The sequence below is a fragment of the Aplidium turbinatum genome, chromosome 8 (assembly GCF_918807975.1).
Source record: "Aplidium turbinatum chromosome 8, kaAplTurb1.1, whole genome shotgun sequence".
Lineage (NCBI taxonomy): Eukaryota > Metazoa > Chordata > Ascidiacea > Aplousobranchia > Polyclinidae > Aplidium > Aplidium turbinatum.
The window spans coordinates 23,018,421-23,089,839 of record NC_137479.1 but is presented as its reverse complement, the minus strand read 5'-3'; the positions used below and the strand labels follow the sequence as shown (position 1 = coordinate 23,089,839).

At 37.0% G+C, this 71,419-nt stretch overlaps 5 protein-coding genes across 7 annotated transcripts; 1 reads left to right on the top strand and 4 right to left on the bottom strand.

Annotated features, from left to right (window-relative positions):
* Positions 1 to 5,789: 5,789 nt before the first annotated feature.
* Positions 5,790 to 6,992, bottom strand: LOC145776169 (general transcription factor II-I repeat domain-containing protein 2-like). The gene has a single exon (XM_082587569.1). It carries the CDS (start codon positions 6,990 to 6,992, stop codon positions 5,790 to 5,792), a length of 1,203 nt encoding a protein of 400 aa, XP_082443695.1.
* Positions 6,993 to 21,477: 14,485 nt separating this feature from the next.
* On the bottom strand, positions 21,478 to 27,874 carry LOC145775348 (dynein light chain Tctex-type 5-like). Of its 2 annotated transcripts, none has more exons than XM_082586634.1 (5): positions 27,702 to 27,874; positions 26,279 to 26,399; positions 25,358 to 25,461; positions 23,890 to 24,209; positions 21,478 to 21,580 (listed from the first exon to the last, which is right to left on the bottom strand). In XM_082586634.1, exons 2-5 carry the CDS (start codon positions 26,352 to 26,354, stop codon positions 21,523 to 21,525), a joined length of 558 nt encoding a protein of 185 aa, XP_082442760.1. In that variant the 5' UTR covers positions 26,355 to 26,399; positions 27,702 to 27,874; the 3' UTR covers positions 21,478 to 21,522. The 2 variants fall into 2 exon arrangements, with proteins under 2 accessions (XP_082442760.1, XP_082442761.1); XM_082586635.1 differs by having other exon boundaries at positions 27,706 to 27,874.
* Positions 27,875 to 28,522: 648 nt separating this feature from the next.
* On the bottom strand, positions 28,523 to 41,032 carry LOC145775347 (putative flavin-containing monoamine oxidase A). 2 transcript variants are annotated; one of them, XM_082586631.1, is made up of 10 exons: positions 40,896 to 41,032; positions 40,604 to 40,691; positions 36,257 to 36,434; positions 33,452 to 33,566; positions 32,655 to 32,812; positions 32,167 to 32,256; positions 31,753 to 31,956; positions 30,792 to 30,944; positions 30,218 to 30,408; positions 28,523 to 29,719 (listed from the first exon to the last, which is right to left on the bottom strand). In XM_082586631.1, exons 1-10 carry the CDS (start codon positions 41,017 to 41,019, stop codon positions 29,440 to 29,442), a joined length of 1,581 nt encoding a protein of 526 aa, XP_082442757.1. In that variant the 5' UTR covers positions 41,020 to 41,032; the 3' UTR covers positions 28,523 to 29,439. The 2 variants fall into 2 exon arrangements, with proteins under 2 accessions (XP_082442757.1, XP_082442759.1); XM_082586633.1 differs by lacking the exons at positions 40,604 to 40,691; positions 40,896 to 41,032 and adding an exon at positions 40,412 to 40,578.
* A 9,672-nt stretch (positions 41,033 to 50,704) lies between these two features.
* LOC145775222 (target of rapamycin complex subunit lst8-like) lies at positions 50,705 to 70,029 on the bottom strand. The gene is made up of 8 exons (XM_082586473.1): positions 69,845 to 70,029; positions 69,252 to 69,319; positions 67,437 to 67,583; positions 66,870 to 67,020; positions 66,351 to 66,429; positions 65,687 to 65,816; positions 52,172 to 52,335; positions 50,705 to 51,692 (listed from the first exon to the last, which is right to left on the bottom strand). Exons 1-8 carry the CDS (start codon positions 69,965 to 69,967, stop codon positions 51,580 to 51,582), a joined length of 975 nt encoding a protein of 324 aa, XP_082442599.1. The 5' UTR covers positions 69,968 to 70,029; the 3' UTR covers positions 50,705 to 51,579.
* Positions 60,325 to 64,518, top strand: LOC145775061 (ADP-ribosylation factor 1-like 2). The gene is made up of 4 exons (XM_082586257.1): positions 60,325 to 60,969; positions 62,449 to 62,559; positions 62,831 to 62,955; positions 63,333 to 64,518. Exons 1-4 carry the CDS (start codon positions 60,801 to 60,803, stop codon positions 63,498 to 63,500), a joined length of 573 nt encoding a protein of 190 aa, XP_082442383.1. The 5' UTR covers positions 60,325 to 60,800; the 3' UTR covers positions 63,501 to 64,518.
* Positions 70,030 to 71,419: the final 1,390 nt, after the last annotated feature.

The following is a 71,419-nucleotide window of genomic DNA, read 5'->3' as shown; positions in this document are numbered from 1 at the left end:
AGGGGTGCCTCCTCTACGATACGGAGATGTTTAACAATCATTGTCAATACATTGCTCTTGTATTTTTCCGATATTTTGTATTTTAATCGAACTTTATTGTTTGGAATTGATCACTTTAACCGTAAAATTGTAAACTACCTGTTACTCTTCGGTAGGCTATATGTTTTTCTATGTGTTTGTGTTTTCTTTTAGGAGGGGTGAATGTAGTATACCTAAAGTGATTGTACGGCATGCAACGTGATCTTGCCTGTAGCTGCTAGCCGTTTGTTGCATTGTTACAACAAACTGTATGTGTTTCACAGTAGCCTTGTAGTTAACCAACCGTCAGGTTGTCTGTTTTGTTAGTTTATGTATCTTTGTTAAATGGAGGTTTAATTCATGTTTTGTTTTCTAGATTTTCGTTATGAGTTAGTTTAAGCTTTAATAAAGCAAATACAATGTAAAGAATAGTTTTATTTCAAAATGAAACACACCTTGCCGCAGCCTCAGCCTTGACTTCGTGTAGAGGTAGGCTATGGTAGCGACTCCACCTAAACAACTGATATCATTGCCGCCATTAACATCATCATCATCATGTTTCTTCCTCGTATTGAGGGTTGGAAGCAATGCGTCGTTATTTACGATCATGATGCCACTAACGTATGAACTGTTTCGCAAATATTTTGCTACGATTGCCATCACTTCAATATCTTAGTGCCTTGCCTGTCTCTACAACACACACATCTCTCCTAGTCGTAGGCTATATTATGTTGGCATACGCAAAAAGCATTACATCTAACCTCCAAATGGATTACATCGGTATTTCAGTAAATACGCAAAGTTGCAGTGCCCACTTGAGTTAAAATATAGTTTTCTTTTTATTGCTGACAATTTTTTAAGTTTATCGACAAAAAAAGATTTCTTTTAGACTTTCAATCAAACTGTCCGCTCCTGAAATGAATGCAAAGGTCCTGAAATAGCATCCGTCCGTCAGGCGCCATAAATTTCAAACAAATTTCGTCTTTATTCTCGTGTTTTAGTTTAAGCTTTCAAAGTGTAAAGTCCACGTGTTCATGTCGAAGGTAATTTCGTGATGGAATCCCGCTCCTGCACAATATAGTCACAACTTTATAAGCACTCTGATAACAACATATCGTTATTAAAGTTCTGAAGCTCTTTTCAGTACTTTTTATCGCAGTTTTTCTGTCTAGCCTACTGTTTTATAATTGCTGTTGTTGTCATAAAAGTCAGTCATACGCCTACGTCTACGTCTGCCAACGTTGAATCAATGCAAAAGAAGTAATTTTACTAGTTCATAAAGAATCAGAATGTAACATGCTATCAAACATTCTGAATATAGAATCAAAGCCAAAGGCTCTCTGCCTGATAAAAAAAATTATACAACAAAAAACAAACTTATAGTTTTTTTTCCTGATCTGGATAGCAAGCATATTTGGAAATGTACAAAATGTATGCTATGATGTAGCCTACTGCAAGGTCAGTATTTAAAACAAAGTTACATAACTTTAATTTTTTTACTTAACTACTGAAAATATAGACCCCTGCAGCATCTTTTCTGACCGTTGAAAAAAGCTCCATGCAATAACCATCACTGTGTGGCAACAAAAAAAACTGACACGTGTCTGCTAAGGCTGCAATTAAGGTAACCCAAACAGGTTTGTATGCAACAAGTGATGTAGCAAGGTATATTGTTTCACATACCATACCAAAGCAACAAAAACACATAAAAATACACCAAACACCAAAGCGTGCATTTCCATCACCATGTAACTATAGGCCTATCCTTTTAAATCCTGTAACGGAGGTTCCTAATCCTGTTAAACTTTCTCCTTAGGATTAGGCTACATTACATTGAAAAAATAGTAGGCTGCGCTAGAAAAAATGCAAGTTGACAGAAATATAAAGCCACGCAATTGTTTTTCAAACTTTCTTTGTGAGATATTAAAATATGATATCCAATGTCAAGCTTAACGTTCTGTAAAATAGGTCCGCCTATTGTATTCCTTTCATTTAATTTCCCATTGGCATGGTAATTGGTCAAGCGATGCTAGCTGCACTTCCCGACTCCTCTTTGCTATCATTGCTTCTGCTTTATCATAGATCAACAAACGAAACGAAATCACGGAACGAAAGCTTGTAAAATAATACTTACAAATATTTCAAACCGAGTAATATGCAATAGCTCAGCCTAGACAAGCATTAAAAGAGTAGCCGAAAGATTAAAAGGGAGTAGGCCTATTCATTGAAAACGGACATTAGTTTTCTTTCCTTTTAGAAAAGTTGAACTAGCTTCAAGCCAATGCTATCAGTGTAGTATGGCTTAAAAATGGCTTTGGTACTACAGTATATCGTTGACGTAAAACCAAACCGGGTTATGTCCACTTTTAGGTTTTTTTGTTTTATTGCAGTTTCTCGGTTTTTGAACATAGCTCTTTCCAGCACTCCGGGTTTCAGCCTTGTATGTAATCAAATTCAAGGTGAAGCTATGGACATACTCCCAAATATCTCGCATACTTTGAAAGCAAAACTGGGCTATGTGCAATTCTGTGGACATAGCCCTTTTCTAGCTTGATAGTATAAATAGGTCTATGTCTAATGCTACCATAAATTATGGACATAACCCCCTTATCATGGAATTGTGCCAAGGATCTATGTTCAATTTTCCATTCAGGTCATGATGCAAATTAAAAAAAAAATGCCAAAGATTCAGTCCTTTCTATAGAATTGTAACATATTTGAATTGCCAAACAACATTCGTGTGAAAATAACTTGTGCAGTGCACCTGAATTAATATGGTATGATAACTGGTGTATCATCGTGCATTTATGTTATTGTTAATCCTTCCTTTTCTGGTCAGGTGGTTAATGACCAGTCTGGTTGACACTTGACAGTCACTATACTGATATTCCTGCGCTCATGGTTCGCTTCTTGTTCAAGTCACACTTGTGGTAGAGTGACAGAAAACCTATTGCTACATTAAGACCTTAGCTGATACAAAGCGACATTTAATATAACTTATCAAACAGTTTTTTCTTTGTCAATTGTGAAATGGTATTGACACTAAAAACTTCACTTGGCCCAGATGGCAATTTAGGTATTGATAGAAGCTGCGTTTCTCCTTGATAAGAAGCTAGTAGGCCTTTAGCAAGGCAGTTGACACTTTTTTTCGAAGTGTCTTACTGTCTATGAACAAGCGCCACTCTTGAGCTCTATATTGTGGTACTTCCATTTTCAGCAGAAGCCCTTTGATGTCTTTGCAGTAAACAAATTCATCTTGTTGGCAAAAATATGGAAGCAATTCTTTTTCTCTAGCGTGGTAAAATGTTATGGAAGCTTCGATTCCAAGACAGTTTTTGTCTTTAGGTCGACATGCCGACATTTCTGCTGCTTCTTTGGATGGGCTAAGATCCCTGATGAGATTACTCAGCTCCTCCCTGTATGAATGTCTCGAATAGCTGAACTACTTTCAAACACACTTCCACCGCTGTTACTTGCAGAACTTTCTACCTCTTCATGAAACTCATTATACTCCATGGCCATGCACTTCCTCACAGTGAGGAACAGGTCATTGAGCAGATTCTAAATCTAGGTCATTCGAACTGCTTTTCTTGTGACGATTAAACCCCTGTATGTCTACCAAACAGAAGTGCATAGCAGTCATTGAAATGGCTTTTTGGTTCTCTCCGAACCATTGGTACACCAAAATTAAAATTTTTAAGTGTACCTTTAGTCCACTTTCTCAGGCTTTCTACACATGCTTTGCAGACAATATGAGGTGCCCACGGCCTATCTTGGTCACCAAGTTTAACTTTAAAACTTAGCAAACATTAAACTTAGCTAATTTTCTCTAGCCAAAATTTGAAAATATTGATATCTCAATAACTGGAGCCAATTGAAAGAAACAGATGTTAATTTTAAATTCAGAGGCAAAAATTGCCCAGAAACCGTTAAAATATCTTCGGCACTCAAAAAAAAATTTTTGTTGGCCAGTGTAATTTAAACACTGCAAAAGTAATATATCACTATATCATTTATCCAATGCAAAACAAAGCATAATTATTGCAATCTGCCGAGGATTACACTTACGAAGTGATATGCTACCATACCATTTACCATACCATTACCATACCATACAACAATTTGTGTTTGAAGGCACCAGCTCTTTACCACAAACACAAATTGTTGACGTAGGCTACAAAACTCCATTTGCAGATGACTACATGATTGCAAACAATGCCATGCTCATTCAAAAGCACCACATCAAATCCAATCCTGGCAGTGTAGGTAATGGGCTATGTCCAGTTTTTGTTTTACAACCGGTTGTTACTTTGAGAACCTCACTGGGCTATGTCCAAAAAAGGGGTGTAAAAGAAATGGGGGGTGGCACACAATTTTGAAAAACATCTAGTTGTGTGCAAACCAAGGAGAGCATGGTATGGTTGTAAGTATGTGGCACTGGTGTTTGATCCATTTGAGATATCAAAAATATTCAAAAAAATAAATGGTTTTTTGCGTTTATCTCAGTTTGATGATTTTGGACATAACACCATTTGGTTTTACGTCAACGATATAGACGAGAGTTGTCTTAAGTTGATAACACAAAATTTCAAGTTATGCGAACTTTTTCTCGTAGATAAAGTTGTTCGAAAATTTTTTTTAATTTTTTCGAAACGATACAAAATGCTTCATATTAAATTTAATCGAAGGTCCAAAAGTATGGAATGAAATCCCACACGAAATACGCACAATTTCCAAGGTCAAAGCCTTCAGTCATAAACTAAAATTACATTATTTAAAAAAGACGACAAACCAGTCCCTATACATGAAAAGCAACTTAGCCTACCTCTACAAACAATTACGCTGTTTAAGTTGATTATATCAAACACTGACTTATTGCCGTTTATTGTTTAATGCCATTAGCCAATTCGAGTGCTTTCTTCAATCCATTTGTGTCTTTATTAATGACCAGTTGGGAGCAGCTGACTAGATGACCAATTGGTCTTTCGCTGCTCCTGGTAAATCAGATTGAATTTGTTAACACTGAGTGTAGCTTACTTATGCGTTCCTCTATGTTCATGAACTGTTTGTTATTGTGATGTAAGCTTATTGTGAATCGTACTATTATAGAATCTGATTGGCAAATAAAGTTATTTCTCTCTCTCCTGACTACTACAGCAGTAGGTATAGCTGTAACTGAGCAGTTAAGCTGAATTTTTGGTGTTCTGTAATTTGAGCCGCAGTTTTTGCCCGTTCCTGTAAGACAGAGGTCGGCAACCTTTAGCATTAAAAGAGCCAATGTTCCCAAGTTTCTTCAAATTAAGACATATTCGAAGCCATAACATGTAACTGTCGAGTTGGCCACTAAAACCAAAGGTAATTATAGCCTACTCTTCATGTAGAATTTCTTTCAATTTTTGCTTTGTACATGCGAATATTCTAGAATTTCAACAAACAAAGCCTGACTATGAAACACAACACTTTTTAGTAGGCTACCTACGGGCACAGTATTGGGTAAAAACATACATTTTCAAATAATCATTTATTTCACCCAGCTAATGCGATATTTGCTCCTGAATTTCACTGCACAGCACATCTACATTAGCTTGATAAGATGACACTTTGAGTTTCATCTGGGACTGCAAGCTCTCATCTGTTAGGCGTGAGCGTTGTTCATTTTTTAAATAATTCATGGCCGAAAAACTTTGTTCGCATAAATATGTTGATCCAAATATCGACAGAACTCCAAATGCATATTTTTTCATGTTCATGTAAGAATCAGGTATTGCATTTCACGTATTGAACACGAGCTTGTCTGGTTTTTGAAGCTTTTTAAGGTCACTCCATTTGTGGTTGTGACGAAGCGTGGCCTTCTGGCGAGCAAGATCTTCAAGGTCAGCTCTCAAGCTTCGGAACTTAGATACCCACACATCCTTGTCAGCTATGTCGGCCAGTTCAAGTTCAAGACTAGATTGACTTACAGCTGTGAATGCAGTCATATTCAACAATAATGGATCGATTTTCAGAGGGGTAATAGGGAAGGATAACGTGTCTTTTTCCTTCCTAAAATCACAGAATCGTTGTTGAAACACAGTTTGCATATCGATGATAGCTTGCTGAAAGTAAACAAAATTTAACTGGTTGTGTGCTTCTTTGAACTCTTTTAGAAAGGGAAAGTGAAGTAGTGTACCTCTTTGTAAATCTCTGGCAAACACTGTCATCTTGCGCTCAAAAGCCAAAACCTCCTCCAGCATCTGCAGGGTTGTGCTACCTTTTCCTTGCAAGCTTTTGTTCAACGTGTTGAGGTGCGATGTCATATCCACCATGAAATGCAACTTTTCTACCCAATCTGGCTGATCCAATTCAGGAAAAGAGAGCCCTTTGATTTTTAAAAACGTTTTTACGTGTTCCAAACTCACAGCAAATCTTTTCAGTACCTCCCTTCGGGACAGCCATCGGACATTGTCGTGTAGCCGCAGATCTGGATATGTGCTATCAAGTTCATCTAATAATGAACGAAACTGTCGGTGGTTTAATCCTTGTGCAATTATTTTGTTTAATACTCGAATGACGAGATTCATCATTTCATTGCACTCTCGGGGAAATGTTTGAGCGCACAATGCCTCCTGATGTAACATACAGTGAAACGTCAACAGCTTTCCATCCAGTGACTTCTGAAGTAAACTCACAAACCCCTTCTGCGTTCCTATCATATTTGGTGCTCCATCAGTAGCGACCGAAACCAAGTGAGTTGTGTTTATTTCTTTTGTTTTGAGACAGTCTAAAACTGCCCCACAGATGTCTTCACCTCGCGTCTGGCCTTTTAGTGGTATTATTTCAATCAATTCTTCCTTTAATCCAGTAGAATTTACGTATCTGCAAAACAGCGATATTTGCTCAACATCACTGACATCTTTCGAACCATCACAGGCAATAGAGTATCCTGGGGCTGAATTGATATCTGAAATTTGTTGAGAACTGATGTTGGCTGCCATTCTTATACTTCTGTCTTTGACAGTTTTTGCTGAGAGGGGCATGTCTTTGATTTTCTGAATGATTTTATTCTTGTCTTTAAAGTCTGAGAATAAATTTTCTGATATCTTGATGAATGTCTCTTTCAAATATTCTCCATCTGTAAATGGCTTTCCATGACAGGCTATCTCTCAAGCCGCTATAAAACTAGCAGAAGCCCTTGATCTGGATTCCTCCACTTACTGAAACAAGTTTTGCTTTGATCGGATCTCCGCCGAAGTTCTAAAACTGCTTTTTTTCGCTGATCTCCAGCAGGATATTTTTCTGCGAAGACATTGTGCTTATTCAGAAAATGTCTTTCAACGTTTGATTTTTTGTTGTTTGCTAATTTCTCATCACATAACAAACATACCGGCAAGCAAGTTTCGCTAGCAATGAAAGCAAATGAATCTGTCCATGAGGGGTTGAACATTCTTTTTTCGTTCGCAACTTTTCTCTTCTTACACTTTTCCATTGCTAATCATTAATCGATACAAGACTATACTGTTTCGTTGTAATATCGTTTCTAAACTCTTTACTAAATAAAAGATTTTCAGTTAGATGCTGCTCTAGACTACGGAAACTAGGCTTACTAGTAAAGATAACGCTGGTATACTGGCAATAATTTGGCAAATTTGCCAAAGTTACTGATTAATAACTAATGGCGATTTACATATTTAACAAAGAGTATCTGACACTTTTAACTGCTTACAAAATACTAAAGGCTACTACAAACTGCACTGTGACACTGCCAGGTATAAGATAATGCTAACATTAATTGTGCGGTAAATCACGTAACAATATGCTCTTTATCGTTTCACAGACGGGGCGGACAAATCAGAATCTGTCCACATACAATGATGATGATTATGTGCCTGATCTGATACAGACGTTGGCGATCATGGTCTTCCAAACTTCTCTGTCATTTGCCATTCGTATAAAATCGTTCGTTTTAACTGTTGTGTTTGTGGCCCATTGATTCAAGCTGTTTAAATAAGTTAATCTTTGTCGACCTCTGCTTCTTTTTCCCTGTATCATCCCCAATAGAGCTAATTTTTCCAAATCTCCATGTCTGTGAATATGACCTACAAATTGCATCTGACGCCTTCTAACTGTTGTTATTAATCTCCTTTCTGCATTTGCCAATTTCATAACTTCGTCATTACTCTTCTTTTCAGTCCAAGATATCCTCAACATCCTTCTGAGAAACCACATCTCAGCAGCCTCTAGTCTTTTCTTCATATCTTTACTTATTGTCCAGCATTCACATCCGTAGGTTAGAATTGATTCTACATATGCTTTTAAAACTTTAATTTTGGTCTTTATTGTCATGTTGCGATTCCTGAAGACTGTGCTCATTTCACCGAAAGTATCCTTTGCTATGGCGATTCTCTTTTTAATTTCAGTGTCACTTTTGCCATCGGAAGTTATAATGTATCCAAGATATTTAAATTTTTCAACTTGTTTCACTGTAACACCATTGAGTGTTAGGTTGCAATTTGGATAAGTTTTCTTTTTTGATACCGTCATGCATTCTGTTTTTCTTGAATTTAACTCTAAACCCATTGCTTTACTGTTATTGACAACAGAATTTAATAAGTCCTGTAGATTGCTTGCAGATTCTGCTATCAAGACTGTATCATCAGCGTATCTCAAGTTTGTTATATTTTGTCCTCCAACCTTTACTCCATTCATATTTTCGATGTCTCTCAAAATCATCTCACTGTAAACGTTGAAAAGGTCTGGAGATAGGACACATTCTTGTCTGACGCCACGTTGTATCGGTTTGAATTCGCTAAGATCGTTATTTATACGTATTGCAGCCGTTTGTTCCCAATAGAGGTTTCGTATGACTCTGAGGTCTTTACCGTCGATATCTAAAGAATGCAGTATATGGAATAATTTGGCATGTTGAACCTTATCAAAAGCTTTAGAAAAGTCTATGAAACATAGATAAAGATCCTTGTTTTTTTCTATACATCTCTCTGTTAACATTTTTAATGTAAAAATTCCATTTCTGGTCCCTTTGTCTGGGACAGATACTGTCTGGGCCACATACAATACATGCATTGTAAGCCGTGAGGAGCCGCCATTATTCCTAACAGTCCTAAATGGTTTTTTCCTTAGCAAAATAAAAGCATCAAATCTTGGTGAAAAAAAAACATACTAAACGGATTTGTAAGTCATAATTTTCAACAAAACTACTTTAAACTATAGCCTAGAGCAGTTATTAATTTACAACAAAATTTTTTGTATTGCCCAAGCTCGCAGTGTTTAAAGTCACGGGAGCCAGAGCAGAGGGCTGAAAGAGCCGCATGTGGCTCCGGAGCCGCAGGTTGCCGACCTCTGCTGTAAGAGCTACCTTTAATAAGTTAATAGCTGTTTATCTGCTAATAAATTTCATACAAACATTATCCTAAAAGTGTTTCCAGAAAGCATTATAATCCATTATTTGAGTGTAATTTTGCAAAAATTTTCCGGGGGGGCATGCCCCCGGGCCCCCCAGGCTCTTGCCCCCCCCCCCCCCCCCCGAGTTTTATTGCTTCCCTTGCTTAACCCACCAGGATACGCCACTGCGTCTGACCACACAGTCCTCCTAAAATCTACCAGCTCTGAAACATTCTGCTTTATTTAGTCCAAACGTACAGCTCTGTAGGCTATTCACTGTGCCAAATGTAGAACAGTGACACGTTCGTTTTTAAAATCATAGAAGAGCTTTCCAGCATGTCAAAAATTCGATACGTTTATGCACGATTGTGACACAAATTTTCAGCAATACAAGTTTTGTGGTAGATTTTTACTTGTGACTAGTTATACGTCTTTATTTGTAACAACCGGACTGAAATCTTCTGAATTAAATTGTATTTGTTCTTCAAACTCCGGTTTGACAAACCCATTTGTCACCAGGGAAAGACAGTAAAAAAAATGTCAATATGTTAACCTATTATTAAAAAAATTCATTCAGACATTTACCAAAAGCTGACAAAACCTGAAAAAGTCTGCAGAATGTAACAAATCAAGCCGTATCTCTGGGTAGCTATGTCTAAACTCTTATGAACTTCACATACAGTATATAGGCCCACTTTTAAAGTCGTAGCCTTTTCATAGTAGCCTATGCCAAAATAATTGTCGAAGTAAGATAACTGTTTGGTGGTTGAAATCTGTGCCTTCCGGTATTTCCTGGCTAAAAATAATCCTTGTTCAAAATGACATCGTTTTGTTTTATTATCTTTACCCTGCATTGCGGGAAAGCGGACTTGAGCGCTATGCATCGGTGTACGCCTTCCGACGTACACCTGACCCACGCTGCAGCCGACTGCAATGTCTGTTTCCGGTTGTCTACTCTACTTATGACTTAAATTTGGTACTACCCATTACTCGAAATCGATCACTGGGTAGAGGCAATTATCGTTAAGTTTCTTGCCCAGAGAAACAACAGCAGTGGGGGTGGCTGGAGTCGAACATACAGGCTTTCGACTGCGAGCCCAACGCGCTAACCACTCGGCCACTCCTGCCACTCCTGCGCTCCTGCGCTAACCACTCGGCCACTCCATCGACTGTTAACATGCTCATTGCAAATTTTCCTGGTTGCATTTCCTTTATCATTGTTCTGACGCTAAATGTTAAGTTTTATAACGTTTCCGAATAAGATAAATCAAACCTTATTTGAAACTTTAAGTGCTTTTATTTATTTATGTTGTTAATTCAACTTAAATAAACCTTCATCGCGTTGTAGCTACACTTTCTTAGAGAAAATCTAGTTTTGCTCTCTCAGATGATACTGTAATAACAAGACTTTCTGCTTGACGAATGATTGTATATTACGCAAGGACCATGATCTGACCAGTTGGCAAGAAGCCAAGAAATTAGTTAGTCATATAGTTGCCACAAAACGTAGTCACGATACATGACATGTGTTCAGCATTCTGAAACGTAGCCAAAGTTTTGTAATGGCGAGCATGGTCTTTGCATCTCAAGAACTAGGCTTTTTATAGATTTTAAACGGTTTGTTGTTGGCAATTTAGAAAAATTGGCATGTTTTGAATAGGCCAACTGAAATCTGCCTTTATTCATAATAATGACAAAACCAAGCCAAACTTCTATGAAAATGGGAAACAAGTGCGATTATTTTTTAAAAGCTAAAGTTCAAAAAGACTGTAAAAGTGTTTAGGCCTAGCAGCAAACACAAAATAGATTATTCCTAACCACTTAGCCAGAGGCTTTAATTAGTGTTAGTTGTATTATACTTAGGAACACTCCATTTACTGCCATAGTCCAGTGTTGTTTGACCTTTTCTTTCTTGACTTTTATAACTTTTCAGGAATTTTATATACTTTACATGCAGTAATGTTTGTGCTCAGAAGAAAAAATCAAAACAAAAAGAAAAAAAAGTAGGACTATTCTATAGCCTATAGCGGATTGAGTTATAAAAGAAATGATTAAAATTGTCCAAATTATAGTTTGATTATAATTTGGAATGATTATATTGTCCTAGACCTAGACACTACAATTCAGTTTCAAGCAAAGTTTTAAAAGCAATTCAAATTTGATAATTGTAACCAGTGGTGGATTTCCAGAAGATTAGCTTCCGGAACGTTAGTTTTTTACTTTCCAAATGTGCTAGGTGCCGTAGAAGAGATTCAGAATTATGTCCTTATTAGACTTTGAAACAACACACTTGATGTACGTGTTTACAACGTCGGCAAATTAAATATCATAGTTTATGGATGATACAACGTTGTTCAATGCAAATATTCGTATTTTAGTGTAACAATAACACAAAAATTACAACAAGTTCCACAATTTTTCAAGAAATTCATCGCATTCAAAACCATAAGACGTTTGGCGACTTCGGGTCTCAACTTTCTCAGTGGAGGACCGACCATTCGTATAAACAGTTACAGTGTGCAGAGAAGCACGTTCAGATGTCAGTATATGAGGTTCATCTGTGAAAATCCGCGCTCACACTCGCTCGATGAAATTGGAATGGATTTTAGTGACGTTATCAAATTTTGAATACTCTGGGATCTTTTTTTCGTAGTTACATATTCACGAAGTCCCCTTACAGCTTCGCGTTCATCTACGTGCAATCTCTTTGCCACTTCAATGCTTTCGTTTTCTCCGTGTGTCATTACTGTGTCCTCTGGCCAAATAGTTGGATCAAGTAGCCTACTTTGCAGGCGTTAATAAATGACAGACAAGATGGAAGATGTACCAATGATGTAAAAAGAAGAATCGGTCAAGCAAAATCGTCATTTTGGAAATGCAAGGAATTTTTAAGAAGACATATAAATTTAAAATTAAAACGGAGACTTCTATCTTGTTACATCAAATCAGTCCCTGTAATATAGGCTACTGCAGAAGTGAAAGCTGTACCTACAGCAAAGAAATTCACAAAAAAATAATGCTTTTCAGCTCTGGTGCTACAGAAGAATACTATAAAAGTATCATAAAAAAACACATTACAGACGAAGCAAAGAAAAAGAATTGGAGTGGAAGATAGATGGACAAACGACTTAGCAAAACAAAACATGAAGTTCGAGGAACAAATTTTAAGAGGATCGGCAGGACAGTTACATCAATTGGTTATTGAAAGTATAGTGAAAGAAGGCAACGAACTTTAGAAGATGATGCAAAACAGTGGGCTGACTTTTCAAGCGTCGGAGAAGCAAAAAGAGCAGCGAAGGAACGTGACATACGTAAGCAAATGACAGCCAACTTTCGGATCAGAGACGGCACGCGATGATGATGATGAATAAATGACGAGTCTGTTGAATTCAACAAACGATGAATGCAATTTCCCAAGTGATGATAGAAGATGTGGGGGTTGATTGGCGAGTTGTTTTTGTAATTGATACCATGACTGCTCAGACATAGCCTACAAGGCTACTCTGAATAAGGCAAGGCATGCTATGGTGCTAAGCAGCGGGAAACAGCCAGTAATAAAAGTGAAAAAATACAGAAAAAACTAATTGTGACATAGTAAGGTGGCTGAATAAAATATCGGAGTGTAAACGTCAGGGTGTGCCGCTAAGACAGTCAAGCTGCCTCGAGGTTGCACAATAAGGGTCAAATGAATGATATAAACACCATCTTAACGCTATACTCTGAATCGGGACTTTGACTTAGTAAAGTCCCGAACTTTGAACAGGGCAAAGCATAATAAGAGCATAAAATATTTGAGCTTCCGGAACGCCGTTCCAGACAAGTCAACTTTTTGAGCGAGCTTCCGGAGCGAGGTTCCGGACCGTTCCGGCTGAAATCCAGCCCTGATTGTAACCTAATTCGTTATTTTTTGAATAATTTGGCTCGAAAAGCGTCCTGGTTATTGTTAATGCCTATTTATTTGTGGCATAAAATTGGTCAAACAATATCAGAGAAAATAAAATTGCATCAATCAATCAGTTTAGGTAGCATTTGCTATTATCACCTTGAAATGAAACACACCTTGCCGCAGCCTCAGCCTTGACTTCGTGTAGAGGTAGGCTATGGTAGCGATTCTAGCTAAACAACTGATATCATTGCCGCCATTAACATCATCATCATCATGTTCCTTCCTCGTATTGAGGGTTGGAGGCAATGCGTCGTCCTTTACGATCATGATGCCACTAACATATGAACTGTTTCGCAAATATTTTGCTACGATTGCCATCACTTCAATATCTTAGTGCCTTGCCTGTCTCTACAACACACACATCTCTCCTAGTCGTAGGCTATTATGTTGGCATACGCAAAAAGCATTACATCTAACCTCCAAATGGATTACATCGGTATTTCAGTAAATACGCAAAGTTGCAGTGCCCACTTGAGTTAAAATATAGTTTTCTTTTTAATGCTGACAATTTTTTAAGTTTATCGACAAAAAAAGATTTCTTTTAGACTTTCAATCAAACTGTCCGCTCCTGAAATGAATGCAAAGGTCCTGAAGTAGCATCCGTCCGTCAGGTGCCATAAATTTCAAACAAATTTCGTCTTTATTCTCGTGTTTTAGTTTAAGCTTTCAAAGTGTAAAGTCCACGTGTTCATGTCGAAGGTAATTTCGTGATGGAATCCCGCTCCTGCACAATATAGTCACAACTTTATAAGCACTTTGATAACAACATATCGTTATTAAAGTTCTGAAGCTCTTTCCAATACTTTTTATCGCAGTTTTTCTGTCTAGCCTACTGTTTTATAATTGCTGTTGTTGTCATGAAAGTCAGTCATACGCCTACGTCTACGTCTGCCAACGTTGAATCAACGCAAAAGAAGTAATTTTACTAGTTCATAAAGAATCAGAATGTAACATGCTATCAAACATTCTGAATATAGAATCAAAGCCAAAGGCTCTCTGCCTGATAAAAAAATTATACAACAAAAAACAAACTTATAGTTTTTTTTCCTGATCTGGATAGCAAGCATATTTGGAAATGTACAAAATGTATGCTATGATGTAGCCTACTGCAAGGTCAGTATTTAAAACAAAGTTACATAACTTTAATTTTTCTACTTAACTACTGAAAATATTGACCCCTGCATCATCTTTTCTGACCGTTGAAAAAAGCTCCATGCAATAGCCATCACTGTGTGGCAACAAAAAAAACTGACACGTGTCTGCTAAGGCTGCAATTAAGGTAACCCAAACAGGTTTGTATGCAACAAGTGATGTAGCAAGGTATATTGTTTCACATACCATACCAAAGCAACAAAAACACATAAAAATACACCAAACACCAAAGCGTGCATTTCCATCACCATGTAACTATATCCTTTTAAATCCTGTAACGGAGGTTCCCAATCCTGTTAAACTTTCTCCTTAGGATTAGGCTACATTACATTGAAAAAATAGTAGGCTGCGCTTGAAAAAATGCAAGTTGACAGAAATATAAAGCCACGCAATTGTTTTTCAAACTTTCTTTGTGAGATATTAAAATATGATATCCAATGTCAAGCTTAACGTTCTGTAAAATAGGTCCGCCTATTGTATTCCTTTCATTTAATTTCCCATTGGCATGGTAATTGGTCAAGCGATGCTAGCTGCACTTCCCGACTCCTCTTTGCTATCATTGCTTCTGCTTTATCATAGATCAACAAACGAAACAAAATCACGGAACGAAAGCTTGTAAAATAATACTTACAAATATTTCAAACCGAGTAATATGCAATAGCTCAGCCTAGACAAGCATTAAAAGAGTAGCCGAAAGATTAAAAGGGAGTAGGCCTATTCATTGAAAACGGACATTAGTTTTCTTTCCTTTTAGAAAAGTTGAACTAGCTTCAAGCCAATGCTATCAGTGTAGTATGGCTTAAAAATGGCTTTGGTACTACAGTATATAGACGAGAGTTGTCTTAAGTTGATAACACAAAATTTCAAGTTATGCGAACTTTTTCTCGTAGATAAAGTTGTTCGAAAATTTTTTTTAATTTTTTCGAAAAGATACAAAATGCTTCATATTAAATTTAATCGAAGGTCCAAAAGTATGGAATGAAATCCCACACGAAATACGCACAATTTCCAAGGTCAAAGCCTTCAGTCATAAACTAAAATTACATTATTTAAATAGGACGACAACCAGTCCTTATACATGAAAAGCAACTTAGCCTATCTCTACAAACAATTACGCTGTTTAAGTTGATTATATCAAACACTGACTTATTGCCGTTTATTGTTTAATGCCATTAGCCAATTCGAGTGCTTTCTTCAATCCATTTGTGTCTTCATTAATGACCAGTTGGGAGCAGCTGACTAGATGACCAATTGGTCTTTCGCTGCTCCTGGTAAATCAGATTGAATTTGTTAACACTGAGTGTAGCCTACTTATGCGTTCCTCTATGTTCATGAACTGTTTGTTATTGTGATGTAAGCTTATTGTGAATCGTACTATTATAGAATCTGATTGGCAAATAAAGTTATTTCTCTCTCTCCTGGCTACTACAGCAGTAGGTATAGCTGTAACTGAGCAGTTAAGCTGAATTTTTGGTGTTCTGTAATTTGAGCCGCAGTTTTTGCCCGTTCCTGTAAGAGCTACCTTTAATAAGTTAATAGCTGTTTATCTGCTAATAAATTTCATACAAACATTATCCTAAAAGTGTTTCCAGAAAACATTATAATCCATTATTTGAGTGTAATTTTGCAAAATATTTCCGGGGGAGCATGCCCTCGGACCCCCCTAGAATACGCGTGCCTTTGGCACGCTCTTCCCCCCCCTCCCGAGTTTTATTGCTTCCCTTGCTTAACCCACCAGGATACGCTACTGCGTCTGACCACACAATCCTCCTAAAATCTACCAGCTCTGAAACATTCTGCTTTATTTAGTCCAAAACGTACAGCTCTGTAGGCTATTCACTGTGCCAAATGTGGAACAGTGACACGTTCGTTTTTAAAATCATAGAAGAGCTTTCCAGCATGTCAGAAATTTGATACGTTTATGCACGATTGTGACACAAATTTTCAGCAATACAAGTTTTGTGGTAGATTTTTACTTGTGACTAGTCACGTCTTTATTTGTAACAACCGGACTGAAATCTTCTGAATTAAATTGTGTTTGTTCTTCAAACTCCGGTTTGACAAACCCATTTGTCACCAGGGAAAGACAGTAAAAAAATGTCAATATGTTAGCCTATTATTAAAAAAATTCGTTCAGACATTTACCAAAAGCTGACAAAACCTGAAAAAGTCTGCAGAATGTAACAAATCAAGCCGTATCTCTGGGTAGCTATGTCTAAACTCTTATGAACTTCACATACAGTATATACCCCACTTTTAAAGTCGTAGCCTTTTCATAGTAGCCTATGCCAAAATAATTGTCGAAGTAAGATAACTGTTTGGTGGTTGAAATCTGTGCCTTCCGGTATTTCCTGGCTAAAAATAATCCTTGTTCAAACTGACATTGTTTTGTTTGTTTGTCTTTATCCTGCATTGCGGGAAAGCGGACTTGAGCGCTATGCATCGGTGTACGTCTTCCGACGTACACCTGACCCACGCTGCAGCCGACTGCAATGTCTGTTTCCGGTTGTCTACTCTACTTATGACTTAAATTTGGTACTACCCATTACTCGAAATCGATCACTGGGTAGAGGCAATTATCGTTAAGTTTCTTGCCCAGAGAAACAACAGCAAGTGCGGGTGGCTGGAGTCGAACATACAGGCTCTCGACTGCGAGCCCAACGCGCTAACCACTCGGCCACTCCTGCCACTCCTGCGCTCCTGCGCTAACCACTCGGCCACTCCATCGACTGTTAACATGTTCATTGCAAATTTTCCTGGTTGCATTTCCTTTATCATTGTTCTGACGCTAAATGTTAAGTTTTATAACGTTTCCGAATAAGATAAATCAAGCCTTATTTGAAACTTTAAGTGCTTTTATTTATTTATGTTGTTAATTCAACTTAAATAAACCTTCATCGCGTTGTAGCTACACTTTCTTAGAGAAAATCTAGTTTTGCTCTCTCAGATGATACTGTAATAACAAGACTTTCTGCTTGACGAATGATTGTATATTGTGCAAGGACCATGATCTGACCAGTTGGCAAGAAGCCAAGAAATTAGTTAGTCCAATAGTTACCACAAAACATAGTCACGATACATGACATGTATTCAGCATTCTGAAACGTAGCCAAAGTTTTGTAATGGCGAGCATGGTCTTTGCATCTCAAGAACTAGGCTTTTTATAGATTTTAAACGGTTTATCGTTGGCAATTTAGAAAAATTGGCATGTTTTGAATAGGCCAACAAAAATCTGCCTTTATTCATAATAATGACAAAACCAAGCCAAACTTCTATGAAAATGGGAAACAAGTGCGATTATTTTTTAAAAGCTAAAGTTCAGAAAGACTGTAAAAGTGTTTAGGCCTAGCAGCAAACACAAAATAGATTATTCCTAACCACTTAGCCAGTGGCTTTAATTAGTGTTAGTTGTATTATACTTAGGAACACTCAATTTACTGCCATAGTCCAGTGTTGTTTGACCTTTTCTTTCTTGACTTTTATAACTTTTCAGGAATTTTATATACTTTACATGCAGTAATGTTTGTGCTCAGAAGAAAAAATCAAAACAAAAAGAAAAAAAAGTAGGACTATTCTATAGCCTATAGCGGATTGAGTTATAAAAGAAATGATTAAAATTGTCCAAATTATAGTTTGATTATAATTTGGAATGATTATATTGTCCTAGACCTAGACACTACAATTCAGTTTCAAGCAAAGTTTTAAAAGCAATTCAAATTTGATAATTGTAACCAGTGGTGGATTTCCAGAAGATTAGCTTCCGGAACGTTAGTTTTTTACTTTCCAAATGTGCTAGGTGCCGTAGAAGAGATTCAGAATTATGTCCTTATTAGACTTTGAAACAACACACTTGATGTACGTGTTTACAACGTCGGCAAATTAAATATCATAGTTTATGGATGATACAACGTTGTTCAATGCAAATATTCGTATTTTAGTGTAACAATAACACAAAAATTACAACAAGTTCCACAATTTTTCAAGAAATTCATCGCATTCAAAACCATAAGACGTTTGGCGACTTCGGGTCTCAACTTTCTCAGTGGAGGACCGACCATTCGTATAAACAGTTACAGTGTGCAGAGAAGCACGTTCAGATGTCAGTATATGAGGTTCATCTGTGAAAATCCGCGCTCACACTCGCTCGATGAAATTGGAATGGATTTTAGTGACGTTATCAAATTTTGAATACTCTGGGATCTTTTTTTCGTAGTTACATATTCACGAAGTCCCCTTATAGCTTCGCGTTCATCTACGTGCAATCTCTTTGCCACTTCAATGCTTTCGTTTTCTCCGTGTGTCATTACTGTGTCCTCTGGCCAAATAGTTGGATCAAGTAGCCTACTTTGCAGGCAGTGGCGTACGCAGGGGGGGGCCATTGGGCCATGGCCATGGGCCATGGCCCAATGGCCCCCCCCCCCCCTTAAATATGTTTTAGTAGTTAACGACGTAGATTAAGGCATTTAATATGTTTTGCATTGCTCTGTCAAAGCAATTACTGTAACAATGTTGTTTTATAGACTAAACCAATACGAAATACATAGCCCAATCCACCTACCCCACCCCAGGTAGCCTATGCCAATGTAGCATAGTGTTCTGTAAGCCTATTATAGTGATTTGTGAGAGAGAAATGGATAAAGTCTAAACTAGGGATATCAATGGCCAGTGGCATAGCCAAGGGGGGGTTGGGCCTTGGGGGTTACAACCCCACTTTGGCACGCGTGTGACGTCACGACATTGAGAATGATGCTTTCAGTCTCTTTATGCTTGAGAATGATGGTTTCAGTCTAAAAAAAACTTGCCTAATTTTAAACAAAACTGCATTAAAAGAGCGAGGTTTGCCAATACCAAACATCTCAGCCAGGAATTAACAACAAGAAAACATAGAGACTTAGCTTTATTTCCGAAAAATGCCGAAGAAAACATGATCTTATCCTTTTGCTATGCCACCTGACAGCACCATTTTACAGGAATATTCATACCCACATTTTTGTTGAAAATGCTCTCAAAATGCACCAAATTCAAAGTAATTTTTCAAAATTTTCTGGGGGAGGCCCCCCCAGACCCTCCGCCGCTGGGTGTCGTCTTAAGCGAAAATGCCGTCGGGCTTCGCCCGCCGGTCGTCAAAACCCCCCTTTCAAAATTCTTGGCTACGCTACTCTCAATGGCCCCCCCCCTTGAGAAAATCCTGCGTACGCCACTGTTTGCAGGCGTTAATAAATGACAGACAAGATGGAAGATGTATCAATGATGTAAAAAGAAGAATCGGTCAAGCAAAATCGTCATTTTGGAAATGCAAGGAATTTTTAAGAAGACATATAAATTTAAAATTAAAACGGAGACTTCTATCTTGTTACATCAAATCAGTCCCTGTAATATAGGCTACTGCAGAAGTGAAAGCTGTACCTACAGCAAAGAAATTCACAAAAAAATAATGCTTTTCAGCTCTGGTGCTACAGAAGAATACTAAAAGTATCATAAAAAAACACATTACAGACAAAGCAAAGAAAAAGAATTGGAGTGGAAGATAGATGGACAAACGACTTAGCAAAACAAAAGATGAAATTCGCGGAACAAATTTTAAGAGGATCGGCAGGACAGTTACATCAATTGGTTATTGAAGGTATAGTGAAAGAAGGCAACGAACTTTAGAAGATGATGCAAAACAGTGGGCTGACCTTTCAAGCGTCGGAGAAGCAAAAAGAGCAGCGAAGGAACGTGACATGTGTAAGCAAATGACAGCCAACTTTCGGATCAGAGACGGCACGTGATGATGATGATGAATAAATGACGAGTCTGTTGAATTCAACAAACGATGAATGCAATTTCCCAAGTGATGATAGAAGATGTGGGGATTGATTGGCGAGTTGTTTTTGTAATTGATACCACGGCTGCTCAGACATAGCCTACAAGGCTACTCTGAATAAGGCAAAGCATGCTATGGTGCTAAGCAGCGGGAAACAGACAGTAATAAAAGTGGAAAAATACAGGAAAAACTAATTGTGACATAGTAAGGTGGCTGAATAAAATATCGGAGTGTAAACGTCAGGGTGTGCCGCTAAGACAGTCAAGCTGCCTCAAGGTTGCACAATAAGGGTCAAATGAATGATACAAACACCATCTTAACGCTATACTCTGAATCGGGACTTTGACTTAGTAAAGTCCCGAACTTTGAACAGGGCAAAGCATAATAAGAGCATAAAATATTTGAGCTTCCGGAACGCCGTTCCGAACAAGTCAACTTTTTGAGCGAGCTACCGGAGCGGGGTTCCGGACCGTTCCAGCTGAAATCCAGCCCTGATTGTAACCTAATTCGTTATTTTTTGCATAATTTGGCTCGATAAGCGTCCTGGTTATTGTTAATGCCTATTTATTTGTGGCATAAAATTGGTCAAACAATATCAGAGAAAATAAAATTGCATCAATCAATCAGTTTAGGTAGCATTTGCTATTATCACCTTGAAATGAAACACACCTTGCCGCAGCCTCAGCCTTGACTTCGTGTAGAGGTAGGCTATGGTAGCGACTCCGCCTAAACAACTGATATCATTGCTGCCATTAACATCATCATCATCATGTTTCTTCCTCGTATTGAGGGTTGGAAGCAATGCGTCGTTATTTACGATCATGATGCCACTAACGTATGAACTGTTTCGCAAATATTTTGCTACGATTGCCATCACTTCAATATCTTAGTGCCTTGCCTGTCTCTACAACACACACATCTCTCCTAGTCGTGGGCTATTATGTTGGCATACGCAAAAAGCATTACATCTAACCTCCAAATGGATTACATCGGTATTTCAGTAAATACGCAAAGTTGCAGTGCCCACTTGAGTTAAAATATAGTTTTCTTTTTAATGCTGACAACTTTTTAAGTTTATCGACAAAAAAAGATTTCTTTTAGACTTTCAATCAAACTGTCCGCTCCTGAAATGAATGCAAAGGTCCTGAAATAGCATCCGTCCGTCAGGTGCCATAAATTTCAAACAAATTTCGTCTTTATTCTCGTGTTTTAGTTTAAGCTTTCAAAGTGTAAAGTCCACGTGTTCATGTCGAAGGTAATTTCGTGATGGAATCCCGCTCCTGCACAATATAGTCACAACTTTATAAGCACTCTGATAACAACATATCGTTATTAAAGTTCTGAAGCTCTTTCCAGTACTTTTTATCGCAGTTTTTCTGTCCAGCCTACTGTTTTATAATTGCTGTTGTTGTCACGAAAGTCAGTCATACGCCTACGTCTACGTCTGCCAACGTTGAATCAATGCAAAAGAAGTAATTTTACTAGTTCATAAAGAATCAGAATGTAACATGCTATCAAACATTCTGAATATAGAATCAAAGCCAAAGGCTCTCTGCCTGATAAAAAAATTATACAACAAAAAACAAACTTATAGTTTTCTTTCCTGATCTGGATAGCAAGCATATTTGGAAATATACAAAATGTATGCTATGATGTAGCCTACTGAAAGGTCAGTATTTAAAACAAAGTTACATAACTTTAAATTTTCTACTTAACTACTGAAAATATAGACCCCTGCAGCATCTTTTCTGACCGTTGAAAAAAGCTCCATGCAATAGCCATCACTGTGTGGCAACAAAAAAACTGACACGTGTCTGCTAAGGCTGCGATTAAGATAACCCAAACAGGTTTGTATGCAACAAGTGATGTAGCAAGGTATATTGTTTCACATACCATACCAAAGCAACAAAAACACATAAAAATACACCAAACACCAAAGCGTGCATTTCCATCACCATGTAACTATAGGCCTATCCTTTTAAATCCTGTAACGGAGGTTCCCAATCCTGTTAAACTTTCTCCTTAGGATTAGGCTACATTACATTGAAAAAATAGTAGGCTGCGCTTGAAAAAATGCAAGTTGACAGAAATATAAAGCCACGCAATTGTTTTTCAAACTTTCTTTGTGAGATATTAAAATATGATATCCAATGTCAAGCTTAACGTTCTGTAAAATAGGTCCGCCTATTGTATTCCTTTCATTTAATTTCCCCATTGGCATGGTCATTGGTCAAGCGATGCTAGCTGCACTTCCCGACTCCTCTTTGCTATCATTGCTTCTGCTTTATCATAGATCAACAAACGAAACGAAATCACGGAACGAAAGTTTGTAAAATAATACTTACAAATATTTCAAACCGAGTAATATGCAATAGCTCAGCCTAGACAAGCATTAAAAGAGTAGCCGAAAGATTAAAAGGGAGTAGGCCTATTCATTGAAAACGGACATTAGTTTTCTTTCCTTTTAGAAAAGTTGAACTAGCTTCAAGCCAATGCTATCAGTGTAGTATGGCTTAAAAATGGCTTTGGTACTACAGTATATAGACGAAAGTTGTCTTAAGTTGATAACACAAAATTTCAAGTTCTGCAAACTTTTTCTCGTAGATAAAGTTGTTCGAAAATTTTTTTTAATTTTTTTGAAACGATACAAAATGCTTCATATTAAATTTAATCGAATGGTGCGAAATGAAATTAAGAGAATGACTTTTGAGTTGCATCAAAACGAAATATTTAAGAAACTTTAAAATATTGTTGTGTTGAACACTTGTTAACTTGAATCATTAGAAAAAAATTGTTTAAAACTTACAACGAAATGAAAATACATTTCGTTCAAAACGAAACCAAAGCAAAAATTTAGTGTCAAAACAAAGCATTTAAAATATTTTTGTTTCGAACAGCCTTACTAATGAACAAAAGTTAGTGTCACATCATTTCATCAAATGCTTAAAACTTGCAAAGTCGCAAAATGTACAAAAGGACGAAGAAACAATAAACACATAAAAAAGATAGTTTTAGTGTAATTCTGATCACCGCCTCCGTAGGCTATACAGGGCAACACTGATAAATACGCATAGGTAAGAAGTGAAAAGAACTCGATAGTGGTAACAAATGTGGCAAGTAACCTGAACTCTGGGTCGCAATGGAAGCTAATACAAATGAATTTGATTGTACGCTAAATTGATATTATCTCGCTTCAGTTTTTATGACAAAAATTTAATTAAAACCAGGTGATTGCAGTGTGGGTATTCCAAATAACTAAAATGTTACCGCCATTTTCTCTAAACCAATATGTCTCACAATAATTATTTCCGAAACCAAACATTACGGAATCGTTGCTAAGCTTCTGGATATTTTTCTTACTTTTACGTCAAGTATCGATCTATAGTTGAAACGTGATAGGCCTCTTGAGACATAACTTTCGAATAATGGAGTAAGGTTAGTCTATTTGATTGCATGTTACCATAGTATACAGTAATACTTAAATATTTTGTGAATTTGTATGTAACTGTACCCTTAAATAAACAAAAAAAAATTTCAAAATAGGTTTTCAACAGAAACAAGAAAAAAGTCTACAAATAAGAAGACTTACTCGTAATACAGTCCATAAATCATAGCCAGAGCGTATAGCGAGGTATTTTGAAAACGAACTGTCGCAAAGGAATCGGTTTTATCATTCCATAAACACCTGCTGCCAAGATAGACTCCTGGTCTTTCTTTGACACTGCCAATACTGACAATGACGACGTGCTTATATCTTTTGTAGCCTTTGTGTTTCAAGGCTTCTGATATTTTAGACGCAATCGTTTGGCATTCTTTTCGGCCCATTTCCGGATCGTAGGTTTTGTTGTCAAGATGCTTTTTCAGCACTTCAAATGCCGTTCCTTCAATCTCGTACGATTTAAAACGCATCTGTGATATATTTAGTTGTTATATCAAAAAATCGCCATTAAACTAATGTATAGGCCTACTATATAATTGTTACTGTAGACTGCAGTGGTTTTTAACCTTTTTGGTGGAACGGAACCCAATGAAACATTCCAAAAGCTTGAGGAACCACTGTTCAATAATTTAATTGCCTTATGCAAAAAACATCGTTTAATTAATAAAATTAAATTCTCATAAAAAAATCAATGAGAAACTTGAGCCTGCATCTCTTCATCTGTATCTAATTGACGTTTTTTCAAAAATCTATCCATACTTGTAAAGCTGTAAGCAGAATTTTATAAATTATAAATAGAATATATATAAAAACAAACCTAATAACCTACTGGCAAAACAAAATGATCTCTAACACGTTTACGGCGATTTGACCCACCGGTGTAAAAACGATTAAACTGTCTGAAAAACCTCCTTGAAGCTAAGAAAACATGTCAACGAAATTTAGCGGGAAAGCAGAAAGTTCAAGGTAATCGCACCACAAGAAAACAACGAAAATTCGGGATCGCAGCGAACGTGTTAAAGTGTAGCAAATTTATTAATAGTGGCAAATCTAATCAATATTTGATCATATTTAAACAATATGCATATAATAATAAAATAGACTCTCGAATTTGAATGTAAACTTGCGGAACCCCTAGACTTTCTGGCGGAACATTAGGATTCCGCGAAACCCTGGTTGAAAACCACTGCTGTAGAGTCATGCTGCATAGCTGTATAAAAATATGCTTTTTAAATTTTGTACCTATATCATTTAGGTCTAATAGTCTGGCGTATAATAGCATTCAACCATTTTTCTTTGGAGAAATGGTTCTTACTGCAATAAACATTCACATGACAATATAGGCTACTGTAAGCCGGCCTTATTTCTTGCAGTTTAGTATTTTAATATTTTTATGCTACGATTGAAACGTGGCCTAACTCATTGATCGTCTTGTCCGATATGCAAGACACTTGCTATCGGGCCGTACCTACAATTAACTATTATTTTATACACATTTCAAAACAAAGTTGTATGAAGTTAACGTTATTTCTGAAGTTCTTGTTATCAATATCTAACATGAGGTTTAGTTCACTCAGCTTAGATGAGGTAAAGTAAGCTGCCCCTTTAACATGGTTACCTCTGGGTCCATTCTGTAAGTGTTTTCGTATTGAACTTTCTTCGGTGCGATGGCGAATGATGCTTCACTGGGAGCTCTCTGTGATTTCATGTCGTCCGTGAAACCTAGTGGAAAAAATGATTTATTTTTAGTAAGGACAATATTGCAAATAAAAACGTTTGCTGCGTAGGTTTCATACTTGACTTTCCGTCAAGATCTTGAACATTCAAACGACTTGCAAAATGGGAAATTGGAACTGGGACCTGCCCAATGAAAGAAAAAATATTTTGTTAATTTAATCTAGACTAATTTTAGACTAACTTTAGTCACAATAACCATAGAATGCACATTAAAAGGTAAAGGTGGTCCCACACTTGATTCAAGTGTCGGGTATGAGAAGATAAGGTTCTCATTGTACTAAGCCTTTAGCACTAAGGAGAGTAGGATGGCCAGTTCCTTTCGCTCGGTCGCCTTTCCTGCAGCAATTGCCCGCCCAATTTATTACACCCTAAGTAGGTTAGAGGTGAGCGGTGTTTTCAACAACCAGCTGAAGCCGGGAGAGTCGAACCAGGTTTGCATAATTGGAAAGCCAACGCCTTATCCGTTGCGCCATCCCAACGCACTCGAAGATATGCAAAAAGAACTGGAGGGAGACCGAAAAGAAGAGGACGGGGTGGCATTAAAGAAAAGGTTGGCATCACTAGTATGAGAACAGTGAAATACAGAATGGTCTGGTAACGCATGCGGAGACCATCTGCCACCACCAGCAGTGGCATGACTGGCTGATGATGATAAATATTAGACACCATTGCTTCTTTCGTACTGTTTCTGTGGCTTAGGCCTAGGCCTACTTATTTTTGTTTCTTCCGTATTTTCGCTTTTTTGTAGGCCTTTTTCTACAAGCGAAAAAAGTAATAAAACGTAAATTTATCAAAATCTCACCATCTTCTGTTGGAGGATGTTCTGACGGAGCCAGAAGCTTTCCTTTTGTTACCTTAACCTTGCGCTGCTTACTCATGATGACTTATATATTTTAATTGGTGAATGGCTGAAACAGGGAACTCTGCAAGTCAAAAAATGATAGCTTAGCAACTTTTCTCAAAGAGTTAAACCTACTGATGACCAAATTTAGTTCCAAGATTTGAATCGTAGTTTATGGAGTAAATAGGTCCAAGTCTGTAGATGTTGTAGGTTTGTTTAGAAAGACTTGATAATTTTTCTACACATTTTATTTCGCAACAGAGTCACATGTTACGAAAAAAAATTGTGCCTGCATTCCATTGTGAGGATCAACCAGCACGAAACAAAATTATAGTCCATAAAAAACGATTATAAATTAAACAAACGTTTTTGCAAAAAAAGAAGGTTCAAAACAAAACTTCGTTTTAGAAAACTACCAATTTCGATTTTTAATGCACATAAGCATTTGGTATTTGGTAACTCTTTGGAGAACGAGGCGTAACGGCACATCATCCAACTTTAGGGTGTTTCCTGAATTTGGAGATTTTCGTGCGTTTTAGGTTTGCAAATTTTTTAAAATATTTGAACAGTCCTACTACAGGTAAATGTGAATTTAAAGTTATCAGTCTCACCAACAACAAATCTCTTTGAAACTTGGAAAGCCTACTGTAGGTCTAGGCTATGCTGGACTGGATTAGGCAATGCGTAAGATTATTTTTCTATGAGTTCTTCCTGGTGTGGTGCTCAATTGTAGTTGAACAGAAACAGTAAAACATAATGTGTAGTATTTAAATAAGAGACAAAACACTGCACTAAAAAGTATTTTTGGATAAGTTTTGTACTCAATTTTATTGAATATTGAGTTAGCAGTGAACCTATAATTGCTTTCTGAAAAATTTAATGCTCAACTGACTAAACCAATCGTGAAATCAAGTCTGCAGCTTTTTCTTTCATTGCCTCAAAAAAGGTAATTATCTGCTTCTTTTCAACGATAGATTGCACTCATTTATTATCTTATCAAAAACAACTGGCCCCAGTCAGCTCAGACAACGATTTAAAATCAGTTGACTTGAGCACAATTGACGGTAGCTAAGTAACGAAACACCGCTTTTGTTGCCACCTCCTCTCATTGTTCCATACCGCTACATTTATTGTCTTATATCAAAGCTCACAATGGTAAAGCAAATAAAAGGAGAGCTGTGTGTGTAGCAAGATTAGCACAAAGTAGCATCAGAGATAATTTATTTTTACTATTTCTAGAAATAAATTATTTTTCTTCTCATATACGCTTAACAGATATGATGTTAAAAGATAGTCAACGCACTTAATAAGCCAACATTTACAAAGCAATACATCGCAGTACATTAATGATAAATGTAGTCAATTTAGATTTTAATTATCTCACCTACAGCTTTCACTTTGCATTTTTTTTCTTTCCATTTAAAATTTTACAAGGCGGAAGCAGAATTTGTTCCAGCCAAAGCAAAATTAGTTCAGTTTTCCATGTTGTTCATTTAAATTTTTGCCTCGTGCTTCAAATTTGATTGCCGGCTTTTCTTACATGTTCGTTTTTTAAATGTAGCCTCCCGTAAAAATCTTATTCACATGGTTTCAAGTTTAGTGTAAAATTGACGTCATAATACATTTTTTGACCTCACAGTTTGATCAAAACTTCATCTCCTGAATGGCAGCAACTTTGCTTGCAACCGACGTCGTTGCAAATCAGAAAGATTTTGTGTTGAAGCTGAGCTTTCTTGTTGTTTTGACCCAATGGTTTGTTGCACGAAATCATGTTTTTTAAGTAGCCTAGCTTACGTATTGGTATAGCTCCTACGGTCATGGTATAGCTCCTAAACTAACCATGTCAATGTTTCATCTGAAACACCTGAAAAGGATATGGTTTTTCCATTTCAAACGGGAAAGTAAAGGGTAGCAAAATCAAGAATGAAGCAAATGTAGCGCTAATCCCATTACAGCTACATTGGCAAAAACATCGCCGCTAAAATATACTGCAACTTTCGCTGCAAAAACGTAGCAGCACTGTGCAAAGGTACCGCGACATGTTGTGCTTTTTGACCAGAGATCTTTCCAAAGCGCCAGGAAATGACAAAAAAACGCTTTTTTCGAAATATATGTATCTGTTTAAATATTGGGCACCACTTATCTTTGCAACGGCCCTGATCACAAGCATGCTAACTACTATAGGCAAGAATAGCCGCAACTGAATGAAAATCATGCTTGTATTATTCTGCGAGCAATTAAAAAAGCGACGACGGAAGCATAAGAGCACACCTTGCACGATTATTATTTTGAAGGCAATCTTGCAGTAATTCAGTTGAAATCCTGATCAAAAAATACACAAAAAAATCATTGTACATCTTTCTTAGAATGCAATTAAAGCAGCAACATAAAACTATGAATAGACGAAAATACAAGATAAATGAAACGCAGAAGTGTTATCATAAATCAAAAACAGGCATCTTGGATGATCTCGCTCCGGACATGTGAGACTCGCGTGCAGCACAGCTTTGCAGTTTAATAAAACACGAAAGAGCGAGGATGGTTTACCTTGCTGTACCGGAACCATATAAAACTAAGCGACATCACAGAAGCTAAGGTTGTCTTAGTTTAAACACAAAAAAACACCAACACTTGACTCGAAGCTTTTCGGCTTTTAGGAAGCCATCATTAAAATAACATTAAATCCCGCGCTGTTGCTGAAACTGTGGCTTTTATTTTATATCAAGAAACGCATAAATTTCGTGACATCAATTTTAAAACTCTCTTTTAACTGCATTTTTGTTATTTGTAAAAGCAACACGTATGGTTTTGCAATGGTTGGTTTGGTAAGTGCAGCGAGAGCTACTTGAAAAATTGTGAACTTTTTTAGACAATTGTGATTTTTTTTCACAAGCATATAATTTATTTCAATTGCTAAAAACTATATAAACGTGAACAAAAAATTGGCACAAATAAGCACAACTGGTTGAATAACAATAGTCCAACATTATCAATGAAAGGATTACCAAAAACAAAACTGAATCAATGAAAACATGCTTTACGTTTATTTTACATGCATAGCAACATCAAAATGACTATTAAAACTCAAAACGTTGAAAAAAATACGTTCAATCAATGCATTTTTACATCACTTTTAATACACACCAAGCGATAACACCTCCAATTATACTGCTGATAACTAAGAATTTTGTGACGTAAGATACGACAGATTTTCGTTTCGCTACAGCGAGATGTGTGCTGTTAGAAGGGAAAATAGGAGAAGGAGTTGGCTTTTTGATATCGCACGATTGCGAAGATCGCAGTGCAGAGAGAACTTCCTTAGCTGATCTCTCGCCTGCCTCAATAGCGCCATCTATGTAACCGGTCCAGCGCTGGCCAGTTTCAGTTCCCGCCCAGTGAATTCTAAAGAAAAAAATGTTAACACTTGTCTATCGATGTCAATTCTTACGACACTCGACTGCCGAGAAACACCGGTATGGTTAGCCAAACACAATGCGCTCGCTGTTCTTTAGTGGGTAGTCAGGTAGTGCTGACGCCAGGAAGATCGCTCCTGCTCTACAATGCATTCCCTTGGCGACAGTTAGTTTAGTTGTTTTCTTTCCACAAAGGCAAGGATTCAATTGACTGATAAAAGCAGTCAATTGTTGAGAACTATGTGGCATGAATTAGCGGTGCGATAAAAAAATGGTAAGCCCAGCTTCATGGGCGAAACACGTGTCTATCGCTGTCAATTCACGCTAGTCGCTACACTCGACTGCCGAGAAACACTTGTTTGGTACTTAGGTAGATATAGTGCACTGTACAACAACTAAAAAAACGTCAACTACAATTAGAATCAAAGTTTGTTAATATTAGAATCTACATGTTTGCAAACTTACTCACAGAATTCATCGCACTCACCTGCCGAATGGTTCTCTCAAGGCGTGATGAAAGAAGATCATACAGCCAGGCTGCATGACGCTTACCGGGCAACCTCCTATGAACGGTTCCAAGCTCCAGTCCTTGTCCTCGTAATGAATCAAACTGCTGCGAGCTTCCGAGCCGAACATTCCCACCAAACATTCAACGACTGCTTCCTGTCGTTCCGATTTCTACGATAGAAAAAGTAATGTAAAACAACGTATAAATATATTATATATGGCAGTTGTTCGAAACGAAGATTGTAGTTCAGCATCACACCATTTGCATGCTCTCCCTATGGCTAGAAGGTCCATTGCGTGACTGGTAGGTGCGACCGCAAAGGTAGGATAGAAAGTCTGTCGCCGGTGATGACGAAGAATTTCGATTGGCTTGTTTATTTCGACGCTTTTCCGCTTGCTTGGTGATGCGCGTTTCTTCATACTTGGAGACGGCCTTATTCACAGTCAATAGGCCTCTACGATTAATTACAGTATACTTTAGCAAACATGTAAACACTAAACAAACACTGCAATACGTCGATTTTTCTGAAGGTAGACAGTTAATAGTTACTCACAGTACGAAATGACCAGTAGTAAGTGTGCTCTCCGGCAATGAATCCAACTATAGCTGGACTTCCGTTGGAGGTAGTCGCGTCAAAAGTTGCACAAATGGGACCGACACTTTGCTTGTCTGAGCATAAAGTCGATTCGCCCGAAGCCCCGTTGCTCTGCAACACACACAGCAAACAACTGAGCCCTGTCCCGGCAAACAAGAACAAATCGTAAGATAAACACATAAAGAGCTAAAGCACACATCATGTGCAGAAGTTGTTTTTAATATAGCAGAGTTTTCCAGTTAATAAAACATTAAAACATACATCGTCGTGACAATAAAGCTTCTGTTAACACAATAGTCCTAGAAAACTTCCATTCGCATAATTATAGATCAAAAAATGCTACAAGTTCATGAAGCACACATTAAAATGTTTGTTTTGATTCCTACATTTTAACGTAGGTACTTAACATAAAAAAGTTTCATGAAACAAATGAATCATTGGACCAATCAGAAGTTACAGAGACAACGTTTCAACCAATCAGAAGTTGCAGGAAAAAAAAAGTAAATTAAGTCAATGTTTCGCCGTCCACAGCAAGTGGGTTAAGGCAGTGATAGTAATTTCGATGACGTGTGTTCGATTCCCACCTAAACCATAACTATATTTTCGTCTGTAATTACTAAACAAAGTTCAAAGTAGGATCAACTCTCTGGCTGAATGCTAGAAGGGTCGCAATTGGACGGTAGTCACTTAAACATGTTCTGATTGGTTGACGGTGTCATCAGGTCTTACAGGGAATTGTTATGTTCAAGTGGCTGCCACATTTTAATGGAATTCGATACATATTTGCATATTTAGGTTTGAAGTTCTAGTCTCATGCGAATTAAGTAACAAGTCAAATCATTTCATGGTTGCAAACTTACATTAAATCACTAACAAAATATTCGATACGTTGATCTCAACACAAGCTTCACTGCCTCACCTTCCAAAAGCTAGTCTTGTAAGTAACGACGAACTTTATCATGTTTCCAGTTGGCATCCGCGATCCAAGTTCTCTTCGGCTCATCGGCAATTCCGGTCGGAACCGGATCTGGTTGACAAAGCGTGGTGGGATTGCACATACAACATGCTTAGCGCGGTAACTCCTTCCCTGTTCAGTCTTCAGAATGACCGACGATTCCTCGGTCTGTTCAAAAATTCAATAAAAACCTTACCAGTTTAGTTTGAATATTCAAACGACAATTCGAAGTTTCATGGTAAATTTGGAAGTAGTGAAAATAGACCAAAGTATGAAGGCTGTGAAGTTGCATCCACTAGATTGCAGTGAAATGCGTATTCATCAAATCCTACCTAAAGAGTACTGTCACTTGCCAGAGGGCAGCCTTAAACAAAATACCTGATCGATGCTGATAACAGGATCTCCACAAATCACTTTATCAAAGCCAATGATTTCTTGTAGCTTCGCTGGTAGTTTCGCAACGGTTCCCTGAAATTGAACACCCGCCATAAAACAACACAATTACGAAAAAATTGGGCATCAGAAATACTGCCAAGCCCGTTCTGTGGAAACTTGACAGTGGGGAAAGTGTGTATGTATTTGATGACGTACATTGAAATTTGACAAATTAAAATGCATTGTAGACAATCGCATTGCTAAACCTCCCTCATCTTTTCACAGGAAAAGATTCTCACCCATGCGTAAGCGCTGTTGAAACAATCGCCCAAAACAAACCACAAGCCAGGACTCGATCTCAGCGACTAGTTAGTTCCTACTAAAAAAAATTATTAGAAAATTATCCTCATGTCATTTAGGTAGATAAGTCCGAAATAAAGATTAAAAGTAACTCGTCAAAATCAAATACTCTGCAGAGAATTTGCACATACTTTCACTCGTAACTCTTGAGCAGCGCCGTCCCGCGAGTCAACAAGCATCGTAAAACCACCAGCAAGTGCACAATAATATAGAAAATAAAATAGAGATATCTGCGACGGTTCAATTCCAAACACGGATCTCATTGCAAGGCCAATGATCTCTCTGCTCACTGCACAACAAAATACATTGGAAGTTGAATATTGGCTATAGAAAACCAGAGAAGTATGAAAAATGAAAAAATAAACTCAAAATAAATCTCAGAAAAAAGACCAAAAATCATACTGTGAGAACTGACAGAGCGTCTAATAACACATAGCACTCGATAACATTGTATAAATACAAAAGACTAACAACAAATTAGGGGCGTTGTGAGACCGATATACGTAACAGGAAAAATTAATTTAGAGAGGTAACATAAATATAAAACGGGCCATTACAAACATTAACATTACTTTTACAAGAAAGGCAAAAACAAGTTCAAATTGCTTAGTTCCCCGGCCCTAGCCATGATGCTTATAGACACATTTCTAAGCAAACAAAAAAGATACTAATCCTGATGAACATCCAAACGCTTCAGCATTCAGACTACCGTATTTTACGGACCATAAGGCGCACTTTAAATTCTTTTTTTTTCCTCATAAATTGATCGTGCGCCTTATGGTCCGTAAAATACGGTAATAGACATGACAAATTTTTTAATTGTGCTTGTACTTGAAAAAACAATGATGTTAACTTATCTACTATGCTTAATTATTTTAAAAAGAAGATAACCTTCATAGTTCATTATCAACATAACATTGAATAATACCTGAAAGATAACATGATTTGACAAGGTAAGTCTCTAAAGTCTGCTCATCCCATTCTCTTGCAAACTCGCAGCTCAAAGGATCATCAATGGGAATTTTTTCAGACATTTTATCAACCTAGAAATTATAAAATAACAATTTATTTCAAAAACAGTAACAATTTAAAACTCGAACGCCATTATTCAGGTAAATATCTCCTTTGTTACAACTGTCAGCATAAGAAATGCTTTTGTTTAGTGGCAATAAACATGTATATACCGTACTTGTGTTCTATATTTACGATACCTAAAACGTTTTTTCAAGTGTTTTTATTCAAAAATTTTTTAGGCAGACGTATACAGTTTTATCTGCTATCGCCTGTAGCTTCATTTCTGAAAGCTTTTAAATGGCGTCTCTAGGCCATCTATTTTCATAGGCTATGTTTTGCTTGTGTTAAAAAATCATAATTTACTCCTATCATCATCGTCATGTGCCGTCTCCGAGGCGAACGTTGGCTGTCATTTGTTTCCACACGTCACGTTCTTTCGCTACTCTTTTTGCTTTTTTGATGCTTGACAAGTCAGCCCTGCTTTACATCATCTCCTCAAGTTCGTTTCCTTTCCTGCACCTCCTTCCTTCCACCATACCTTCAATAACCAATTGATGTAGCTGTCCTGCCTATCCTCTCAAAATATGTCCTGTGAATTCCATCTTTTGTTTTGCTAAATCGTTTGCCCATCTATCTTGCACTCCAATTATTTTTCCAATTGCTTTTTATTTTTCCAAAATGTTTTTTATATGATATACTAAACTATTACATCTATACTAAATTAAAAACAACTGCATTATTTCACTTATACGAAAACCTGTCTGGTGCTGAAAGGGCTAGTTATCTGAGGCCATGAGAATGTGTGTTTATCAACTTTCTTAAATGTATAATACCAAGTTGGGGAACTCCACAGTATATACTAAATTTCAGAGATGTACGTATGCGCCGCAAATTCTACGCCGCATACTTGCGGCGTATACTTTTTGTTTGCGCTAACGCTTGCGGCCACATTTTTTTGGATAGTTTGCGCTTGAGGATGCGCCGTAAAGTTTTCGCGGTTTTTTAGCGCATAGCGTCAACGCATACTTTTTAATGTCTTTGTTGTTGTTTGCAATTTTTTTTGTCAAACTGCGAAATGTTGACGTCTTGCAATTGCCCATTGTTCTAGTGTTGTGTCACAGTGTCATCTATTGTTCAGTCAGCTGGAGTTTGTTTGTATATCGCACTACTGCCTTTGACGCTAGAGTCCCACGTGGAGACTGAAGTCTTGCAGAAAAAAAGAATGAATTAGTTAAAACAACTTAGGCCTACTGAGAAATTACTTAGTAAATTACGGGTCAGAACAGGAATGCAATGTAAGCAAGCAAGTAGGTAGGTTGGTAATGTCGCTCCATGTAAAATGTAAATAATGACTTGGCTTCGTAGTGTGAAGTTTTTTTAGTCAAGCAGTGTTGAAGGCGTTTGTAAGAAATTGTGAGCACTTTAATTTATATTAGTTAAGTCTTGCATTTTGGGGCAAATCAGAAACTTCTCAGGCAATGAGCAGTGCAGCCTATGTATCTAAACAAACTCAAATATTTGGTCTCCGACCGTGATTGCTTGCATGATGTTGTACTCTGTATCTGACTGTATGTTATATGTAGTACATTAATTTGCCGGTTATTCTTGTTGTAGGCTATGTAGCGTAGTAATGTGTAGGCCTACATACAATAGGCTATCAAGCTAAGGTAATTTTTACTTGACAATTTATACATTCTGTTGCGTAAGTATGTAATTATATATGTTTTGTAACTTGATGAGCAGTTTAGCAAAACATGCATCCAGTAGCCAATTTTGTGAGAGGCTTTTGAGTAGCCTAGCCTACTGCTAATAACACTAGTAGGCTAATGCTAACTATCCCTGAATGCTAATAACAAAGAGTTGTGCAGTTCAGAATCTAAACTTGCTTGTGTCTGGCAGTTTTGTCTTCCATTAACCCACTTTTTAAAAATCTTATCAGAAAAAAGCATAGAGCTTACTGAGAGAATTATGGCATTAAAAGCAACATTAGTCTTATTCAAACGGAATCATTTTAAAAATAGTGTTTTTTGTAATGGATTTTTAGGGAGCGACAGTTAGTATATTACTAGGAGCGACAGTTAGTATAATACTAGAATTTTCTTGATAGGCATATGGTACAGTTTCTTACACTACACTATTGTATTCAGGGAATAACTTACGGTAATACTAATCTCCAAGTGAAATGGAGCATGATAATACAAATCCATGGCCCTACATGGAAAAGTATTTTAAGCTCTCTTCCTCGAAAGGCAAAAACTTATATTTTCAATGCCAGATGTGCCTTCCGGCCAAAAAGATAATTTCTTGTAACGAGAAATCGCGAAGTGGCTTTAAAAGTGTGTTGTTTCGAGTGGTTTATACCGTGTGAATGTTTGGCACCTAGCAAACAAAATGAGTTTGCGCTAGAGTATGCGCTAACGCTGACGCCGCCAACTTTTTTTACAAGTTGCGTTGACGCATGCGGCGTATAGTTTCTCGAACGTTTGCGTTTGCGCTGACGGCGTCAATATTTTTTGTATGCGCGTACATCACTGCTAAATTTAAAACTTAGCAGTAAACTTTAGGATTTATCTTCATTAGATCTTGCTTTGTAGTAGCCCGACACACTCAATTGAACACCAATTAATCTATAGTACAAATGAAACAGTTGAGTTATATGCATGACGATGAAACACTCATTAAACACATAAAAACTACTGCAAATAACCAAATGTCTCACCTTTCGTAACAACTGATCCAATTCTAGAAGTTCTAAAACACGAAACTTTGGAATAAGTCCAGAATAAGAACGAATATCAGACAAATTGTTCACCATCAATTTTTTTTCCCCAGATATATATTGAGGATAAGTTTCAAAGTTCAGATCTTCAAGAAGTTTCATCACATTTGTTTGTTTTCTGAAACATTTCAAATAAATGTTCGTGATCAATTGCATTTCATACCGTATCTTCATTTCCTTAAATGAAAAGTAAAAATGAAAATTGTTTAATTCCATCCGCAGAATAGTACTTGACATATTATTATCAGTCACACTACCAAAAATAGTAATCATAACACAATCACATATGACCTATATTAAAATCAGAGATGGGCAAGATAACCAGTAGGGTGGCTCTTATTTGGCAAAAAATGAAAAAAATATGAATTTTGTGTGGGACACCCTTTTAAAAGGTGAGGTTGTCAGAAAAAATAACTCCTGCAAAAAATTTTTGAATTTGAAATTGATTTAGAGGTGGCCCTCCCCCCCTAAAGTTTTGCGCCCTCCTCCAAAATACCAAATCTGCATATCTCAAAAACTGCTTGAGCTAGAGATACGGTTTTTGTGTCAAAAGATGCAGAAAGCATGATTTCCTATCTGCTTTCTGAACAGTGATTGCGTCTATCTTGAGTAGAAAAGCAGTTATTTAGAAAAAACCTGTTTTCGGTATTCTAGCACAAAACAGTGCTAAACAAGTATTGTGGCCCAAGCTATTCAATAAACAAAGTTCATAAACTAACCTGTAAAACTGGTAAAGCAATAAACGAAATAAGTATTCCTAAACTTTTATGCATTCATGCATAGCTAAAATGCCCGTTTTTTATCATATTCCTTGGAGAAACTCCTGAGCGTGGAATCCGCTTTCAAGCTTCAGGTGCTATGCATCGCACTTGTTGGATGGCGAAGGCGATTTATGCAAAAAGCTTGGTCTGCATTTATGGTATCTGTCCGAAGAAATGGTTGGTCTAGCCTTGTTTGACTCTCGATTGTCTGTGGAAAGTAAAAAGCTAATGGTGGCAACCATGTTAGATGAAACAGGAGAACGTCCACCAAGGAGACCAAGCATCAAAGTAGATGCGTTTCTTAGCAATAAGGGTCTAGATCAGTATTGCACCTCTAATTCAAAATGGCTTCTTCAGCTGTTGGTGTTGGGTGAAAATGAAGCAATAATTATACTTTCAAAGGATCCTGCTCATTGGACTGAAGATGGTGCATTTATTCAAGCTTTACACATGGCGAAGGGACTTTCAGTAGTCAATGACAGAGCAGAGAGAGGAGTTGCTCTAAGTCTAATCCAGGATTTTAACAAAATCTTAACTGAAGATGAGTACCAACTTCAGTTTCTTTTGCAAGTTGTTACTGAACACAGGAAACTGTTTCCAAATTCCAACAAGAACAATATTGTCTATTCTTCTTCGTTTAAACTTTAAACCTTCTTTGTTACTCCAGGGGTCAAGGGCTCTGTCTTTTACCACTCTTGGGCAGTGGCGATGCTGTTTAGATGCTTGAGCAGGTGTTGAGCAGCAATCCTTTGATTCGTCCGTTGATCCATTGATTTGTCATCCAGTTCAAGCAGACCACGCACACCATTTGGTGCAGTTACAGATGGTGTGGTCTGTGGTTTGTTCCTCTTTGCCACACTCACAGATTGCGGATGGAGCCATCCCCCATTTGTGCATGTTGAAGCGGAATAGTCTGACTCCAGTAGGCTAGCCCAGTACGCAGGCGGTTGAGCCGCACCCAGGCCTTCCTTGGTAAATTATCCATTCCGGTTGGATGGGGGCTGGTGTCGGAGATACAACTTTAGAGTCTTGAGGAGTTCTTCTTTCACTCTGAGCTCCATTTGCTGTCCTCCCAGGTAGCCGCGCTGATGGATTGGTCTTCAGCGGTTTTCATCAGGAGTTGTGCGTCACATACAAATGGGTGTCTCGATTTCAGTTGCCGAGGATGCTCGATTGCTCGCTCACAGATTCGTAGAGATTTGAGTGGAGCAAGTGGTTGGGGTTCGTAGTGCGGCGAGAAAGAGACAGGATGGCTTCTTCGCGACGAAACTCAGCTGGTTGGTTGCCTGCAAGGACAGGGAAATTGTCCGATGGTGTAGGTCGCAGACATCCTGTCACGATACGCAAGGCAATATGTAAAATATTGTCAATAATATCGCTTCTTCCAGTATGATACTGACCAGAATTACATTTTGAAATGAATATCGTTACCAGTGTTCCCTCTAAGGTGCAAAAATTAAGACAAAAAAAAAACAAATTTTGTAGACGGTTGCGTGGTCACAAAAAAGGTTGTAAAATCAAGATTTGGTCAAATGCGTTTTTTCTAAATAACTGCTTTTCTACTCAAGATAGATACATTCAATGTTCAGAAAGCAGATAGAAAACCATGTTTTCTGCATCTTTTAACACAATAACTGTATCTCTAGCTCAAGTGGTTTTCGAGTTACGCAGATTTGGTATTTCGAGGGAGGGCACAGAACTTTAGGGGGGGAGGGCCACCTCTAAATCAACTTCAAATTAAAAAAAAATTTGCAAGAGTTATTTTTTCTGACAACCTCACCATTTGAAAGGGTGTCCCAAGCAAAATTCAAAAACTCAATTTTAAGAGCCACCCTAATAACCAGTTTCAGATCAAGATCACCAAAATATGTGAACTTGAAAATCAAGATTAGCAAAACAATGTGATCTTGAAGATCAAGATCACTTTTTTCTACACTTGAAAAAAGTGAAGTTTTTGATTAATAACGTTGCAAAAAAAAACTAACTTCACTATAAGCACCCTGATTATTAAAGGTACCGTAGTCGGTATTGGTAACTCTTTCTTTTAACGTTTGTGTAGAAATGCAACGTCACACCCAAGGCACAGGGTTATTTACATAAGCTACAAAAAAGTGACATAATTTGCAATCAATTTTATGCTTTTCTACTTAAAAAATACACCTTTGAACGGCATCATTTTTCCCCAAATTTTTGCCTGGTTCATATGAGATACTTTTATTCAGGTATTCAAGTATTTGCAACTTTCACTGGATAATAGGCAATCAATGTTTATTGCACTATTTACCTATCTGGCAACCTTGATATTGTTATCTGCTATCAAAAAGGCTTGACAAGCACTGGAGCAGTGATCCATTGAAATTTACCTTGAAATCATCTTATGATGTTATGTATTGAGTGATAGTACTATTGTGTATGTATTTTTCATGGACATATGATCGTATTTTTTCATTTTCTGCTCCCACTAATGTCTTCTAAAAGTTTATATATGTTATAATATTATTGATGGTTAGAGTTATTAGTTATGAAACTAGCTGTTAACCTAATGGGTCTGCTACAATTCGGTGAGTTCCTAACCTCTAACCCCTAACCCTAATACGGCAATGATAATTAGGCTACGGTACCCGATAATTGAAAAAAAAAAATTGAAAAAATCCCCCGTTAAGGGATCGGACTCACCGAATCGGACTCACCGAAACGGGCCATTCCGTAACCTAATTAACAGCAAATGCGTTATGTATATCAGAATGATGAAAAAGCACCTCAGTGCTTACAACATCAAATATTTATTATTATTATATTATTATAAAACGTTCAGAGGTCTGAGGCTAGATAAACCGCTTTAAAACAAAAATACAAAAACTACACAAAGAAGAGGCAGCATAATATGCTTTCACATTTAATATATTTGTTTATACTCGGTCCCTAAACAATAATTGTTTATTATTGGTCTGATTGAATTGCTGCAATAAACCACTTTACATGACCAAAGTCGGCTATAGACTAGAGTCTTGATTTTTTATCACCGCCATTCTTGATCTTATTGTTCTTCAAGATCAAGATCACACACAAAAAAGTAATCTTCAAGATCAAGCCCATTGGTGCTTGTAGGTTTTAAGCTGACCACGCCCGATGGTCGGCAATGTCTCTCCTGTATTTCTCTCTCATAAAATCGTGGGCGACTTAAAACCCAGCCCATCTCTGATTACAATCACACAATAGGCCTACATATTTTTTATACACTGTAGAAGGATTCCGTAGCTTTGTGATAGTGAATAACAAAATGATATCAAAGGTGCTTTTCAAACTTTGCAAGCATGTCATGTAACTGACTTACTGTTACAAGATAACACTGAAGTGAGCAATCCAGTTGTTGATAACTCTCCACTTACAAATTGAGAAATGCTATTATTGATAAACCAGTTTGCAAAAACCCAACAAAACAATTGCAGTTTCACAAAAAAAATTGTCTCAAAGCTTCACATGCATGTTTCCTTTCGAAAAGAACTATCTTAGGCATTGACAACACCTGGAAACCCACTGACCACCCAAATCCCATTCATCATCACCGTTCGCAGCAGGAATTTTAGTAGAATACAGACGACCACCAACTCTTTCTAAAAAATCAATAAATATAAAGCAACAAAACTCTACACATCAATTATATATATATATACTTAGTCAAAAAACATCCAGGACTTTAAGAGAATAAAAGTATATATGGCTTACGGTATAAATTATAACCTGCATGCATGCATGAACTTTATTTCTGTGACTTTATTAATTATGTTATCTATTAAATTTTTAGTCAGACTACTTACCTTTAGCTTCCAGTATCAATACTTTTACTGTTTTTTCAGAAAGTTTTTGCAAATAATAACCGCATGTTAGGCCTGAAATACCACCACCAATGACAACAATATCTACATCAACAACAGCGCTCATTTTTTATTCTTATTTGCAACTGGCAAGGTAAAAAGCTGTTAATATTTAATATTTTCAGATTGCTTTTAGAAATAAATTACAGCTTTAAGTAATGAGAGTTTGAAGAATAGTCTATATATTTATCTAAACCAAACTTCATTCATTCTGTTCAGTTTATTGTTTTGTTGGCAATAAACAATCAAGAAGTACTGTATTATACAATGTATATACAAATTAAGTATACTATCAGCACAACAGGATGGCAACAAAAGACCTGTAAGTCATCTATGTCAGCTGCCACTCTAGCCTGTTGTAGGTAACACAGTAATAAAAAAATTCTGGGTCAACAACGATATAAATCACCTTTTTAATTGTGCAAATCTTCATTCTAAGCCTGAGAAAGCCTTTTTGGAAGCTAAACTCTGACAGTTTTGAATGGTACTTTTGTAAAGGTTTTGAACTAATTCACTAAGATTAACAGTTAGTGAAATTTCATCTTAATGTTACCTGAATTATTCCATGCAAGTGCAAATAAATATAAAGTTACCGCAAAGATATGAGGCTCAAGCACATAGAAGGGCAACACTAAAAGGCGGAAATGCGGAAATAAGCCGGCGTGAAATGGCGTATTGTCCACAGAAGTAGCGCTTTAACACCGATGTAGAAAATGCGGAAATATGATCTTGGCGTCCATATTGTTTAACATAGCGATAACTCCATCATGAAAGAATGAAATGTTGCAACATTTGCATTTTGCTTCTAAAAAATAAGAATGCAGTCCTAAATGACAATTTTGTAAATATACGTACTTTATGACAAAAAGCAAATATATGAGATTTCGTAGTAATTGTATATATATTTTTATTTGGTTGAGTTTTTTGCTTACTCAAAAGCCAACCTAATGTGACGCATTTGAAAGTGTTGTTTCTCATAATAAATTAAAGTCATTGTTTAACTTCTACTTGTACTTTACTATCGTTTCAACTTTACAAAATGTCTTCTCTTGAGCTGTTGACAGTTTTCCCCACTTATTTCCATGTTTTCGCCTTTTAGTGTTGCCCCACATAGAATGTTGAACCAAAGCTGCTTGATTTTTCCATTTCCTTGTTTACAAAGTTAAATGTTAATTAAGAGAACTATCAAGCAAACAGTTATCAAAAACTGTTGTTTTTCAAAGTTTTGATATTCAAATGACTATAATATTTGGGAGCTGGTATACAAGTCCCCCCCCTCCCCCCCTTGGCAACTCATGACAAAGAGGAATTGACTAAAACATGTGGATTGAAGTGTGTGAACAGTAAAGCAAAGGTAAAATAGTTTCACCCAATATGTTTGGATGAGTCCTGTCTTTGTCATGAGTTACCAAGGGGGGGGGGGGGACTTGTATACCAGCTCCTTATAAGACTTGGTGTTCCAAGAGTGAACAAGTTTGAGAAACCCTGCTTAACACCAACTTCTGTAATGCAACAGTTTGCACAAAATCCATTATGGGAGTGACAGCTTCCCAGCTGTTATGGGAATAGTATGTATATTCATATCAAGGATCTACATTTAAATAACATCAAGACTCCTGAAAACGTTCTATTTTACAGGTCTTGAAAACTAAATTACTAAATACGTTTTGTCTGTTATTATACCATCTAGGATTATACTGTGCAGCAGTGGCGTAGCCAAGGGGGAGTTTGCGGGTTACAACCCCCCCCCCCTTTGGAACGCGTGTGACGTCACGATATTGAGAATGATGCTTTCAGTCTAAAAAAAATTGCCTAATTTTAAACAAAATTGCATTAAAAGAGCGAGTTTTGCCAATACCAAACATCTCAGCCAGGAAGTAGCAACAAGAAAACATAGAGACTTAGCTTTATTTCCGAAAAATGCCGAAGAAAACATCATCTTATCCTTTTGCTATGCCACCAGACACCACCATTTTACAGGAATATTTGTAACCACATTTTTGTTGAAAATGCTCTCGGAATGCACCAAATTCAAAGTAATTTTTCAAAATTTTCTGGTGGAGACCCCCAGACCCCCGCCGCTGGGTAGTCAAAACCCCCTCCTTTCAAAATTCCTGGCTACGCTACTGCTGTGCAGTGAATGGAAGCATGGTTTTTAGAAGAAAACCTTCTACTAGCCTACCGCTGTGGCGTTAAAAAATTCTATTAGCTTAGGCTGCTGCGACTGTGCTGCTGCTAATTGCTATCCTAAAATTGTTTTGGAAAAAAAGTTGTGTCGTTTGGCAAAAAATGTTGCAAGACGCTGCCAAATGTTTTTTTCACAATCGCTTGAAAAATTCTTTAATCATGAATTCGCAACACCATTTTTTCTTCCCAAAGTTCAAGAAAAATCTGCAAAAAAACATATTCTCGGTTTGAAGGTGTGTTTCTGGCAATCTCTACGTGATCTGAAAAAGGTTTTCTCTCTCTTAAATGCCCAAGGTATCAGACAGGTTTCCAGTCTAGACATACCCCTCTGCCCTTTTTCGAGAAATTCAAAATTGGGGTCTTGAGTTTTCCATTATTAAGACAGAATTCTCCATCTGGTACTGGTAGTAATGAATGAACAGTGGTCGTGGATTTTAATTGCGTCATAGTTATTTGAAAAAAAGTCTGACAACATTGTGATCTCTTGAGAAATTTTAAACAATGTGGAATTTTCTCTTCAAAGTACATTCTCAATTTCATTCTACTGTACTATAACGCGATATGAAGCATTTGAAATCCCACAAGGGCGTCATAGATAGTTTGAAAAATCCATTGTTTTTGCAAATTCCAGCTGCATTCTTTCCCTTTTGTTGGTGTCAAATTCGTATGTTTACTTTGCCGTTTTGTACATGTTTGCGCCAGCAGCAAAAAATAAATTGAATTGAATTTAACATACTGTACCACACTTTTGAGAAAGTTTTGATAAAATTAAGCTATATTTTTGAAAAAATATCTGGCAACTTTGTATAGCGACATAGAAGAGTTGCCAGTTCTGCAATTTTTCCGCAGAATTGGGCTAGTTTTGTTTTGGAGTCGCGGGAAAATTTTAGCAGTCGTATTTTTTTCGTTTTGTTTCCTTCCTTCTTCACCAAAATTTTTCATTTTTGACTATTTTCCTATATACATGGCTACTTTTAGGCTTTCTTCATTACTTGTGACGATTGGGCTTTAAATTTTAAAATCATCTGGCAACTTTGAATGCCAGTCACACTTACAAAAAAACAAAATTGCCAGAAGATTATTCTCGTTATATTCGAAAAACCTGGCAATGCTTTATAGGGGCGTTGACAGTGGGATCTAGGTGATACTTTTGGACCCAGGCCCGGAATATTTAAGGGGCCCGGATTTAAAAAAAAATACCTCTTTTCAGATTGCAGCAATCAGCAAATGTTTGACCTAGGCCTAAACAACTTTCCCAAATCAAATTGAAAACTTTCTGACTGTCTGCAGTGCTGTAAATTCTCTTATGGTGAGCCTAGAATGACCAGTGAAACATCAATGGAATCGGAAAGTAATACTCTAGCGCCATGTGACAAATAAAAGTTCAAAAAAGCAGCCCCTGGATAGACATAGTAAGTTTTGAGGTTCAAGAAATTTTAAGATTGTGCAAGATTTGTTAAATGACCATGCTTAAACGACATCAATAAAAGTGTGTACACAACCTTTATATTCATAACATTGTCGATGAAGGGGGCCCGAAAATAAATTGGTACCGGGCCCAAGAAATCCTGTCAACGGCCTTGGTGCTTTACGTTGTGTAGAAAGTATAAAACGCTTTCACGATTTGTCGAAAATGGCTTGCCAGCTTTACCAACAACGTTTGAAGTTAATTGGTAGCTAATAAGATGCGACAAAAAAGCATAAACGATGGCAAAATGAGCCCGTTTTAGACCGTCCGTAGCTTATCTGAGTGGTAGCCTATTTTACGTCACTTAAACCGTAGCTTATGATTGGTTGGCGGTTTCGTTGTAGTCAATTTCAGTGGCAGAATTTCGACTTGTTAAAGTGGCTACCGTTTATTACACTGGTCTACAAACTTCAACTTTTTTTTCAGGTTTGGGTTTTGACAACTGATTTTGGCTAATTTTGGGGCGCTGAATCCGAAAATGAACTCAGATTTTCTCTATCACATCAAGTTTTTTTTTCTATCGTTGCCATTATTTTATGAAATTGACCAATTTTACCCTTTTTAATGCAGTAAAATGTCAAATATAATTATTTTCTGACAGCTATAAACTTTCAAACATAGAGATATTTTCACACTAAATTCATAAATTGGTTCAGATTTCCTCTAAAATAAAAAAAATTCCTGTTATGATAATCGTAATATAGGACATAGTGGAGATTGGTAACGTTGAGTTTTTCCATGCTGGCTTGAACTCCCTGTCTTGGCTTCTCAGGCGTTATCTGTGGGTCAGCTGCTATCTCTGTGCAGATGGAATATCGTAGGAAGACAGCTGGTGGGAGTAGATTTGACTTAGTAATAAATTCTTGCTTAGTAAGGAAGATTTATTTAGAAGTTTCATAAAGCACATGTACATTGTACAGACCAACATCAGAGTTCAAGCTGAAAAGTGGTTTGTAGAAGGAAAAGGTATTTTCATACTTTATAAGTTTGAGTTCAAGTCGGTTAGAGTTTTTGGTATAGTGGTGTTTCTGTGGAAAAACTTGCTCTTAGAAAACTACTAACAAAGAAAGGTTATATTTGATCTCAAGCTATGTCTGCTTCCAGCAAAAGAAAATGTTGTAATGATCCGGATATATTTTGTTACATTTGTGTATGCTTCATGTTGAAGTCTCAACAATGCAATAGGCTATTACCACGTTTGTAAAAAGGGCATATCTTGCTTACTTTAAAGTCAAGTTGGGAGACCAGGACAAAAGCTGGGCTCCTCGTAATGTGTGCAAAACCTGCGTTGAATGTCTGAGAAGTTGGTCGCAAGGAAAAGGTTCACAAATGAAATTTGGACTACCCATGATTAGGCGAGAGCAACGAAAGCATGTTGACGATTGTTATTTTTGTCTTGTTAGTGTGAAAGGGTATAACAAAAAGAGTAAACATCGTTTGAAATATTCAAATCTGGATTCGGCATTGCGGCCAGTTCCTTACAGTGATGAAAAGCCACTGCCAGTATTTACATCACTTTCAGTTCCAGAACTACACGAAGAGGCTATTTCTTCTTCAGAAGCATCGTTTAGTGAAGGAGAAAGTGAAATTTTTCAACCAGCACCCGAGGATCTGTCAGACAAGCCTTCCCAGTTTAATCAGATGGAATTAAATGATTTAGTGAGAGATTTGTATTTGCCTAAGCAATCTGCAGAGTTAGTGGCATCAAGGCTACAGCTGAAAGGAAACTTCTCAAAGCTGGTACAAGCGTGACACTTTATCGCAAACGAGAAGAAGAACTGCTTCCATATTTTGCTTCCCACAATGATTTCGTTTATTGCAACAATATAGAAGGGCTTCTTCTAGAAATGGGATTACCACAGTATGATGCAGACGAATGGAGACTTTTCATTGATAGCTCCAAACGAAGTTTGAAGTGTGTTCTACTTCACAATGGTAACGTGTACGGTTCTATTCCGATAGGACATTCGGTGACAATGAAAGAAGAGTATCAGAATATCAAAACCGTTCTTGAAAAGTTAAAGTAGCCTACCATGTCCATGAGCATGGTTGGCTCATCTGTGTAGATTTAAAAATGGTGAACTTTTTGCTGGGGCAACAAAGTGGCTACACCAAATATCCATGTTTCCTATGCTACTGGGACAGCAGGGCCAAGGATCAGCAGTGGAACAAAGAAGAGCGTCGGCAGCAGTGGCCGAGTGGTTAGCGCGTTGGGCTCGCAGTCGAGAGCCTGCAAGTTCGACTCCAGTCACCCGCACTTGCTGTTGTTTCTCTGGGCAAGAAACTTTACGATAATTGCCTCTACCCAGTGATCGATTTCGAGTAATGGGTAGTACCAAATTTAAGTCATAAGCAGAGTAGACAACCGGAAACACACATTGCCGTCGGCTGCAGCGTGGGTCAGGTGTATGTCCGAAGGCGTACACCGATGCATAGCGCTCAAGTCCGCTTTCCCGCAATGCAGGATAAAGATAAACAAACAAACAAGAGTGACCTCCAAGGCTCACTTTGGCACCTGGAGACAAAAATATCATACGTGATCAGTTAGTTGATATCAAAAAGATCCTCTTGCCTCCTCTTCACATCAAACTTGGTCTCATGAAACAATATGTAAAAGCTTTGGATCATGAGGGAGAGTGTTTTAAGTATACATGTATATGTTATGCTTTTCCTGGTCTCAGTGAAGAGAAAAAAAAAGCTGGGATTTTCAATGGACCACAAATCAGGCAATTGTCTGGTTAAAGGATGAAAATTTTGTAAAATCAATGTTGCCATTCGAGGCTAGAGCTTGGAATGCTTTCGGTGCTGTTGTGAGAATTTTTTTGGGAAACAGAGAAGCAGAAAACTATAAAGATCTCTTAAGGGAGCTACTGCTTAGTTTTGAAGATTTGGGATGCAGGATGAGCATCAAAGACACTATTTGAAGAGCCATGCGGATGAGTTTCCAGAAAACCTTGGGAAAGTTAGTGAAGAACAGGGTGAACGTTTCCACCAGGATATTAAAATTATGGAGGAAAGTTATCAAGGTCGGTGGGATTGTCATATGATGGCCGACTATTGCTGGAGTTTTAAAAGAGAAATTCCAGATGCTGCTTATAAAAGAAAGTCCCTCAAAAGAGCATTTTAAGCTTATAAGTGAAGAGTTCATATTTTATGAAAGCTCTTTTTTTGACTGTTTCTGAACTCGCCCTGCCCAAGTCCCTCTGAGTCAATCTTTATTTTGGCACTTTGCTATTTCTGTGTGTGTCTTCAGAATTTCTGCACTCCATTGGAATGTCTATGTGCATATTGTGTGAACTGTAGGCTATAATTCAGATAATACCTTGTCACTGTCCTATCGACATGTTCGTCAGCATAATGTAGCATTTGATGTTATTATGGTTGCTCTTTTGCATGCCTATTTTTTATTCCAAGGCATGAAATTTCAATAAAGACAACGCAAATTTGTGTGAATATAATATAGAATGCTTGTTTGCTAATTAAAGCTAGATTATTGCAGGTAAAACAGTGTTTATTGCATCAGAATTCCTTGTTTTGACAACAGAGGGGGGGCAAAAATCGATTTTTTTCAAAAATTAGGGATATTTCATATCTCAAAAATGTGATGTGATAGAGAAAATCTGAGTTCATTTTCCGATTCAGCGCCTAGCTAAAATGAGTTGTCAAAACCCAAACCTGAAATTTTGTGTAGACCAGTGTTATCTGTGGGCCTATGTTGCAGTTAGAGATAGGCATGATCTTGAAAATCGTTTCTATTTTAGTGATCTTCATCTGAGATCACTTTTATTGTGTGATCTTGATTGAATCTTTATTCTCGGATTGGGAAAGCTTCTTGCAGAGCTTAGCCTAATCCTGGCAGTTTCGCATACTTGTAGAGGCTTTGAATCACTGATGCAGGCCCGGTCGCGAAATTTTTTTTCCCACGACATTTCTGTCTCATTTACATATTTTGGTAAAAGTTTGTATTAAAACCGTGTGGAATGCATGGTTTCTTGTTGGCACGGTTGGTTGAGTGGTTTCATCCTCCATCCAGTGATCGTGAGAACGAGGGTTCGACGCCCGTCGAAGTCAAACTTTTTTTTTTTTCTTTAAATTAATTTTTGCGGTGCACAAGAGCTTTTCAAAAAAAGTAGGGTTAGGGAAAGCTTATATTTTATTATCATTGCAGAATTTCATTGGCAAATAGTTATTTCGCAATCTGAATCAACCAATCTCTCAAAACACTTTCGAAAAATCTTACTTTTAGAGTGACTAGAATCAATGAGACAGAAATGTCGTGGGAAAAAAATTTCGCGGCCCGGTCACCGAGATTGACAGAGTGAAGTTTTCCGATTGTTGAAGTCTTGTTTCCGAGGAATTATTCCATCCATTAGATGCCGCTGAATGGAGAGCAGTCCTTAATGTGCGTTGCTCAAGCGCACACCCTGAGACTCGAAAAAACGCCTCTTGATCTTGAAGCTTCTTCGTTCTAGAAGTTACGCGCTAACCAACTGAGCTATCAGGGCGGATCAAAATCACTTAAAATTCAAATTTGCTTTCTAGATATTGGCATTTTTTAGAACTCGTACTGTACAAAGTAATTAAGGGCAATTACTAATATTAAGTCATTGTTAAACATGATATGTGTCCAAGAAATGCAGACTTGAAGCTTCACTCTGATTTGGTCAGCGTTGCCATTTCAAAATTTAAAACGTGTTCTGTTGTTGATCATAATACATAAGTCAGCTTTGTATACAGGCTAATTTATGTTTTTTTGACCAAATTTTAGATGTTCTGGTTGGTTTAAAATAGTGGTGCTAAAAAAAACAGGATTAATAGCCGACTTGGTCATGTAAAGTGGTTTATTGCTGTAAATCAACCAGACCAAAAATAATAATTGTTTTGCCTCTGAGTATAACAAAATATATTAAATGTGTAAACATGTGCTGCCTCTTTATTGTATAACTTTTGTGTTTTTTTTTCAAGCGGTTTATCTGAACTTTTTTGTTGGTCAGACAATATCATCAAGGTTGTCAAACAAGTTTAGGTAAATGGTACAATAAACATTGATATAATCCAGTGAAATTTAAAAATACTTAGCCTAGTAACACGAATACAAGCTTGCCACATGAAAAAATCAAGCAGAGAGTATATGCATAGCCGGACTTGATAATGAATTTGATTATTTTTTCAAGTTTCAACTTTCTTTATATCTCTATTCCATTTTTGGTAAGTGCTCAAGAAGGCTTATTTTTGGCCGAGCCGCCCCTGCTCTGTTATGCCGTTGGTTCTTCTTCAAACCTGATTTTAACTGCTGTCCCAGCGTCTTTGTGGTGGAAGTTTGACTGGACAATGGACGGAGAAGTTGTGGCATCGACTGGTGTGGATTCATCTTCTAATACATTTGGCTTCGTCAAAGCTGGAACTCGGTTTGCTTCGCGTCTGCGTATTACAGTTTCTCCTTTTTCTGTATCCGGCAATGCTGACAGTCGCTTCAGTTCGACACTAACATTTGGTCCTTTACAGCTTGACGATGGCCAAGTTGAAATGCTAGCAAAAGAGTCAACTGGAAATGGACCGTCTATATTTGCGTTCTTTTTGAACATAAAAAGCTGTACCGGCATCTTCCCTATTGTTGCCAGCCCACAATCTTGCGAATTCCAATGCACTTCCACTCTAGGGTGCAACTCTTCGCATGTTGGAGAAACAGTCAACGGCACTTGCAGAAGGGATTGTTCATTTTCTCCTCAACCAAACTGTGCACTTCGCACTGGTGATGGAATCCCCGCTTGGTTGGCGGTTTTAATTGCGTTTTTATGTTTTTTAATACCCGCAGGATTTGCCTTCGCTTTTGTCTACCACCACTACAGTAAAATAGACAAAAAACGCAAGCGGAGAAAATCGAGACGACGCTCTTGGTTCTTCGCGTATTTCTAACCAAGAAAACGGTAGGCTACCATTTGTTAGTAACCTACGCAGAGTTTAAATTATTGGCCGCAGTTTCTTTTTAGAGCACATTTTTGTTTTTGACGAAATTCATGTGGACTGCTTATTTCATATTTCCTGCGCCCTGTCTTGAGCAGTAAAATCACATTACACAATGTACAACATATTTCATTTGTTTCTGCGTTTGGTGAGGTGTATTATTTGTACCGAGTTCATATCTACAGTTCGAAAAACACGAAACGTATTAAATAGTTGTAGTAGGCTACTTTTCCTTCAATAAGGGCAAAAACTCAGCAAATCAATGCCATATTTTAGCGCTGTTTAAATATTGTTTTTAGGGGTTGTCAGAAAAGTCATACTGTATTAAGAAATTTGACGAAATATGGCGAGGGCGAATCGGACTATGCATGTTGAAGTAACACAAAATTACACCGTACACAACAGAAACATTGAATCCACGCACGCCCTGCAGGTAACACTGTATAAGAATATAAGAAGTTTCATAACTCGTTCCATGAGTCGTAGTGTGTTCACAAATCGAAAGAAGAAATGGAACGTAGGGAACTAGAGTGTAAAAGGTATCACTGCACAATGGTACAGTGTTTCAACTAGATGCCCTCTCAGAAACTATATCGCAAATGATATGCATCGATTTACAAAACAAAAAGCTTCAAATCGTACTTTAGTGACATTATTGCAATAGCAAAAAGGTGTAGCACGTTTAACATCAACAAACCCCACGTAAAAAGTGCAACGGCTGCATTTTCAATCACGTTCCATTAACCCAGGCAGGAAAACAACAGAACTCAAAAAGAGTTTCAAGAAAGCTGTGGCAAGTTTTAATTCATTGAAATCACAATTCGATTCTGTATTTTAGTCTGTTAAAAGCTGGTCCCGCGTTAAAAGTTCACCCATTGCACTGTTGGATAGAATTATGACCGGAATGAAAAAAATCACGAAGTAGATGGCTGACGGTCCATTTCCAAAACAACTGAAATCCAACTTCTCCGAAACTGCAATCACGAAAAACTTGAACATCAACATCGATCAGTAGCCATCGTTAAAAGCGAGACTGACCACTGCTTTCGAATGGCCACTGTATTCTCTCTTCACCTCTTCTTTGTCGATGTTCCATAACCTTGCAACACAGTCTGATGACGCTGCAAAGCATGAAGGAAGTTTGTTATTTTGTATTCGAAGAAATTTGCTTATTGGGATTATGTACTTTGAATAAAGTCCATTGCAAATAAAAAAAAATCTTCAAAAGGTAGTTTTGTAGTGGTTCATTGCCTTTACATTACTTTGACAATGTGTATCCGAAAAACCAATAGGTTGCTTTGTACGTTAAGATGAAGTTAAGAGGTTGAACATCATGTAAGTAAAAGCTAATATTAAAGAATCAACAGAAAGTAAAACACTGGTCAACACGACTTTTGCATGAACTTTCGAAAACTGATTTGAGGTACTTCTGGGGTGCATAGCCTACTGTATTGTAACTCACGAAGACAACAGATTGAATGAGCAAAAATCAAAGAACACGTCTGCAGATTGTACTTATTTTACGGTATCTCTTTGTGTCTCTATTGCCCAGAACGGCGTATACTGTTGTTTGAACAACATTACTAGAATACCAACGTACCTGTAATGATAAACTGGGAGTCGGCAGAAAACTCACAGTCCCACATCCATCCGTGGGAAGGCTCGGCTGGGTCGGAGTGGTTCAGTTTCAAGTTCGAGACGAGTTGAAAATGTGACGTTTGCCAAACTTTCACAGATTGGTCGGCAGATGTTGTTGCTAATAGTCTATAAGTACAAAGCAACAAACAAGTTAAAGTACAAATAAGTTTGATTGGTGATAAACATTTATCTCCCGTAAGCGTTACATCAATGTGTCTCTAAAGATTTCATAATCACTGCAAAAACCAAGCAAGAAAATCGTCTTGATCGCTTCCTCGAAAACACACAAAGCATTTCCCAATCAAGAAAATCGATCCACTTATAAATCGATACAACGTTTGAAAAAGTTGAATCAATGTAAAATGAGCTGATATGCTCTCTGTTATGAGACACCACAAGAGAAAGATATGATGTTGAGCGAGAGATCAAAATAGACATAAAACGTTTAGTAGGCTTGCTAACCGTCTTGGTTTACCCGATTCACACCACAACTCCACTAAGTGCCTTGATGAAACTATTTCTAGTTGATAGAAACAGCGCAACTGTTTAATCCTAGAGATGTCTAATCTTAAAAAGTTGATTAATTTATAATTTTTAATGACTTTTCCTTCCCGGTTTCCCCCAGCCGTAAAGTCGAGCAAACATAACTTGCAACATCTGAAAGTGAAATTCCTTTGCCACCGCAAGTTAATTTAGAACACGCTATATTGTTTACTTAGCAAAGATACGAGGCATGATGCTGTGTACTCACGCGCGCCATGATACACACATAACAGCACGCGCTCGCAGAAGAATCAGTGGTCATTCAAGCGAAGCGAGTTTTATCAACAAGGCTGAAAGTGCACTGAGGCTCTTACAAAAAAGCTGTTTTCTTCAGAATCTGTCCAGCCAGGAGAAGTGCCGTTTTTACGCCGTTTCAATATTGGTAAAAACGATTTCAAAGCTTGATAATGTAAAACTTAATTCAGCAATCAGTCTGTTAGTTTACGAGTCAATTGAGTTTTTCTACAAGCAGTTGAAAACCTAAAATGTTTGGAAAGTTGATGCAGAGTCAGAAGGTTCGTTACGTGGGAGCTGGAAGGCATGTGAGGTTGTAGCCCAAAGATTCATTTTTTTGAAGTTTGTCTGTATGGGTGTTGTTAGTGTAAAACTTCTGATACTCTCTTCTGACAGGTTGCGTTTTCACGTTTCTCAAGGACTGTTTTCAGTTCAGTCAGAACGAGTTATGTTGCAAAGACTAAGTGGTTAGTTTATGTTTACTATGTTTTAAAGCCTTTGTTACGCCAACTTCATTGCATAAATGAAATATGTCAATGGAGAGGGGGAGTTTTTTGTAGAATTGACACGAAATGCCCTTTCCATGCAGCTTATGTCCTTGTCGTTCGATAGTTCTATTGTGGCAACATCGCAAATAACGCATACTACGTTTCGTGTGAAGAGATTTCCATACATTTTTTATATATGTAGCGCATAAAGGGATAGTTTATTAGTTACTGATTAATTATTTCAATGTTCCACGCGGTTTTCAAGACTTCCAGGTCAGATGAGAACGTCACAGTGTATTTTCATCAACAATGTGACCGGTAGCCATTTTCATAAAAATGTTTAGCTACAGCTCCCTCGGCACAAACCACTGGGTACAAGTATTTCACTGTCAAGGCGACATTTGTGTTGTTTAGAAACAACCGCATTTGCCATTCAACCAACACAGAATTAGATCAGCAAGGAAATTGTGAGTCTCACGAATAATCACAGAGGAACGCAAGGTTGATCTCACTATGCAACAACACCCAAATTACGAAAATAACAAGCACAGCAGAAAAAAAATTAACAAGCACAGCAGAAAAAAAAATCAACGGTGAGCACAACAACATTGTGAGCACTCAAAGACTTGTGCTGATTGCTAGAAGAAACGCCATTTAGACACAGTACACAACGTAATACCGTATCATTAGGTACGACGTGGAAATGTATACTGTATATCTTAAGGAGAAGCATGTGTTACACTGCCCTCAGAATGACTTTGTTTGCGACGCGAACACCTTACGTTTAGTTAATGTGTTGCAATGTCCAGGAATGTGAAATTAAATATCTTACCGGTTGAGTCGAGCGTCCAAATGAGCTCACGTTTACTTGTCACAAACAAAGTCGTACTACTGTCATTGCTGTGGTAATGAGGCGGATGTAAACACCAAACAAAGAATAGACAGAATACTTTTGAACTGATGAAAGCGTCACCATTCAAACACAATCGGATAGAGAGACAAGACCAAAATAAAAGGATCATTGTTCTGAGTGAAAGCAAAATTGAGAACTCAACGTAATATGAACTGTCACTACCCGTGGTCCGTTTTAAAAACATGTTTTTCGAAAGCTAGACCAGTCTCAGGTCTTAGCCAATGTTAAGCTGCGAAATGTTGTACTAGGCTACCAATGCATGACTGTAAAATTCTAATTCAATTCATTAGTAGGATTTATCGCTAATAAAAATATTTGATTTATTGCAAGCCGCTGAAAAGTTTGACTCGTGTAATAATGTCATGTGATTCAGTGACGCCGCTAAGTGTATTGCACAACAAAACTGATTCTGCCGTCTTTTTTGGGCAAATAGCGCTTTTTAAACTGATCTGACCATTACTAAAGATACTGATAGAATAACAACACAGCCCAAGCTAATTAGGATTAAGAATATTACCTATAAGCGCCTCCATAAAAAAACATGCCACTACAATACGAAAACTCTTAACAGTTAACACTAACCAAATCTCCATCTGGAAAATTCATCAATAAGTTAGTTTTTGCATTCAATATTTTCGACAGCAACTCTTTAAGTTTGAAACCTCAATATTTTAAATACAATCCGCAGCCGTTTTCTAAAATATTACATACCCTAATTAGGTTGTCCAATGTCCATCAAGACGCTGTACCTTTAAGGCAATGACTATCCGGTGATACGGCGTAAAAAATAAAAATTATGTATCTCTTTCTGCATATTTTGTGAAACTTTGGTTAAATATCATGTGATATCTGTATGAGAAAGCCTTACATTGTAAGTTAATGACCACTTCAAAGTTAATTATATCCAACATGAGCCACAGTAGAATCAGCAAAGGCCATAAATCGACATGCACGCAAATTTACTGGCGAAAATAGATCAGGAACAATAACGCAAAACGCGCGTTGCTGTCAACCAACAGTTGATTGAGACAAAGACAAGATTTCACTTATATTGTGCTTTGCTTGCACTTATTGAAGCACCAGAACGTAGCTGGTCAACTGTGATTTTCGATATGATCCCATTGGCTGTGAAAGCAACCACGCGATCTTATAGATATAAAATACAGTCAATACTTAAAGACAATCACACCAAGGCTCAGAAAACAGAATTGCTTGTGGCAGTAGCCTATAGCTAAGCAATGGTTAATGAACATTGTTTGTTCAGTCGTCTCTAAGTGATGCAATGCACGTTGTCTATGCACAACAAGAAGTTCTGAACCTACTAATTATCAAAATAATTAAAAAAATCAAAACAGCAAGTGTCACAAAACACGTGTAGAATTCCCTTAAATCTCAGAAAGAAAAAGCTGGATGTTGAAGGTGAAGCTGTGCATTGTGCAAAAGGGCTAGCAGAAATTGATTCAAAAATGGAATTCAACTACTGTAGAGATAAGCAAAGCACCGCCTCTACATTGCCACTCACGCTGACATTACGTCAATCGTTATGCTAAACTTCAGCTACGATGAACGTTAAGTCCAGGCAAAACTCTGGAATGACAGGACGTTTGGTTGAAGAGGGACGACCTTGCCGACAACAAGGTTATTGTTTCTGTTATTTTAAACTACTGAATAGGCGTGAATACAAAGAAATAAACTTGATGCAGTAGCCTACTTCCAAAATCACAAAGTATCCAAATATAAAACTTGATATAGCCTATGCCCTATGGAGTCACAGTTTTGATGATCTCAATAAAAAGTTGTAGTTTTTTTCGCAGTGGGCTGCAAGTTTTCCCAACAGCAATGTGTTATTATAGTAGTTGCATTGACGTTTTAGCAATAGCGTTAGACCACCTAACATTTCAGAAAATGAAAATGTGCAGTTTTGTGTGTTAATCTGAACAGTAATTGAAGTGATTTGAGTGTTACGATCAACCACGCCTAATACGCAAAGCATTGGTCTTCCTTAATGCCCTGCAGCTAGTGCAGCAAACCAGAAAAAAATACGTAAAAAATAGCAGCTGTATTCTAGGTTGAATGCGAAAGTGTTTTCGTTAAAAATATCTTTCGTTTGACAAAATTTATAAATCTTCATCAAAAAGGACCCAAACACCAACAGGGCAAGCTTGAAAAAAAACGGAACCAAATCATTGATAGGAAACAATTTGAAAGACCTAACGAAAGTGAACGAACGCCCAAGCCTGGCACAGCCATGGCACACGAATAAGAATGAAAGAAAAACTAAGAACATCTGCTTTGATCCATGTAAGCCATGGTTGAAAAAATACAATCCATGTGTATTGTAAGCCTATTGAAGGTTATAAGCAAAGTTTCTCAAACATAATTTCAAAATACATGTACTCCGCACCAATTGCGTCATGCCGATTTTAATGCGGGGTCCTAGTATTGAGTCACTTTCCAAAACCGCAAGAAAAACATTACTTCGAGAAATGATGACGTCAAATCAAAACTACAGTGTTTAAGCGGTGACCTTGCCTCTGTGTTCCTAGCATGGAGAGGATATGATAGCTTTTCACTGGCGTAGACATTGTGTCATTTTTTTTCTAATAATATTCTTTTTGGTTTATGAAAAGACCATTACAAGGGTAATTGAATATAAATAACACACCTTGTTCAATAACCATCTTTGATGTAACACGGCGCCCATCTTGAGGACGCGAAGATAACGTTGGCAGATGAATGTAAAAATGTAACATCTTAATTAAAACGCAAACCAGTCGATTATTGAAATATGATAAAAAACTTAATTGCATCGCTAACCGGTGATCTCATTTTTAGTCAGATAATGCATGAATGTCAAGTGAAGACAAAGTTACCAGACAGCAAAATCCGTCATTTTTATATTGATTCATAGTATGCAGACGTTAAATCAATGGGTTGAGTGAATAGATTTGCGTCTATGGATATTCCCACAATGCACTCGGTACAGTCAAAGCAGCAGCGACCGTGCAAAAAAGGAGTCATGCAACGTGTTCTCCAAGACTCGTAGGCAATAACACTTCACTAAAATTTATAATAGAAATGTTTTGTCGTTCGACAGCAGTTTTCGAGTTTGCACGTTATTATTACGAAAGAATCACGTTTTGAAAAAGTTCAATTCACGGCAATAAATACACACATCAACACACAATAATGTTGTAAACTTGGTAATAGCATACGACGCATGTATGACGAAGTTTGTAAAAGTAACATTGAAGATCATTTGCAAAGCTTCGCCTATGAGACACGAATGAACTAGGTGAAGAGTAACAAAAATGTGCAGACTATTTGCACGTCAGCTGATACCAAATCATGTGAAAAGTGTAGGTTGAACAACGGCATTGATGCTGTGACACTTATTTCACGCACACGGATTGGACAAAGAAATTGCTTTATCAGATTAGTTGTCCTCTTGCTGCTGATAACCGAGGTTTTGTATCAGTTCGGATTCCATTTGAGCGATTAATCACGTGATTTATTGCACTCAGCTTATGACGTAGATTTACGTCAGATACATGTTTGTAAACGTCCCATCAACAACAAAAACAGTCCTCACTGCGGCGGACAGTTTTGCCTGAAGTTAACAGTATGGTCAAATTGGCCTTTGGCGTTACGCTAATTTGGTAATTTTTAACAGACGTTTGGTCTGCTCCCTTTACGAAGACGTCAAAACAAGTGAACGATATCTGAGAAATAGTTAGTCCGTAAAACCTCAACTCGACAGCAAGTGGAAAGTTACTGGATTTAAACAATAAGTAGGAAGCACATTTACAGCATGAGGCATGCCCAGTGCCCACATAGTGTTAGAGTGAATTTGTAAACGATGCACAAATGTCTCAATACGTTCAAAAGCGGTTTTACAAGTCCACAGCAGGTTACAGCGTAGAGACAAGCTCACTGTTTAAATTTAGCAAGAACAGACTCAACATCAAGTCAGCGTACAGTTAACTTCAAGATAAGATAGACGACAATAAAGCAACTGTGCCAAGGAAAACCACAGAAAGCAATTTTATAGTCAAATAGTAAATGGCAGGGCAACTGTGTTGAAAAGTGACGTGGAAGAATCAGCTTTTAGCTTTCAATAGAATTCAAATAATTATTGTCTGACATTAAGCTGCTTTTGTGTGGTATGAAAGGAAGTCTGGATAGTGATTCCAATTGTGTTTTTCTCTTGGGACAGCACGTGGCATGACTTCGGTTTTATTTCATGTAAGTTTTGTAGAAATCACCTTGCCAAATAGTTGAAAACAATTTTGCTTCACTTTAACAGCCAAAAACTGCATTATATATGATTGATGAATATACATGTGAGGCACCACAAAAAAAAACAAGCTCTGGGACACTAGTGGTTCTCGTTTTCATTCGTCTTCTCATCTTAGACAAGATCTAATTAATAATTTTCAGTAGGCCTGACATGTTTCAGAATGTCTCGCTCTGAAAGACATTTTCAGAACTTGACGTGATGGCGTTAAAAGGTTATTGATGAACACTATGCCGGTCCTGCTTCCAGTTGCATGTGATCTTATTGAAACAATTTCTGAACAAGCAATTTGTGTTGACTTTTGGAGTGTTGTTTTAGTTGAGGATATCAGAAGGAACAACTTCAGTGAGAAACCGACTTTGTGCTGATGGTCAAGAAAAATATGCTTTTTTCTTTGTTAATTTTTTGGTTTGTGTGAAATATTGTAAAACACACTCGTACCGGTACTTAACAAAATGCACGCTATTAAGTTTAAATTTTATAACAATACTATGATATGTACAAGTACAAGGCAGGTTAGCGATAAAATAGATTTTATAGACAAAGGCGGTTCAGCCTATGCTGGAGGATACTTTTGTCCAAAGGGTGAAGTCGCCAAACTCTCACCACAAAATTCACTTTGTCAAGTTATTAGATGTAAATACCGTGCTAGTCTTTACAAAGCCAAAGCGTACAGGAATTATAGATACCGTTGTAATAGTTAAGCAAGTTTTTCCACATACTTTTTGCGCACAAATCTAGCTTGGATGAGTCACTGTTTCTATATCCTTTTGACCTTTGGCCACGCCAAGAGATATTTTGCAATTCCGTGTTGAAACTACTGAACGCGATTACCACCAATTTGACACTCCGAAGATCTTTGTAGAAAATAGAATGTAAATTCAGGAAATATTGTACAGAACATAATGCGCTATTGCAAAAGTCACTTGAGGCATACCCAGAAACAGAACCGTTAGCCTGAATAGTAAGTAAGCCTTGACAATATATGTATGTCGTGTTAGAATGCACCAAATTTAAAGCATCCTGCTGATACCGTTACCACTTAGGTATGATAATGTGATAGAAGTCAGTGGGTAAAAATGCAGTACAATTTATGTTTTTTTAGATAACCTGAAAAAAAAATTCTCTTAATTGCTGCAGCGGATATTACATTCAGAACAAAAAACTTTCAGCAACTAACTGCCAGCTTGCCAGCAACAGTTTGATAAAAATACCGTTAGTGTTAGTAAAAATAACATTTTCGGTTTGAACAGCTAGACGTCTAAAGAATGAATTGTTTTCGGTGATTATACAAACAAAAGAAAGAACGACACAGTCAGCCAAAAATCACATGAGACATTAAACAATTTCTTGACGTCAGAATCACTGCTCCTCGTAATATCAAACAGCAAGTCTTAGAAAGCAGCCACAATCCATCAATTATACGGCTGAATTTTACTCAAGCTTAACAGCAGTCGTGACATTAGTGTCCAAAGATACCGGAAAATATTTATTTAAAGTCTTGTTACGCCTTTCAGTTAGTCTTCTTCATATTGAATGCGTTAATAGCTATGGTTGCAGTGAGTTTTGTCAGACAGGCTCTGTGAAATTCTGTAATGCGTGCGGCTTTGACATGGAAGATTGAACTTTGGGAAAATTGAACTTTGTTAAGATGCAAAAGTAACCATAAATTGTAACAAAATCCAGAAGTTCTAGTTTCCGCATGATAAGCGGTGAAATAGTGTAGTTTACGTTGCGATGATGCGTTCTGACGTCATAGGAATACGTCGCTTACCAAAAGTTATCCATCCTATCAGGATGCGACAGGAAGTGTGAAAGGTCGAAACGTATTGTTTTAAAACAATTTATATTTTCTAGGTTATTGATAAGCAGCGCTACTTCCTTGAATACTTTCATCGGAGCTAAAGCTGTAAAGGTTCTTACTGTGGTTTTAACAAGCTGATTGCGTGCAAATAAAAGTATGGCCGAATTTTAACAAAGTTTCCAAACAACAACTCTTTTATATTGCCATTTTCACCAAGGCAAAACTTGATACAAGCTGTTCATTTGTGCACCGACTACATCGACTTTGTGACTTACGCATTTTTGGTGTTGAAACACTTGTGAAAGACAAACAATGGGAAATTCAGGAAGTTTAGAAAACGGCAAAAGCGGAGGAATGTTCAAAAAACTGTTCAGCAACAAAGAAGTTCGGATATTGATGATAGGATTAGATTGCGCTGGAAAAACTACGATCCTTTACAACTTGAAGATGGGAAAAGTAGTTCGAACTATCCCCACGATAGGTGAGTACCTGGTTTAGTGGTTTGCAAGGTAGATATTATCATGCTCATTATTAAAGGTACATCCGAGTTAAGAAGTTTCGTTACCTCTCGAGATGTTTCAATAAAGTAGCGATTACTGGATGAATGTTTAAGAATAAAAGTTAACGCTTGTCATCACTAAAAAGTGAATATATTATGTTTCAAGACAAAGCAAGAAAACTATTTTGCGTTAATTTTCTGACCAATCATGTGTTCAATATTGGTAGTATGGTATATGAAACTAAGTTACATCACATGTTGAAGCAAGACTTTGCTTCCAGGAACACTAAATACGCAAGCATAAAAATTCCAACAATCTTTTTCGGTAGCCTCTATAACGAGATGCCAAGCATGACTGTCATATCAACAGCTATTTTTCTCGGAATAAAAATTGAAAATTCTTACAAATTGAACTCGCTATTTTATTAGTCAGACATAAATGCAAAAAAAAAACCTTAAGAGAACTCCATTTCATTAAACAATGCAATCAAATAGTAAAAAATAATACATACAGCTTACAAAGCTAAGCAGTTTTGTTGAACAACCATTATAAGTAGCTGTTCGGCTGTTCCTCGTTGTAGTGGGTTTTTCGACCACTTGAATTCTTGCGTGTTGTACTATAACCACCTCATGAGATCTATTTCTTTTTCGAGTGGTAGTTGGTGGTTGTGCTGGTGCTACGGAACTTTTGTATACTTTACAAAAAATTCCATTTGTAACGAATGTTGTATATTACATTGCTGATGAGGTCGCCGTGCAAACTGAACACGTTCAATTTTTTTGCTTTATTTAAAATAATGCTCAACTGTATGGTGAGGAAGACACTGTCGCACATATCAAACATCCGATGGAATACCAATGCCGTATAAGTCTACTACATAAGAAGGTCACTGGATGCAAAATCAATGTAACATATTCAGTTTGTAGTTGTACTACGCAAAACTTCATTAAATAATAGGTATACGTAGACAAGAGACTCATAGGTGGGCCGATAACCGCAACATTGTAGCCCACAGTTCCACGCGTGTCATACAGAGTTCCTTTTTTTTAGCTTGATAGCTCCACTATAAACAACTGTGGCCAAGTCAGATGTGAAAAAGTCCAAAAACAACCACAGCAAAGTTCTTTGCGTGTGAACCTCTCCTTACCTACTGGATTATTTTCATCTTACTGTATTTGCTTCTCGGAAATACAGTAGTCTTTTGGTACAACCTTTATTGTCTTTTTTTTTGTCATGACTTCGCAAACCACTAATTTATGCCACAGAACTCTTGACCGATGCTTTTCCCAGTCAATTAAATTCTTACCTTTGCGGAAAGAAAACAATCAAACCAGCTTACACACTAAAAGATTTACTAGAACATGTTTATTGGAAGTAAATGTACTTGTCAAGTGCAAAACTGTTAACTATAAGGTGATGAAAGTCTGTCTTAGTGGTAATTGTATTGCAAATCATTTCAGGGTTTAATGTGGAGACGGTTGACTACAAAAATCTGAGTTTTTCTGTCTGGGACATCGGAGGTCAAGACAAAATCAGACCATTGTGGAGACATTACTTCTATAATGTTCAAGGTACGTGCTAATCAACTTTTCAAAGGCAATCTTTTGATGCACGACACAAATTCAAAAACCAATCGTGCAGTTGTAGAGAAGTGCTGCCAAATTGCCTGAATGTTTCATTTGTTGAATACAGACACAAAAGCCATGATATAAGTTATTATAACCATAACTTTGGCATAAAAGCAGGGATGAAGGGTGCAAATAGAAACGCGTTTCTTAGTAAAAAGTTTTAAAAAAAACACCTATGGTAGATATCTTTACGACAAAGGTTATTAACTTTCAGGCCTAATTTACGTGGTCGACAGTAACGACAAAGAACGCATAGAGGAGGCACGTGAGGAAATGCACAGCCTTTTGGAAGAAGACGAACTAAAAGACTGTAAATTACTCGTCTTTGCCAACAAACAGGTTAATTTTACAAGTTGATTAGGCTACTGTGAAAGGATGAGGCAGCTTTCCGATAAAATCTCACCAAACCAAACATTCATAGTAACCTTTCTTTCGCTTTTGCTGACTTGGGGTTATGCGAGTATCTTGGCTGTGTGGAAGATTAATCTTGGTCACATTTTATGCTGTTATTTAAAGGCCCCTTTTTCATATTTACCAAAGTGCACAGTAACTTACTGGCTGGCCTTTTTACTCTTTTTTATTGTAAGCCATTGTTGTCACAGTGTAATATCTTTTGTTGTGAGAGAGACAAACCCACGTTGCCGTAATAAATTGAACCAACTCATTCAGCCGAAGTCAAATTTTGGATTCATTAAATTAATCATGTGTCATTTCAGGATCTTCCCAACGCAATGAGAGTTGATGAAGTAAAAGATAAAATGAATTTATCTGCTGTGACAAACAGAAAATGGCACGTCCAAAGCAGCTGCGCTGTAACAGGACAAGGACTATTAGATGGACTGACTTGGCTCGCGAACCAAGTAAAACCAGGAAAAAAGAGATGAAATTGGTACCACTTATACCTGCATCACAATTTTGCCTCAAAACTTTGAACTGAACAAGGTGTAGCGGTCAAGTGATTCAAACTGACGTAAAAACCTGGTTACTTTCCCGTTACTATGGTAAAAAGAGTGTTTTCAGGCGGATTGTCACTGACTGTCAGTCTTGACAAAATCAATTGCAAAAATTATTCTATGTTTAATGTCGGTTCAATTCTTTTTTCACTGTGACAACGATCCGTACTCTTAGGGGGTGAGGCATGAGACAGTTTTTTTTTCAGCATCCCTACGTAGGTCAACAGAAGCAGAAGTTTCGATAATTGTAAAGTAAGATATATGTACTGTATCCACCAAGTGCCCTTTTGGCATGAAAGGTCTCTGCCAAACAAAGATCGAACGTACTGTTTTCCGATCATGACAATTGACAGGCCTACAATGACGATCATGACAGTAAAATTCACTCGTTGAAACGCGTTCATAGCTGCACCTAATTACGAGTAAATCGAACTGAAACCTGAGCTGTGTTTTCAAAGTGATTGGTCACAAACACCTCATAAATACAGGAATGCCGTTTTTTTTTTCGAGAGTGTGACCACGACGATAGCATTGAATGCTTACTACAGTCTTTACTTGCAGTTCCGCAAACGCCTTTTGATTTACTTGTTCTTAGTACCTAACTACATTTTTAAGTCATGATAGGTATCAGAAAGCGGTAATGATCAATTGCAAAGTAACTTGCTAACACTGTAGTCGTATACAATGTCGACAATAATTTGCAGTCATCTACAAACAAAGACTATTTGTGCAACATTTTGCCATGGAAAACTTCCATTTTTTGATAATCCCATGTTTGGAGTATTTCTTATTCGTATTTATTTTGACATATCCCCCCAGTCGATACACACAGTTGAAAACAAGTTGTTTTAATAGCCTTTTGTACAAAACGCAATGTTTTTTATGTTTACGCTTCAAATGTCGTTCAACGTGTCTTATATCGAAATAATAAATGACTGACGGAATCAGACTGAAAGCTTATTCTTGAGAAAATTAGATTCATAAAGCTGTTTATCTGAGCATAAAAATTGATTTTTCACTATTGTGTAGTTGCACCACTTTTTGACCTCAAAAAACAATATAGTGGTTTCTTTCAAAGGCTGGCAGATTTGCAGTCTCTATTTGTACACAATGAATAAGTATTAAGTCATAAATACAAAATGTCAATATTTCACTAGGCGAAAGTCTAGCTGTCAGTAACTGGTATATTTGAAAATGGTTCAAAGCAAATGCATTGTTTCAGTGTCGAATTTACCCAGCAAACTTGATTGCTGTTTTAATCTCTAACTTAAGCGTGAAGCGAGGTTTCATTCAGTATTGCTCCGTGTAACGCTAATTGAGAAGAAATTATATCTGTGGCGGTGGAAAATTCCAATGTATCTTGTCTATTGCTTGATGTCCACCAAATGGTCAGTGGCTCGGAGAAATCCAACGGCTTCGAGTTGTGCAGAGTTGCGTTGAGTTTCAATCAGGGAAAAATCTTTTTCAGCGTCAAGACGAGAAGCAACAACGTGTAATTTGCATCCCAGAAATGACTGCACACTAGAATAGTCTAGCATGAAATCATTTGCATTTATTCTCTTCATGGTTCGTACGAACGACCATGATGACTAATTTAAATTTCCTTTATTCTTAATGATCCACGAAACATATCGGGATCTTGACACTCATGATGTGACAGTTGTGACATATTTGATTTTCAGCAGCTCACAACTGACACCTGGCGGAAACACTAGAGAAATGTGGAATCCCATTGCTAATTAATTATTTGTCTCGCTGCACAGTACCGTCTTTGGGGTAGATCGCTCGTGTTAGAATTCAACTTCTGATTTCAATTAGCAAGAACTAAAAAAATCTTCGGCCACATCAAGTGATCAAGTTTAAAGTATTTTAAATGAAACTCATTGTCACAAATTCCTCTTACTTCAAAAATGTTTTATATTTTCGATATGATGAAAACTGAGAGTTATATTTTAGGCTAATAAAAACACAGGACTTCAGTTGATATGCTATCTAGTTGAAAAGAGCTCGTTTCAACTCACTCTGTGGCCCGAAAAGCCTTCACCAGCTACTCACTAAGGTCGCTGGTAATCCTTCGAGTTCTGTCAGCTAGTTCAAATGTATGCGGTGGTACTTACACTGAGTCTGGACTGAACTTGCACTTGAGGGCATATCGACTGTGTGCCATGATTTTTGCTCTGGGGTTCACTTGTATGATCCCATCCAACGTCTTCCGGTAAGTCGATATTCCCCACACGAAACACGTACCTGAAAACGTGATTGGGAATAAATACACAAATTTAAATTTTACGTTACAAAGAATGAAAATATTTGCTTAAAACTGAACTGCCAGAGAATTTACAGCAAAGTACTGCTTGCGTAAAGGTGAATCAGCGCACTTTAACGTTTTGTAACAATACTTGTGGCTCGGCAAATCCTGCGTACAACACTGAACGTATCCTCAACACGCATGGTTCATTGGGTTGAGTAAGCTATGACTACGTCGTCTGCATAGAACATTCCTTGCGACGTCAAGTCAAGAGCGTTGAATCACATTTTTGTTTTCAATATAAAATTTATCAAAATGAGTAAACTTGTTGCTGCAAACTAAAAAATCATTCTCAATGCAAGCTGAGTATGGTAGGCTAATCTTACACAATATGACTTATATACTGGTTATTATTCACAAATAGGCGTTTTTTCAATTCGGTTTAGTTTCGATACGAAACATTTTTCCAATGATTAGAAAATCCTGCGCACGCCACAACTCTATATAAAAACAAGCATTATTATTAAAATCACCTTTAGTATTGACAGCAGCAAGGTAGCTTGCATCGGCATCAATGTCCACACAGTTTATCGCCACTCCCGGCTCGGGTACCTATACAATATACATGCGTTTTTTTAAATTAATCTGTTTTTCTTGAATGAAGCTGAAGATATTATTCTTCTTGAACAAATAAGAACGATAGTGACTAAACAATTTGACTCACAGTACGTAGGACGACTTGCTATCAATGCAAAATTGATGGCGCTTATTGTGAAGTATTTTAGTGCATATTATAGGCCTACTTTTTGCTTCAATTAGTACTACATTGACGTACACATCGCTTCAAAAGCTTATGCCAGAAGCAAAAATATATAAACTAGATGTGATGGCATGTAACCTTATCAGCACGCACAAGAAGGGTTTTTGTTGTGCTGAGTGAAGTAACTTGTGTGTCTCTGCTTTTACTTCGTATTCATCATATGAACGTTGCTGCCACTGCATGAAACGATACCATTCCTGATGAACACCCACACGTTTCAGAATTCACATACCAACTGTTCAGTTTTGTTCGACTTTAAGTCCCAAATATTTATGCATCCACTTTGGTCCGCAACGATCAATCCACCCTGGTTAGGGTGAAGACACACTGAGGTGATGGGTGCGTTGACTTGGAGCATTCGATTGCACTGACCGCTTTTCACTCTGCACAAAACTTTCAAGAATTAATTGAAATCTGTTTATTGAATTGTCACTTTACATTGCCATTGCATTTATCTTATATAATTACAATAAGTTCAAAATTTGTGGTATTTTAGTTGTATTATATAATATTTAAAAGTAAACATTAGACGAATTCAATAAATGCATAAATCAAACTCTTACAAAATGAAACCTACCAGTGCATGCAATTAAGATCATAAAGTTAAACCTGCTTCCAGTGAACTATTTCATTGCAAACCAGTTAAAACCTTAACTCACAAGATGTTTAAACAGAAATTGTTAGCAACAGTATTATATATGACTTGTTAAAGCAATTTTTGGAAAGGTTTATATTGTGCGTGGCTAGATTGAAGCTACTGTGTATAAAAATAATAATATAACACATGACTTTTTTTTACCTCATATCCCATATTCTGGCCATATTATCCTCTCCTCCTGTGTACATCCATTTTCCATTCTCTTGGAAACCAACTGCAGTTACATTTTTTCCCAAGCCGTCGTAACATACAATTGCATTAGGATTCATTGATTTTATGTCGTACATTCTAAAAATTGCAACGTTGAGCGCCATTCAATATTTTTGAAATTGTGAGAATGACTGGTTGTGTGAATTATTATTTTATGATTATTATTTGAATAGCCTAGTAAAGTTCCAATGGCCATGACTAACCCGATTCATTTGCTTGTAACAGTCAATTCACAAAAGAATTACCTATAGATATGTAAATTGTATAATGGTAAATTATTTTTCCAATTGTACATATTCTAGATTTCTCAAATTTTACTTGTGAGAACTGTTTTCTTATGTGCTTGTATTGTAGGGTCTGCTACTATTCGGTGAGTCCGATTCGGTGAGTTCCTAACCTCTAACCCTAACCCTAAAACGGCAATGATAATTAGGCTACGGTACCCAATAATTTAAAAAAAAAATTGAAAAAATCCCCCATTAAGGGATCGGACTCACCGAACCAGACTCACCGAAACGGGCCATTCTGGTATTGTAAGTATACCGATATATCATTTATATTTACATTTTCAAAAATAGAATTTACTGGTTCAAGCCAGTTCCTGAAATAAGACTAAACTTTTTATAGAAAGTCTGAACAATATTCAGCCTAAAAATCTATTCTGGGTGACTTACAAGACTAAAAAAGACAGTCAATGAACAATGAGAAATAAAAGAGTGTTAAGCATAGAGTTCTACACTGGGCATGGTGTGAATATTTTTGTAGAAGAACCATGTTCCTTATTAAGAAGTTTATTTCAGTATGACCCCACATTCATCATAACGTACATCAGTATAAATAAAGCACATCTCTTTTATTCATGTTGATTGTTGAATTGAAGCTACAAAGTGCAGGCACCTTGAACATCATGTGGTCAAATCGTTATACTTCATGAAAAATATTGTCTTAATGAAATGGCGGTAATCCTTCCCAATGGTCCTCACACTCCTTTGCAGCAAGCAAACTCAATAAAAGAAGCTCAATACAAACATCCAAACTACAGAAATGAACACAAACGACGCAGTCACACCCAATGGGTTAAATTGAAAATTGTATAAACCTCTAGGTTGCATTGATGTTTTTGTTCATTGGTAGGCTACCTCTAAATGCCTATTGTAAGGCATTATCAGTGTTGCTAGATGTATATACTTAAAATTTTCAGCTTAATTGCCACCACAAACTTTAGCTCAATTGCAACAAGTTGAAAACAAGCCAAAGATCAGGCTACAAATAAAAAACTGTTATCAAAAACAAATCATTTTTAAAGTCATCAAAATCAGTTTTTTAAGTAGAAATGATATTTATTATATTCTATAAAAATGACTTTGAAATAAAAAGAAAACTGTAACAGCTGAAATTTTTTTGCAACTCAAGAATAAAACTACAAAGTAGTAAAGTTCAGTGGGAAAACCAAGAAGCTGGCAACTTTGGCCATTGTCAACATATTTAGGAGTCATTAAACCTTAATCCATAACTTTAATCCTCTGCAAAGCAATCCCAAATGGAACTGGCACCTTTAACAACGGTTGAACAACTCTGACATTTGTACCAACATTTACAAACTGCAAAATGACAAAACTTCTCGCTTACTCTTAATCAAAGCACAACAATATAATATATTATGATTTTGCATTTTGTATAGGCCTATATTTGAACTTTAACGTTACTGTACCACACTGAAAATAATGTCCAGAAAGCAAAAGTTACCTGACATGCTGATACCCTGCTGCAGCAAGTAACATTCTATCTGGCGTAATTTTCATGGCATTAACTTGCTGAAAAACAGTTTGTAATGTATATAATGGTAAATTTGACTCGACTGGAGAAAGTTAGCATTCGTTTCATAAATAAAACTTTACTTTGTGAAGATCATATCGATTATATAAATGCTCAACACAATCCTCAATCAGTATGTTAATAAATTTACTGTTTGGCTCAATGCTCCAAGCCTGTAGTTCACATTGGAATTTCAAAATTACAGCAAAAGTAACCTATGGCACCATTCAATCAAGAAATTTAGTGCAATAAATATTAGCATGGGTATGTCAGATTTAGCAATAATACCTAACAAATTGAATAGCCTAAGTAGGCTTTCATAGAAATTGTAGATAGGCTACACATCTTGACATGACATCACCAGTAAGCTGTAGCTATAATTTAACTACATTTCACAAGTTAAGTTGATGTAAGGAATGAAAAAGTTGCTTTATATTTTTATTTAACACTGCACTGTCTGTACAGCATTTCATGTCTAGAATATAATCATTACAGTTAATGAATGACATATTGAATCTACTCACTGAGTCTGGATGTTGCACAGTACGTAAACATAATCCACTATGAGCTTGCCAAAACCTGATTGTGTGATCATAACTTCCAGTAGCCAATAAAACAGAATCTGCTCCACCGTTGTCAACAGCCATTATGGATTATATAATTATCTAAAGAATCTATTTGAATTCTATTGAAACATTCTATTTTATGAAAATTCTATTATAATTTAATCTATTATTAAAATTAATCAAATATAATATTAAAAGATTATATTATTATATACAACTATACCTGCTCTTGGTATGTCAATTGAGCACTTTGTTAGGAAACATCTTGCTGTTGCATCACGCACAGCTTACCAGAACTGCAGTTTGTGCACTTTGGCAAGATGGGTGAAAGTTTCCAAATGTAGTTCCTGGCGTATCAGGAATGGAAAAATCACCACGCTGCATTACTTACCGTACATAGTATATAATAAGGCGTTCCTGTCTAGTGTACCATTTACTGCACTGAGGAGATCTTAAGGTCGAAACAGTGGCATCCTGCCTGCAGTTATATATATATTATATAACAAATATAGTTATTACTTTCTAAAATATCTACAGCCTGTAAAGCAGTGGTTCTCAACCGGGGGTCCGCGGACCCCAAGGGGTCCGTGAAGCGATTTCCAGGGGTCCGCAAAAGTTTCCGAGTTTTCAACATGACGGATAAATTAAGAAATTTAAAAATTGTTTGTGCTTTGTTTATGTATTAGCCTACAGTGATTCTTAAACTGTAAGTCGCAACGCACTGGTGCGTCGTTTGAAATTGCAAAAGACATTGCACAAAGGTTTGGTTTCTTAACTAAAATACGGTATCATATAAATTACTTAAACCTTTTAATAAGGCTATATGTTGGCTATGTTTAACTAAATTCTTTTAAGACAACAGATTGTTGATCAATGATTAATTTAGAAATACAAACGTTAGTCAGCAGTCTATCACCACTCACGGTTTTGCAATGACTGTGATTATAACGAATTAATATTGATTTCAAATGAAAAAAGGGAGAAATTCTTTGTAACAGTCGCAAGTATTCTATTAACTTTTGATAAAAGTTATAGAAAAACATCAAATGAGCATATAGCTTACCGATGTTTGATCCTGTGTGCCAACATATAGCTCATAAGTCATAACATAATTCTGTCAACCTCATCAATCGTCAAGTGCGTTGCGAATTCAGCAAATTCTTTTAAGTGTGTTGCTTTGAAACTTATGGAACATATGATTCCATAAGGAAACGCGATATACCAAAATTTCAAATTGAAATTTTTAGGGGTCCGCGACCGCTTCGAAGACACCAAAAGGGGTCCACCAAGACAAAAAGGTTGAAAACCACTGCTGTAAAGGTTTTAGAAAGTCATAACTATATTTGATGTAATTTGCTCTGTTTAGCTTTTTTTCTTGGCATTGAGCAGTTGAGAACTTTTTATAGTATTGATAGTATTTATTGTTTTTATTATTACTTATTGTTATTCTTAAACACATTATTAAATTTATTATTTAAATTAATTGATTAATTATTATTCCATTCTATTAAGATTCTATTTGAATAAGGACCT

What these genes read in the sequence shown, in the direction of transcription:
- LOC145776169 (XM_082587569.1), bottom strand. Translation starts at nt 6,992, where the DNA reads ATGGCAGCCAACATCAGTTCTCAACAAATTTCAGATATCAATTCAGCC.
- LOC145775348 (XM_082586634.1), bottom strand. Translation starts at nt 26,354, where the DNA reads ATGAGTAAGCAGCGCAAGGTTAAGGTAACAAAAGGAAAGCTTCTGGCT. An exon ending in CTTACAGAATGGACCCAGAG is followed by an intron (nt 24,210 to 25,357) that starts GTAACCATGTTA and finishes AATATATCACAG; the next exon opens with ATGCGTTTTAAATCGTACGA. An exon ending in ATTTATGGACTGTATTACGA is followed by an intron (nt 21,581 to 23,889) that starts GTAAGTCTTCTT and finishes TATATTGTGCAG; the next exon opens with GAGCGGGATTCCATCACGAA.
- LOC145775347 (XM_082586631.1), bottom strand. Translation starts at nt 41,019, where the DNA reads ATGAGCGCTGTTGTTGATGTAGATATTGTTGTCATTGGTGGTGGTATT. An exon ending in CAAATCATGTTATCTTTCAG is followed by an intron (nt 32,813 to 33,451) that starts GTATTATTCAAT and finishes TTTGTTGTGCAG; the next exon opens with TGAGCAGAGAGATCATTGGC. An exon ending in CTGTTATCAGCATCGATCAG is followed by an intron (nt 31,957 to 32,166) that starts GTATTTTGTTTA and finishes ATTTTTGAACAG; the next exon opens with ACCGAGGAATCGTCGGTCAT.
- LOC145775061 (XM_082586257.1), top strand. Translation starts at nt 60,801, where the DNA reads ATGGGAAATTCAGGAAGTTTAGAAAACGGCAAAAGCGGAGGAATGTTC. An exon ending in TCGAACTATCCCCACGATAG is followed by an intron (nt 60,970 to 62,448) that starts GTGAGTACCTGG and finishes AAATCATTTCAG; the next exon opens with GGTTTAATGTGGAGACGGTT. An exon ending in TTACTTCTATAATGTTCAAG is followed by an intron (nt 62,560 to 62,830) that starts GTACGTGCTAAT and finishes ATTAACTTTCAG; the next exon opens with GCCTAATTTACGTGGTCGAC.
- LOC145775222 (XM_082586473.1), bottom strand. Translation starts at nt 69,967, where the DNA reads ATGGCTGTTGACAACGGTGGAGCAGATTCTGTTTTATTGGCTACTGGA. An exon ending in GCAGGGTATCAGCATGTCAG is followed by an intron (nt 67,584 to 69,251) that starts GTAACTTTTGCT and finishes TGCAATTTTTAG; the next exon opens with AATGTACGACATAAAATCAA. An exon ending in CTCCCAGTTTATCATTACAG is followed by an intron (nt 51,693 to 52,171) that starts GTACGTTGGTAT and finishes CATGCTTTGCAG; the next exon opens with CGTCATCAGACTGTGTTGCA.